Consider the following 62500-nt stretch of genomic DNA (forward strand, 5'->3'; position numbering starts at 1 on the left):
CTCGTTCTCTTTCCCACATATACTGTATTGCACTTCTCCATTTAACGACCAATTTATACGGCGTTGGCTGAATGGTTTACTGGTAGGGCTGGCAAAAGGTCATCCATGACTTTTATAGTTTTTTATCAATCAGGTTTCCTTTATTTTTATGGCATTTTTTTTATTTTGTTTTGTATAACAAACCTAGACCGTCACTTTGATGCATTTCCCCTTCCGATACGAAAAAATACTACGCCTTAAAAAACTGTTTTGAGATTAACATCATTCGCCAAGATAAACTCTTTATTTTGCTACCCTTTTTTTTGTTGGTGATGACATTTAAATGATTATTATTACTTGAGCGTTCAAACCCAAAAAAGAATCACAGATTTACCTTTTTTTTATTGTTACCTGTAGGCAATGGATAGGGATTGATAACTGCGTCATAAATTGAATCAGATAAAACTCTCAAAGTTTTTGCAGAATATCCTGAGACGCTTTTGCATCCAGTATTGTATATTGTCTTATATTATAATTTCATTGCAACTGTATGTAAACACTCATGAAATGAATGTCGGCGAAAATACTTCCGGAGATTACGTGTTAAAAGAGAGAAGTTTTCCTCCTTAATTCTTCATAAATATTATGTCTCAAGTACGATTACAATCGAGTCAGCATTTAAGTGTGTCTGGCATAGAGAAACGTTTTGGAAGTAAGGTAGATTGATGCAAAACTTGAGAGAGAGAGAGAGAGAGAGAGAGAGAGAGAGAGAGAGAGAGAGAGAGAGAGGCCAATCAAATACGACTACAACGAATGGAAAATATCTTTCGATACCCACACATCTGAGTTACTTGGTCTTGTTTACAAAGATCGTTCGCATCACTCCTCTACTCTATCCACTCACTCATACACACGCACACACACATACACACACACATACACACACGTGCGCCAACGGACGTAGGCGTGATAACTACAAAGATCGTCCTTCACCTTTTGTGCCAGGTCTGCTGGAACAGAAACTCATTTGAAGGAATTCAATAACTCGTATGATTGCTGGCCAGCAGATTTCTTGTCCGTCTCTTTCGCAAGATAGTCTGAGAATAGAATATAAAAAAATATGTGGCTTTCGTCTTTCAGAATAAAATAATAACAAACATGAAATTGACGTCTTAAGTGATCATAGCATTCGAATAAAAGAGAGGAATCCTGAAAACTCTTGATGAAACAGAATTTTTTGTTGAATATGATGAATGGTGTCGCCCTGGGTGAGTGAGGACAATAATGTCGTTAACTCACCTTATACCTTTTTGTTATCATAGGATGTGTATTATGTCTTTATTCCCTTCTTTCTTTTCACCGCAGCTGCGTTTCATAACAGTCTATCAACAACCAGGTATATAAATAATTGACGTTCTTGTGCCTTCCTGGTAGCTGCTGAAAGAATACTTCAGGAGTAATTTTATTATAGTGGGGTGAGGAATACCTTGTCGAAGCCGGCCCTCTTTCTTTGGTGGCGTACGTGCTCTCTCTCTCTCTCTCTCTCTCTCTCTCTCTCTCTCTCTCTCTCTCTCTATATATATATATATATATATATAGATATATATATATATATATATATATATATATATATATATATATATATCACAGTTGTGTCATCTAAGTGTGATTTATGATCTAACGTTCTCTCTCTCTCTCTCTCTCTTCTCTCTCTCGTCTCATCTCTCTCTCTCTCTCTCTCTCCTCCTTTAGCCGGGGCTCACAAGAGTGAACGGACATCTAGGTATCTAATTTACTGAAAAGTTCAACAAAGGCATAACCCCCCCCCCCCCCACCCCCAGCCCCATTCCCTCCTTTATCCTATTCGAGGATCGAACGTTGTCCATTCAGTCTGAGAAAGAGAGGATATGTGGTGGAATTAGGTTATTGAATCCTTGAACAATTTCATTATTGGTTTTTGATCATTCTCTTTACCAAGAAAACCAAACCGGAATATAATATGTAATAATATTTTCCTGTTTCATTTGTCGACCTTTCTGTCTGTTACACAAAAATCTCTCTCTCTCTCTTTCTCTCTCTCTCTCTCTCTCTCTCTCTCTCTCGCCATTTGCATTGTGGCCTTCCTCTCCCTTTTTCTCGAGGTGCTATATTGGAACACTGTTAAGTTCGAGGCGGGAAGAGGATTTGGGCTCCTCTCAGTCGACATAGTCATGCCTGACAGAACACCCATCAACACCCATTACCTCGGGGAAAATCGGTAGGCCTTTATTTCCTTGGTGGATGTTTCTCTCCCTGTGCTGGAAATCCTTGGGATGTCCTTGATGTCCTTGATGTCCTTGCCTCTCATGTTCTTTCTAAGTTTTATAAACTTAATTCCTTCAAGAGGTTGTTCTGCGTCTTCCTTTGGAATTTGTAATCATCTTGATTTTCCTTCTAAATCTCGAACGAACTGGATAACTATCTCGCCTCTTATCTTAGCGCATTTGGTAGAAAATAGCTATGTTATTTCTAGTATATTATTAACTTTTTTTTATAAAGATAGAGTGTGCATATCCCCTAGGACTACGATTCGCAACAGAATATTCTCAGACGACAAGGAGTGATCCAACCTCCAGCTTACTCGGGGCATGTGCTAAAATCTACGATCAAATAGAGAATTGTTTCACCAACGAAAATTAGAATAAATACGCTATATTTTATTAGAAATAATTTGTTCTGTACTGTTTAATATGCAGATTATTTGTTTTCTTTTCTTTTACGTTTTTATCCTAATAAATAAATCATAAGTATCCTATCCTAAAATTCCTGTATCTTTAACTCAACGCAAAACACCTTTTTCAGACCTTTTTAGGCGTTCCTACCGTCATCCCCCAAAACATTCCTAACCACCCACCCCCATCTCCTCACCCCAACCCCCACCAAGAAATAGGAACAACAACGACAACAACAACAACAAAGTAGTTTGTACGCTTACTCGCCGAGTAATCGAAAATCTGAAGTAACCAACTGCTGACACGCACCTTGCTTCCGGACTACATATCTGGCCATGGTCAGTGACGACTTGAACGACCGCCCGACCTCCATCAAGAAATTAATAAGCTTGAAGAGCTGCGTCCCTGGAAGCTGACGGGATCTGTGAGGGGAGCTCAACGGGTGTCTATATAGTAGTTCAAAGGATCTCGATAGTCTTTGATGCTCCGGTACTAAGATGAAGTGAAATTCCTCGCTCGCTCGTCTGCGTCAGAAAGTGTGCATATGGCAAGACATTTCCGTATCCCTCTTCTCCTTAGGAGTTATTAGCCTCTCTCTCTCTCTCTCTCTCTCTCTCTCTCTCTCTCTCTCTCTCTCTCTCTCCAGTAGGACAGAAGTTTGATACCCTTCGATTAAATATATTATTTGATGGGCACTTTGGAAAGTTTATATTGTGTTCCTTCCATCATCGCTGCCATAGACGCCATTAGCGTTAATTGCTAAACGTAGCCTAACTGAATTGAACAAATATCTATAGCATCTTTAAGACCTTAAATTAGAGTAAATATAGCTTGAGAAATCGTTTAGAATGGAAATTTCATTTTGCTAGAAAGTAACTAATATGTAAAGAAGAAAAAAAAATTGCAGCATTGAAGAGAGAGAGAGAGAGAGAGAGAGAGAGAGAGAGAGAGAGAGACCATACCCATAACAAATAGATGTTTCATATCCAATTCTTGTATATATCATTTCAATGGGATATACATGATTTTAGAGAGAGAGAGAGAGAGAGAGAGAGAGAGAGAGAGAGAGAGAGAGAGAGAGAGGAAGAGAGAGCATACCCCTAACAAATAGAAGTTTCATATCCAATTATTGCAGTTATCCTTTCAAGGGTATTTGCATGATCTGAGAGAGAGAGAGAGAGAGAGAGAGAGAGAGAGAGAGAGAGAGAGAGAGAATAATAATCTGATACTTGAAACAAGGATTCCATTCGCGCGCACGGACACCGCCTTTGAGCAGGATATATCCGCACAAACTGTTTTTGCAGGTCTGGCCTTTAGAGCCAACCCAGTAAAATACGGCCTGGCGGTAGGAAGAATTAGGGTATGAAATTCCACCAGAGAATTTCTTTTCACTTTAGACTTTTCATTAAAGGCCGCGATGGTCAAAGGCTACCCCGTATGCCTGATGGAATTCTCAACTAAATTGCATGAAACTGCGTTCGCCTGTTATTGAAACCGATACTGGCGGTTTTCAGTATCTTGCAGCTGTTATTGGACGCCACCGTGCAACAATTTTACCACCTATCGTGGGAGTGTGTGTGGCGTGGACAATTTATTCTTCAATAGAGTCATATGATATTACTCCTTTTCAACGGCGAGAAAATATCAAAATTTACTCCGGCATATATGTGCTCAAAATAGAGTAATGTGACTTTGAGATAGAGAGAGAGACGTACATTGAAACTGCTTCAAAGTGGGTGATCTTCTTCGTTGCTTCGGCCGTATCTTGCATTAGTAGCCTCAAAAAGTTTTTAAGGTGTGTGTGTGTGTGTGTGGGTGTGTGTAGGAAGAGAGAGAGAGAGAGAGGAATGTTGAAACTGCTTCAACGTTGCTTCGTTAGTATCTTGCATATGTAGTCTCAAAAAGGCTCCAAAGTGGTGTGTGTGTTTGTGTGTGTGTTTGTGTTGTATATTTTGTGTTTTGTGAGTGTGTAGGAGAGAGAGAGAGAGAGAGAGAGAGAGAGAGAGAGAGAGAGAGAGAGATCCCTGTTGAAACTTTTCAACATACAATACTTCTGCCGTGACGCTGGACGCATTAAAACCAAATTCGAAGGCACGTGCGCTCGCCTTCCTAGAAAACTAGATATTAAACAGAAAACTTTGATAGCCTTTGTCACTTCAAATGGATTCATTGACATCAAAGCTTACTTAAATATCCTCACTTCAAGGCTGCCTAGTTGCTGGAAAATTGCTGGAAAATGGAGAATAGCTTCCTAAACTCCGGGACATCTTGAAGGATAATCGAAGCTTTCATCTTGCAATGTGCTTGTTGATGTAATAAACAGGGCAGGAGAGAGAGGAGAGAGGAGAGAAGAGAAGAGAGAGAGAGAGAGAGAGAGAGAGAGAGAGAGAGAGAGAGAGAGAGAAGTTTTTTGCTTAAAAAAAGTGAGGGAGGTTGTAAAAAAATAATCTTAAATTCATTCCAGATGAGATGATGTGAAAGATGGAACATATTGTAAATAAAAATGAATGTATATCTATGTATATATATACTATAAATATATATATATATATTATATATATATATATATATATACACACATATATATGTGAATATATATATATATATATATATATATATATATATATATATATATATATATATATATATATATATATATACTATATATCATTAACAACATAATTTAATTCACCAGAACGTCAGGTTTCCATTAATATTAGATGTGCTTGATTTAGCAAAAACCAAAATGAAATTTAATAGGAAAAATAGAGAGAGCTTCTTTTTATACTACTATCCCTTTCCATAAACTCATTAATATGATACTATCTTTCTAAACTCAATAATGCAAGGCGTTTCATCTCCCAATGGCCTACTTAATTGCATCAGGTGTAGGAATAATTAGGTCTTTTGTTTGGAAGGGACTAAGCTATTTATGCTCTTTCAGAAACGCGAAATGGGCTCAGTTGAGTTCTGGATAGAGATTGCGCTGAGATAGAGAAGAGGGGATGGAGACAATGGTTTTACAAATGAGGTGTTTATTCATCTGTTTATTTCTTACGTCGTTGTTCACTGAAATGTAATTTTGTTGACGAAAGTTGAGTCTTGATAAATTTAGTTTTATTTTTATTTCAGTTTCAGATTTTTTTTTTGTCTATTCACCAGCAATTCTTAGTTCTTACTGGATTGTTAAAATTTAGCGTATCCACTTTGGCGGATTATATCAATTCATAGTTCTACTTCTTCGACAAAGAGACCGTGGCAAGATATTAATGGAGGCTTAGCGGGAAACGTTATTTATGCACATTAAATTTCCGGAACAGGAGCAAAAGAATCATGAATATGAAAGCTAAAGGAATTATGTTGATATTATAGAAAGCTTTCGGTCCTTTTTCAGGAAGTAACAAAAAATTTTGAAGAAAAAGCTTGAAGGTATATGACTTAGTCAGCTTAATAGATTGTCCCAAAAATAATTAGAGGTGAAAGCTCAAAAAACCCTTTGAGAAGCAATGAAGACCCTGTCTATTAAAAAAAATTATAACACAGGAATTAACAAAACTGTAAAATGTAGCCTGCAGAAAGTTGGTGTCCTTCTGACAAGCATATTATAGAACGAGAATACAGCCTCCTGAAATAAACCTGAACGATGAAGATGGAATGACATGACAGCAGTGTCGATGTCTGCTCCCATATTCTGAACGTAAAGGCTATTATAGAAATCCTCTGACCTGCCAATTGTCAATCCATCGAGTAGGTATATCGCTGGACATCATTTAGCATCCGTTCAGAAGTTCTAATCGGCACTGATAAAGAAAGAGAAGGATAATGTGCACTTTTTGAAGTTCAAACGCTCTTCATGTTTCTCTCTCTCTCTCTCTCTCTCTCTCTCTCTCTCTCTCTCTCTCTCTCTCTCTCTCTCTCTCTTTGTAAGGTAAATAGCATCTACGTTTCTGCTGTTTGTTTCAAGATGACTCCTGATAGGCCAGGGCAAGGTACCGGACATTCTTTACCTTAAATAGATCGACATTGCATGGTTAAACACAAAATGTTATTCATTCGCGGTTGGTAGAGATATTTTCGAATAATATAGCCTAGTGTCTGTGAATTATTCTCATCAAGTGAGCTTTGGGAGAAACTGTCTTGAAGTATTCCCTTCCTCTGTGAGTTAGTCTTGGAATTATGGACTTATGTAAGAAGTAAATAAAGTAAAGCTGTAGAAGTAAAGGAAACAGCCGGTTTGGTGTAAGACGACTTAAAGAAACTGATAACATTTCGAAAATGGGTTTTAAAACCTTGAACATTATTACGGTTGTAGATTATGACTAGGTTTCTTCTTTGATATCCTTCCAGGAACCGACCACAGATAATAATTCTAGGCTGATCAACCTTTCATTAGGCGTTCAAGTACCATACGATTTAGGTACCTGTAAGTTTCGGTTATGGTTAATCGACAAGAGATTTATGTTTATGTTACCCCTAGTCCAGGTGTGTTCATACGATAGGGGTAATCAGTTTGCTTAACCAGGCTGTTGATAATGTGGTAAAACACATTTTCTTGGTCTTTTTTTTTATCTCGAAATTTTGTGTTGCCAGTTATGCTGGTCACTTACTTTCGAAAAAGCTGAAATACTTTGCACTGTTCAGTTTTCCTTCCGACTTTCCCAGAATTTTTATTCGTATTTTTTTTTCTGGGCCTTTCTTGAGCTAAATTTACTATTCGCACCCCCTAATATTGAGGATAATGCGGGGAAGGGGGAACTCCTTGAGGTAAAACAAACAAGGAAGAAAACATTTTGTTCTTGTTGACTCAAGTGAGGTCCTCAGTTTTAGACTCCAAAAGTCTATGTTATATGAAAGTTAAAAGTTTGGTTGAATGTCTAGGTAATACAGCAATGACCTGTAGGCGGATAATGCCGTCAGTGCACCTTATGCGGTGCAGCGTAGGCATTGCTTACGGTTATTTGCAGCCTGCCTTCGACCCCTAGCTGCAATCCCTTTCGTTCCTTTTATTGTATCTCCTTTCATTTTCTCTTTCTTCCATCTTACTTTCCACCTTCTCTTAACAATTAATTTATAGTTCAACTGCGAGGTTTTCCTCCTGTTACATCTTTCAAACTTTTTACTGTTAATTTCCGTTTCAGCGCTAAGTGACCTCATGGGTCACAGTGTTTGGCCTTTGCCCTAAATTCTATATTCAATAATTGAATACGGCAACGTGTAGGCTTTAAGTAAAAAGTACTGGATTTCGTTAGGAAATAGCTTATCAGAATTGCAGGGAAATGATTACATACAACCATGAAAACTGTAGGACTTCCCTAATTGTCTTTGATTTGCCTCCTGAAAGTGCACCTACTCTTGGGACAAAAAGTAAATAAATGAATAAAAGCAGCACTATTTTGTAATCCTATGACGAAGTATTCTAATGAGAAATATGGAAGATTTAAATTAATTTGATCCTTATTCCACTGGCTGATAAACCGAAGAATCGATAACCTCTTTCTATCGTGAATGCGACTGACTTCTAAGCTCTGACGCTATTATTCTCCTATCCCGGAACCATAAAGAACAGGTGATTCGGGCTCTTATCTTTTTCCATTCTATTTCCACTCTACTTTCATTCTATTTCCATTCTCTTGCACTTCAATTTCTCTTCCCCACTTCTTCGTTAGTATTCCCTTCTCACTCCCTAGGGCAGTTGTACTTTATCCTATCCCGTCGATAAAAGAGATTTAACTTGATTTAGTCTCTCTCTCTCTCTCTCTCTCTCTCTCTCTCTCTCTCTCTCTGTGTGAGAGGATACTTCGTATCAAGTATAGTAGGATATCCAGTGAAGCAATGAGCATTAATTTCCTGTATCTGAAAACGAGGCCATTTCTTATAGCGCAAGATTTAATGGGAAATCTTTTTTCTTATTCCAACCCCGGTTCCATCTTAATCTCTTTCGCCCATTTCATTATCATCATTATTATTTTAAAAGACACGGTAACAAGCCAAAATAAATGTGATAATAATAATGCTTGAATGGATGAATGCCCACATATGACATGGGAATTTTATTTAAAGCGCAAAGAATAGGAAAATAGATTCCTGCTCTGCACAGGGTTTTTTTTTTTTTTTTTTTTTATTATTCTTTATTCAAAAGTAGTTTTAGTTTTCCACTTTGCAGATCTACAGCAGATTACCTTCCACGTGAGATTTATAGCTTGATGCTATTAAAACCAGCTGTTGTGCAAGAAAGAGTAAAGCAAAAATATGAAATGTTAAATAAAAGAAATATAAGGCTGTACATCATAGTTCTTTTATGAAAAATATTCACAAAAAAGTAAAGTTATAACGAAATCTCTCTGCTATTTTCTATAGCGTATATAATGCAGCATTTACCTATTACAATAAAACGTGTTCCCTGCACAGATAAGCATCTTAGAGAATTGGAATGATAACAAACGAAAATTCATTGTGTAAAGTATCGATCATTTCATGAATGAAGCTGCACGTCATAGTTACCATGGGAACCTGTGGCAAAACAAATGTTTACAAGGATCCTAGAATGATAGATTCCTTATCAAAAACTATATATAGTTCTGTACATAATAGCCTACTTCCAAATATTCCAATTATCATTTCACAATTAAAGAAAAATCACATGGAAATCTAATGAAGTAGCAAGATGCGGGTTCGAATAACACTGTAGAAAAAATTTATGTATCTTTCAAGTGTAAAAAGTAATATGCCGCTGGCTACTCTGGTACATAACACGCTGTTGAAATTCGGAGGGAAATGACTAGCTGGTAAACAATCTGCAACAATGCGCCAAAGAAGGTATATTTACATGTTTTCTAAGGTCTTTTAAAGGAATTATACCATATCCTAACATCAAATGATAAGAGCCAGGTGCGAAGACTCGTAAAAACTGATAAGAAAAATTGTTGACGAAAGGAAGCAGCATTCCAACGACATTACTGTGTAAACATGAGAGAGATGAACATCGCCAACAACCAATCATTGGTTTGCCTGGTGACATCATCATTACCTCTTAGACAATATGCTAGAACGCTGTTTTCTGTAATGGAAAAAAATGAGAGAAAATGTATTTTTTAAATGTTGTTATTATGATTCGCACCCAGTAGATTTTATATGGTAATTTCTAACGGAGTGAAAACAGATAAGTGGGCCCCCAGGGAGCGGCGATATTACGTCACACTACGGGACTCAATTGCATCAGGTAGTCACCATTAAAACCACATTGCCTTGATATTCGTTACGAAGAGTATAAAGGTACCTTAATCTTCAACTGTCATTACAAAACATATAATTCCACACTTTCGTATCGAGAGACATTCTTTAGTGATATATCAACTTTTTATCAACGCTTTCAGTCGCTGTATTTCCATTCCATAGCTAATAGTTACTACGATTTTCTTACAATTCCCAAAGCGTGTTACGAAAGAGCTTGTGCGGCTCCAAACGCTGAACAAATACCTTTTTAAAATCCATTTAAGACAAAGAAATCTATAAACTCTCTTCGGACAATATTTGATTAGATTTTATTAAAGTTTCAAAGCATATCACAGGCATCAATTTTACCGATTTATTTAATGAGGTGTATATAGTTTCTGATGCCATTTTTGTCATTGCTGCTCTGACAGTACTACACTTTTATGATTTAATAAATTGCTCTTCTAGCTTCAAATGCTGATGACCCCTGGTCTAGTGGCTGATAATAAGGGAATGTTTTACTCAATAATTTCCTAATATTATTTTCCTTAATTCTCAGTGACTGATATCCCACTTCAACCTTTTATTATACTGCAATTTCTCTTGCCTTAATTGGTAATAACTCTCCCTCAGATGGGCACCTGGTGTCTGTCCTACCACGTCCGTCTGCAAATTGCATCTCTCTCTCTCTCTCTCTCTCTCTCTCTCTCTCTCTCTCTCTCTCTCTCTCTCTCTCTCTCTCTGTCTGCTGTCTCTCTCTCTCTCTCATTTGTTATGATATGCCTCCTGTATTAAATGTAGTTACTTATAGGACGAAGTAAAGACTAACTTTAATTTAAAAAAAAAAACAATGTATACACCTATAGCTAAGAATATGATAGCAATTATTATCAATCTTTATACCTATCGGTATGCGCTAATAGTAAGATATGCCAAGACACCATCATGAACTTACCTAGCAAAAATAATGGAGAAGATGCATAAACAATTGAACAATATACAATCATACATTATTATCAACACCTCTGCTAATACATGAACAAATAACACTCCACGCAAACAGAGCAACGAAATTGTATTTGAAAGCCCTCACAATCAATAGAACTCAACCGTTTAAGATCATGGTTTACTGAAGCTGAAACTCAGTGAATTTCTCTCAGTCATTTTGATCTTCTGATTCGCGTATTGTCCAAAGTTAGGGGACACACTGGTATTCTGCTATCAGCTATGAAATAGGTTAATATTGTTTACGTGACTCTCAGTCATTTTTAAATACTTACGTCATAATACGCCGAGTTAAAATGAACAATTTCTTCCCGATATTTATATCGTGATTTTTGATATTCCAGTACAGCTTTTGCAGCCTCTTATTTTCACAAACCTGGTTTTCCTGACACCATAGGATTTCTAAATATTCTCGAATATTTACGCACTTACTCCAAACCTTTATCTTTTTATCGTCTACATCTTTTCTCTTCCCAACCTTTACGTAATTTTCTTGATTATTTCTGAGTAAACATATGTGATAAGTAGATATCGCTTGAAACTTACTTGGTGGCACTATCACATCCTTAAATAAATACTCATGTTTAAAGCATTATTTCTCTCAGGAATGCCACTAAATACGGCAGAAGTGCAATGAGTGTATCTTATTCTCTAGCGAAGTGCTCGCGTATATACAGCTATCTTGAAAAACGGTAAGAAATATTTGGTGAATTTATGAGAAGACGCGAGAGGGTGTTAAGATTAAAAACAAAATTCTCTTTGAGTTCAGAACATAAAAGTAAACACGTGAAGCAACACGACCAACTCGGTCAACAGGGAAGAGCAGACATGTTTAACGAGTGTTCTTGCATATAGAGTGAACTAAAACATTCTGGGTTTTTTCGTTTACTTTTTTCCACTTTTACGTTGCGCACCTAAAATAATTCTTTGGTAAAAGACTCGAGCGTCAATTCATAATTTTAAAAAGGAGCAATGATTTTCGCACCTTTAAAACAGAAAAGAATGAAAGGGGAAAAAACTAAATGGAATGCGAACGTAATGAGTTATATCATAAGAAATGTGCATTTTAGATGCCATTAATGATAACAGTTTAAGAAACTGGAATGGCTCTGTCCCACTTTGATATGATGTATGTGTAGGAGGTAAAATAATACTGAAAATATTGAAAAGTAACCTACGTTTGAGGTAGAAATTTTCGTTCGTTACGTAATAAAGGATTTGCAATTGTTGACAATAAGCAATAAATGGTTAATGTAACATGTATGGTAATAACCACTCAGAGTCGTCAATCATACCTGAAGTGATAACGTCATCATTAGCCAATATAAACAATTTTAGAATTTATACTAACAGGATTTTGCTGTTGCCATATATTGAAATACATTTCAAAGAAATTCAACGACTGGACTCCCAATGTAAATTCTTAAAGGAGTGCTTATATTCCATAAACTTTCGATTTGAGTCTTGAATGAAGCGTCATTGTTGCCATGGTAACCAATGTTTGCGGTCACTAGCAATGTATCCAAGGATCCTAGAATAAGAGGATTTATGCGAAAACATCTGTATAATCTACTACAAATTACTCAAAATAATTATAAATATGACAATTTGTCTAAAATTGCATTTTTCCTAACTATACAAACCTGAGGTCCTTTTACAATAGGAAGATACTAGCGGCAGCTGGATAGGTCGTAAGCTTTCGAACAAGGGGTTCGGTAGTTAACTGCTTGTCCGACAGGCGCGCGCGCGCGACTGGGAGGTAAACAAATCACTTTTGCTTTTGGCCCAAGCAAAAACTGCAGAGTGAGGGGTGGCATGAGGTGGGGCTATGTGTAAAAGGACCTCAGGTTTGTATAGTTAGGAAAAATGCAATTTTAGACAAATTGTCATTTGTTCCGACACGGCATACAAACCTTCGGTCCTTTTACAATAGGAAGACTCACTTCTTGGTGGGAGGAATCTGAGTCTTTTGTGAACAGACTGGTGTTCGCCCAACCTTGGAAGCCTCCCTGGTCGTAAGAGCGAGGGAGGGATCCAAGCCTCTGTCCGATTGATCGGGGTGTGCACCGCAGGATCAATGGTCAGACCTCTGGACCGAGTACTAAGAGAGAGGCATGCGTATCTCTTCGTACCAGCAATGTAAGAACTTGTTCCTGTACAGGAGCAAATATAAAGTCATGGGTTTGACTCTTGTAGGCATCCACTTCTTCTTGTAGAAGGAAGGTGGTGGATATTCTGCTCCTATCCCTAGTGAAAGGGATAGGATGGGGCTCTGTCATATAGCTCACCTGCATCTCGTCCTCATCCAGCGTAGTGACGACCATGGCCCTCTGCCCACAGGTAGAGGGGAAGGAAAAGATGGGAAGGGAGAGAGGGCCAGTCACTCACTCACTCACACATCCATCCACACAGTCACACCAGGACTCGATGCTGTTCAGCCTGCGAGGGTCTGGGTTAGCTACACAACTTGTTGAGGGCAGCCACCACGGGTCCCAAGAAAAATGTATCCAAGGACCTGTGGGCAATATCCCGAAGGTAGAAGGACGTAAAGGTAGTCTGGTTAGACCAGACCCCTGCCTTCAGGACCTGCGCCACGGAGAAGTTCTTACGGAACGCCAACGACGGGCCAATACTTCTGACTTCGTGAGCTCTCGGACGGGACGTACGGATGTCGTCACTACCATCAGCCTCATACGCCCTCCTGATGACCTCACGCAGCCAGAAAGAAAGAGTGTTCTTGTATACTTCTTTCTTGGTGACCCCGGTGCTAACGAAGAGGCGTCGACACTCAGGCCTGAGGTGTCGAGTTCTCTTCAGATAGCGCCGTAGCGCCCTCACAGGACAAAGCAGCATCTCATCCGCATCATTATCGGTGAAGTCCATTAGGGAGGGAATCGTGAATGACTCGAACCTGTCGTCAGGGACCGACGGTTTCTGAGTCTTCGCAACGAAGTTCGGGATGAAATCGAGCGTCACGGATCCCCATCCCCTGGAGTGTCGTACATCATAGGAAAGACCATGAAGTTCCCCTACTCTCTTCGCCGATGCCAGGGCCAGCAAGAAGAGGGTCTTGAGGGTCAGATCCCTGTCTGACGACTCCCGGAGTGGCTCGAACGGTGTTTCGAGTCAAACTCCTAAGGACGAGAGTCACATCCACGCAGGGGGCCTGAGTTCCCTGGGTGGGCAAGACCTTTCGAAGCTCCTCATAAGCAAGGAGATCTCGAACGAGTTCGAGATGTCCAACCCCTCAGTTTCAGGACGAGCGCCAAGGCGGCTCTGTATCCTTTGACTGTGGGGACTGAGAGGAGCTTCTCTCGGCGAAGAAAAACGAGGAAATCCGCTACCTGCTGAAGAGTGGCTCTGAGAGGAGATAGAACCCGTCTACGACCCAACCAACCACAGAAGACGGCCCACTTCCCCTGGTACACAGCTGCAGAGGACTGACGGACGTTTCCAGCCATCTCTGTTGCTGCGCTACGAGAAAAGCCTCTCGTTCGCAAGAGATGGTGGATAACAGCCAGCCGTGAAGACGTAGGGACTGGACTGCTCGGTGGTACCGCTCGACGTGTGGCTGGGCGAGAAGGTTGTGCCAAGGGGGAATCTCTCTCGGTTCTCCTGCGAGAAGAGCCAGCAGGTCCGGATACCAAATGGCCTGTGGCCATTTGGGAGCCACCAGGATCATCCTGAGATTCGGGGTGACCAGTGCTCGACTGATCACCTTGCGAATCAGGCTGAACGGGGGACAAGGCATAGGCGAAGAGGTTGTCCCACGGGTGTTGAAGAGCGTCCTCTGCAGCTGCCCATGGGTCCGGCACGGCCGAGAAGAACACCTGGAGCTTCCTGTTGTGCCGGGTGGCGAACAGATCCACGACTGGTCGCCCCCACAGGTCGAAGAGCCCTTCCGCCACGTTCTGGTGTAGAGACCATTCGGTCCCTATCACCTGATCCCGACGGCTGAGCGTGTCTGCTACTACATTCCTCTTCCCTGGAATGTAGCGTGCCGACAGCTCTATTGAGTGTGCCTGAGCCCACTCGTGCACCTGCCGAGTCAACTGGTACAACGGGAGAGACACTAGGCCCCCTGTTTGTTGACGTAAGCCACCACCGTGGTGTTGTCGCACATCAACACCACTGAGTGTCCCATCAAACGGTCCTGAAACTCTTGGAGAGCGAGAAACGCTGCCTTGAGTTCCAGTACATTGATGTGAAGGTGCTTGTCGTTCTCGTCCCACACTCCTGAAGTCAGCAACTCCTCCAGGTGTGCGCCCCATCCCTCGGTCGATGCGTCTGAGAACAGCTGCATGTCCGGGGGGGGAGTGCGCAGAGGCACTCCTTTTAAGAGGTTCCCGTCGTCCAGCCACCAGGCTAGGTCCTGCCTCACCTCCTGTGTCAGTGACACTGGAAAGCTTGGGGGATCCGTCGCCTGCGACCAACTCTCCTTTAGTCTCCACTGAAGAGACCGCAGGTGAAGACGCCCGTGAGGGACTAAACTTCTCGAGCGACGACAGGTGTCCGATCACGACTTGCCATCGCTGAGCTACCTGTTCCTGCCGAGACAGGAACTGGTTGGCTGCCTCCCTGAATCTGCTGATCCGCGAGTCTGCGGGAAGACTCGCCCTGCTACCGTGGTCGATCAGCATACCCAGGTACTTCATCTCTGCTTGGGCTCGAGATCGGACTTCTCGAAGTTCACCACGATCCCCAGATCGCGACAGAACTCGAGCAGTCGATCCCTGTCCTGTAGCAACTGCGAGCGGGAGCTCGCCAGGACTAACCAGTCGTCGAGATACCTCATCAGACGTATCCCGTGCGAATGGGCCCAAGCAGACACCAGAGTGAACACTCGCGTGAACACCTGTGGGGCGGTTGAGAGACCGAAGCACAGTGCCCTGAACTGGTACACCGTCCCGTCGAGGATGAAGCGGAGGTACTTTCTGGAGGACTGATGAATGGGTATTTGGAAATACGCATCCTTTCAAGTCCACTGAAAGTCATGAAATCGTTCTCCCTGATGGAGTCGAGCACTGAGCGTGCCGTCTCCATCGTGAACCGGGTCTGGCGACCAAACCGGTTCAGGGGAGAGAGATCTATCACCGGGCGCCAGCCTCCCGTAGACTTTTCCACCAGGAAGAGTCGACTGTAAAAGCCCGGTGACTGATCCGTGACGATCTCTACAGCTCTCTTGCTCAGCATGGTCTTTATCTCCTGTCTCAGTGCTACGTCCTTCGATGACCCTGGAACGTACGACTGCTGTTGGACCAGTTTGGAGGTGAGGGGTGGCCGAGATTCGAAGGGTAATAGATATCCCTCCCGAAGGACATCTACAATCCGGGTCTCGGCGCCGTAGCGCTGCCAAGTTGCCCAATGGCTGGCCAGGCACCCCCCCACTTCCGGCAGCAGGTGAGGGGGAACGCCGTCCCTAGCGTTTCCCCCCTTTCTTCGACTTCTTCCCAGAGCCTCCACGGGATGAGGAGGGCTGGGAGGAGGGCTGGTTACGGCTCCCCTTGCCAGAAGTTGAAGAAGACAGAGTCATTCCCCGGGGCTTCGACGCAGCAACCGTCTTAGCCGCCGAGGAAGCGCTAGCCGAGCCCTTAGACTTGGCCGCAGTTCGAGGCTGCCCAGAAGCCTTCGAGACTGCCTGGTGAACCAGACCGGTCACTGTCGTCAGTGCGCCGTCTGTCCACCGCAGCGTCCACCATCTCTCCTGGGAAGAGAGACGTGGAACTCCGTAGAGGTCCGTTTCGAAGTCCCAACGCCGCTTCACGCCCGGCCGCCCTGGAAACCCGAGTAAGGACAGCGTCCCTTCGTCGGAGAACCAGGTTGGCCCACAGGTTCACCGTCTGGTGGGCAAGGAAGGAGATGGCTCTTCCCCCAGACTGGCAAATTCTCCTGAAAGCCGAGTCATCTTCGGGAGAAATTCCCCCGGAGTTGGCTGCGACCTTAGATACTGTGAGGGACCACAGATCTAGCCAGGAGACGGCCTGGAAAGCTGCCATGGCGGTAGATTCCAGGCCGAGTGCCTCTTGCTGCGAGAACCACAGGTTCTCGGACAGGAGCTGCTGCAGAGACACACCCGGAGTCAGCCTGGCTAACTCCGGGTTCACCTGTTTGGGCGGCATCGGGTCTTCAGATGGCACGTAAAACCGCCGCTGTCGTAGCAGAGGAGGTGGAAGCAGCTTGCTCGACCTGCCAGACTTGAGAGAACCGTCTTGTCCGGAGACAAGCGATTCAACCTGGTCCAGCACTGAGTCCGCAAGCTCCGACCGCGGCAAACCCACCGTCGGTCTGGGTTCCCTCTTCGGGCCCCAGAACGACTCGAGCCGGGACGTGGGCTCGGAGGTGGTGGGAGCGGCGATCCTTCCCCGAGGTCGTTGTGCTGACGAATCAGCGCAATAACCTCGGCAAAGTTCCTCTGGATCTCAGAGTGACTGCATCCTGTGGAGTTGGACCGTCCAGTCCCTCGAACAGGAGCACCTCCCGAGACCCTCCTCCCTCAAGGAGAGGAGCAGCGACAGCCCCCTCTCGGTCTCCTCCAACCACCTGTGCGTACGACCTGGCTGGTCCGAGAACCGAGCCTGGTGCGTACGACGCGGTGGCGGGATCCTGAGGGGCGCACCCCTCACGATCACTCCTCAATACCTCGCCCCTCCCGGTGTAACCTGAGGAGGTTGAAGGTATGGGAGAGGAAGACCTGACGCTCTCTCCTCGCTCGCTGGTAGAACCAGCGGGCTTGGAGGACTGCAGGCGATCGCCAACCCGCGGTGGCGATCGAGCTGCAGACCTAGTCGAGCCGTCTCGCTGTGGAGAACGGCTGGACCGAGAACAGCGGCCCCGGTCTCGTGTGTCAGAGGAGCTGGTGCTGGTCGCCGTACCCGATCGCTCTCTGTGAGAGCGACGGTCAGGCGACCGGCGAGCTCCACTGTCACGGTGAGATCGGTGCGTATCCTCACGGTGCGTCAGTTCGCTGGTACCAGCCGTGGCTGGTGCCGGCGAACGGGGGGACCTCTTCCCAGCCTCAGCCCGTGGCCGGTCATGGACCGTCACGTCCGCCCGGGTAGCCAGCTGCTCGCCGCGAGAGCGAGAGCTGGCCTGGTGAGAGTCGCGTGAGCGGCTGTCACCAGTCTTCCGCTCCGTGCCGTGAACCTGACGCTGAGCGGACTCAGAGGTCTGGTTCCTGGCTGCACGGTCGCTGGTAGGCGACCGTACACTCGGTACCTCTCGCGAACGAGTGGCCGAGCCGGACCCTGCTGCTGTGGCCGAACCACTGACAGCAGGTGAGGAAGTGCCGGTGTTAGCCGGCACCCCTCTGGTCCCCGTAGTCTTCTTCCTTGTGGGAGAAGAGACGGGTCCTGCTCCCGAAGGAACAGGGCGACCAGCGGAAGAACCCCCCGTCTCACCAGTGCGAGACGGGCCCTTAGAAGTTCCCGAAGGAGACTTCTTAGGGGGGGGGGAGGCGACCTTCTTCTTCTTCGGCGGGGGAGCCTTAGAAGAAGAAGGGGAAGAGGCGGCAGACGACGACGACGACGAAGAAGACGATGAAGACGACGACGACACCTTCCTCCTCTTCTTCTTCTTCTTCGTCAACCTCCTCAGGACCGACGTCAGATCTGTCATCCAGGACGGAGCCGGGGCTGCTGTTGCCGAAGCAACAGGGCCCGGACGTACCTGTCCGAACAGACCAGCATCGGGAGCAGCGGCGCCAGGAACGGGAACAACATCAGCAGGTGCGAGCATCACAGGAACGGCAGACGAGACAGCAGGAGCAGGTACAGGTACAGCAGCGGTGGTCACGGCAGGTACGGCAGACTGTGTAGGAGGTACAGGTGGTCGAACCAGCGGCACAGACATCCTAGGTACCGGTGGGAGGTCCAGGGGCGAGCTCTTCGGGCACATGAAGTCCGGTCGCGGCAGCACGGCAAACCCAGGTGGCGGCATCACACTCCCCCGAGTTACGGCGACTGGCCCCTGCACCGATGTAGTGGGTGTTACAGAGACCGCGTGCTGGGTGTACACCAGGTGAGGAGGTGAAGCATAGCCAGGGGTTGTAAGGGTCGTGGTGGTGGTCGTGACCGTTGTATGGGTGACCGCCACGGAGCCAGCGAGATGATAGAGCAGCCCTGGACACTCGGCACGCCCTGCAGCCCCAACGATGCCCACACCTGTCCGAGGTCATCCTTCGCGGCAACCGCACCTGAGGAGGCAAAAGTCGGGTGATTAGAAGGATCCTCTACCCGCTCGCGCGAAGACGAACGGATAGAGGACCCAGAGTACAACTCTACGTCAGGGTATCTAGCGCCCTCCTCCACACTCGACACGTCAGGAGAGGAGAAGGACCTAGACACCCCCCCCGAAGGGGAAGGCGCGAGACGTGGAAGTTGAGCGGGCGGCAGGAAAGAAGACGAAGTATCCGTCACCAAAGGAGTCGCGGGAGAGCTTTCCGACGACTCCTTTGCAGGCCTTCGCTTCTTCCTGCCCTCATACAAAGTCCACTGCGCCTCCGACCAATCATTACATACATCACAGGGCTCGGCTCGGGTGCATTCGCGCCCCCGACACCGAGCACACAAAATATGAGGGTCAATCTCCGGGAACGATCGGAACTTCCCGCATTTACGCCCTTCGATACCCGGGCAAAGTCTCCGTGGGGTAGCGAGGCGAGGAGATTCCATCATAAATAGATAATTGATTGAAGCAATTTATTATGAAAAGAGAGAATAATTGTACTTACAATAACTCTTTCATACACAATTACAACCAAATACTCAGAAAGCAAACGACGAGAAGCGGGCAGAGAGCGTCGAACACACACGTCCATCCACTGCGAGGCCGAAAGCAAAAGTGATTTGTTTACCTCCCAGTCGCGCGCGCGCGCCTGTCGGACAAGCAGTTAACTACCGAACCCCTTGTTCGAAAGCTTACGACCTATCCAGCTGCCGCTAGTATCTTCCTATTGTAAAAGGACCGAAGGTTTGTATGCCGTGTCGGAACAACTTGTTTATTTCGTTGAATATAGGAATATATTTACTATATTAACTATTGGTTGTTCAGGGATCTAAAAGAAAACGGAAAGAAAATAATTTGCAGTAAGGAATATGCAATCGGTGTCTGGCTATACCTATCAGCACTACTGTCTAAATTCGAAGAAGAAAAGACGAGCTAGTAACTTCTTGCAAAAATAATTCTGAAAAAATGCCCTGTATTCCTTATTTTTCTTGTGATATTTCCACAAAACATATAGTATTTTGAAATCAAAATATACTAGCAAAATAACGAGATGCTTTAAGACTTAGAAAATTTGTAAGAAAAAGATGAACAACGAATATGACAACCCGTAATATGTGTAGGAAGGAAAACATTGCCAATCACCAATCAGCGGCGAAATAGGAGACATCGCCTTTACCCGATAGAGAGCAAACGTATTAAATACCATTTTCTGTGATGCAGAAAAATAGTAAGGAAAATTTGAGAACATCTCTCGCTTCAATTTCTGGAAAATGAGCAAATGAAATATTGGTCCTTGCTCCCCATTCGATGATGGTTTCAGATGCATATCCAGATTAGAATAATTTTACAAGCAAAGTTACGTAGAATAAATTATGAACTATTTCTTGGTCGTTAGTTACTTTTGAGTTAACATAACAGTTTATTATGTCCACTTTAGTATTTATATATTTCTGTACTTCTAATGATATAAAGGAAAATTAACTGTTCTAATTTTACTTAGCATTAATTTCTCATGGAATGTATTAATATTCGCAAATAAATTCAGCTTAATCTAGATAGTTTTGAGTATCATATTAGCATTAAGGCGTGCGGTAAAACTGCAGTTTCATAAACATTATATATGAGTGATACTTAATCCTTAAGGTTTACATGTTAGATTGGCATATGCTATGCTTAATTGGAAATAGTAAACTACAGCTATTCAGCTTAATTAGTACGAGACAAGAGTTACAGCAGCATAACACCAATACAATTCCCACGATACTGGCATCAGTTCATGCAACGGAATGTGGCATTGGATTCCGGGAATACTTGTAACCGAGATTCCAGGTTTATAGTTCATATATTCTGGATGGTCTGTGTTGTGTGTTTTAGATTCTGTATTCCAGTTTCTTTTTTTGCAACCTGGGCCCTGCCCTGGCTTTAAGTGGTTCATAGGTCTAGGACTCTTTATTATTTCAGTCTGAAGTTCCTTCATTTAATTGGTGGCCAGTGAAAGCTCATTTAAGGCGAAATGGCCCTAACATAAGGTGATTTATGTAACTGTAGTTTGGCTGTCTTATGCATTATATGTTGTAACTTGTAAAGTGATTAATTTAACATGTTATTATCAAGTCTGCTACAGTGGCCTTATTTTATTATCACAGTCAGAGATAAGCATTTTTAGGTATGTATAATAATCCGTCTGTATGAGAGTTTTTTTCAGATATTTTTCCACATTTCCTTATTTGGTATTTGATTCATTACCTTAATTGTTCACTATGTAGCACTCTTAGGTTTCTCATTATCTGATTTGGTTTCATTATGTGTGTGTTTTCCCAAAGTGTTTCCAAAAATTATTTTTGAACTATTAATATCCAGTTTGCTTTATTTTCATCGCATATTCGAGTCCATTCTCTTCAATGTAGTAGCCCCTATCTTTCCCCAGTATGGTTAATTGCTTTCATTCCGTAGCGTTTCTTTTGGTATGATAATTCTTTCCTTGTTGTCCAATTTTCACACAGCTACTTTCATTTAGCTATCGAATTTGGTGGATCTTTCTAAATTTTGTTTTTTTAACCACCAAATTCTGTTCTTTGCTGAAAGAGAGAGAGAGAAAACAAACATAGTAAATTGCAGAAATAGTCTTACGGTTTCTTAAACCATGTTTTTAAACAAGTTAATAAGTTTTAAAATGACTTCGTCATACTTGGGTTCCACAACCGTTGGTAACTTCATTGTTACGATGAGGAATGTTCTTGGCGTTACTGACTAAAATAGGTGTCGAGTTTGTGTGCGTGATAATTCACGAGTCTTCAGTTGAAAAGTGACTAATATTACAATTTACCTAGTTTGGTAAGTGATATTTTTTATAAGGTAATTCGCGTGACCTAACATAGTGTCATTTTCACCATGTATGGGGTAAAAAGACTGATGTAGTAGTAGCCTGTACTCTTACAAAGTGAAATTATTAGTGGTTTTATCTGTAGGGAGAACAGGATGTTAGCTGGGTATTTGTGTAATAGGTCAAGTTAATTAGTAATCTGACTTATTAGTTTTATATGCATGAAACAGGCTTAAGCATATCCTGTGAACTTGGAGTGTGTATTGTATGATAATAGGCCCACGGCTAGCTAGCCTGTCCCATTTATTTGGAGTCCACAATCAGTGACTTTACTGAAGATAAACCTATTTACGATGCAGTGTCGGTTTGGTTCATGAATATTTCTATAAGATTGTCTGTGGACAAGAATAAACTTGATCGTGTTGCCTCTGAACCTATTACAAATTTTGGTAAAATTACAGTTTCAACCATTATGGGAAAACTGGAATAAATATATATTTGTTGCATCAGAAATAATGTAGTTCCAACGGATTTAGCATTTATTTTGACTGCAAACCATCCGATTTAGAGATTTACTATGTAATTGGAGTTAAAACAACGAGTTTTTCCAGAAAAATCCCTAGACCTACCTAGACCTATCCATGGAGCACCTACAGATTCGCAGGCCCACTCGACCGCCGACCGAAATCGGCGGAAGAACACCAAAACCCATTTGGTGGCGATACCAAAACAACAACAAACAAAGTAGGGAGCGACTACATATCCGCGACGATCGATTTATGTGTGCTGTCAGTAAGGCCGTGGCGGAACGGTGCTTCGCGCCTTATCCGCATATTTAAAGATTCTTGGCAAGCACGGCATTTACGGCAAGAGGTAATATTGCGCTGCGCAAGCTTGCCACAGGGTTTACAGTAAGGCTACTTACCGTGGCAGATCACACCTGAAGGCGTTCCTGTTGAAGTCGATCCGACAAATGCTAGTGGCTCCACAACACTCGCAGTTTTTTTGCTTTAGAATGAAATTATGTCTTTGAGCATATTCAATCACAACTGCTTTACCACCACTAGACAAATAATGATAAAATTCACCGTAACCCACATTGCACTGTAAACAATCGGTAGGAAATCGAAGGTCTGTCAAAATTAATGCCAGAAGGGCCAGCCACTGCCTCTGCCATAGGTACAGGAAGACAAAATGCCGTTTTTTTGTCTTCATTATTCGAGTATTCAGTCAAGCAAGGATACCAGTGGACACTGGACAGGTAACTTTTTTTACTCCGCTGAAATGCTAGTGAAACTTAGTTTTCGACTAAAGTCGTTCGTAATTGGTTATGAAACCCATGACATAATAACGATGTCACACCTCTCAGCCAATAATGAGTAACTGGAACTGCTTTTGTTTGCGTAAGAAAGTAAGTTAGAGGGCTCATTAAAAGTAAACATTACCGTAGAGGAAACATCTCTCCTGACTTAGGAAAAATTTGAGGTAAAAACTAAATTTTTTTTTTTTCTCTGTAAGTATGCATTAGCGACAATAATGTATTGAGAAGAAGTGTTTTGTTATCACGTGCTTTACTCAGGAAAAATATTAATATAATAGATTTCCCATAATGGTTGAAACTGTAATAATACCCAAATTTTATACATAGACATTTGTGAGGTAGGCTATGGTTGTGCCGAAATAGTTTTTGGTCTTCGTAAGAAAAGTTATTTAAGATGATAAGCAACATATACCATTACTGATAAATGCAATCTCACACACCTAACCTGGCCTAGATCTATAGAACAAAATACAGGAATCCATCACAACCTCATCTACCCGGAGCAAAAATACATATTTCGAGATGAGCAAGTATTGAGAATGTGATTATTTAGTAAAAGTGACTAAAAGGAAAGACAAATGCGTGAGATTATTAGTTGGTTACTTCCTATTTAACCCTCCCACATATGAGATAGAGAAAACATAGCCTTACATTCAAGTATAGGTTAGGGAGACCAGTTAATACCCATTACCTTTGAGGTTAACAACAAAGAGGATGGCATGATATATGGCACCTTAGGTCAAGAGAGGTGAAGCAGAGGACCCCTCAGAAATTACCCCTCCCTTGGTCTGACAGGAACCTAACGTTAGTCTGTTAGGTTAGCAGGTATTCATGTACATACATAACTTACAGTTCCCTTGGTCATCTTTGGTGCATAACTGGTAAGGTTAATGATCTGATATTTGAAGCTAACCCTAGTGCCAGAATCCAGTGCCTATTGATCAGGTAAGGATGCACCCTGCATTTAACTCATTTTCATTTCTTTCCCTACCTCTCCAACACCCCAGAAAGTTTCTTATAGTGATTCTGCATATTTTGTACATGAGCTTGCTCCTTTGCAATATAGGATCTTGTACCAGAAGGAAGATAGTCAACTGGTAAGTCCCAGAGTCTTGGTAACACGATTGCACTTTGCACATTTTATTTTGCCACAAAATATCTAACTTCACTTAAATGGCAAAAGCATTTTGCACATTGTTTTTATAGCTTTTGTATCAGGCATGCTTTCTCCTGCTACTGGCTAACATTTACTGAATGTTAACAAACGTGAATGTTTATTCACTCCATTATTAAAGAGTGATTCAGCAAATAGTGGTATGAAGGTTTACAGCATAATGATTTCCCAGTTACTATAAATAATTTCTCTACTATGAGAAGTCATTGCAGAGTACTATCATAATGAATACTTGACAACGCATATGTGAACAATATGCTGTGCATTTCCCATAATTTTCAACAAGAACATGGGTTTTATAAGGCTAGTGATGATGATTGTTTGGTTTTGTTGAGCTCATAATTCAATTGTGGAGTGATTTGGCGTTCATAGTTCAACCGTGGAGTTTTGGCAGATTTTAAGTCAGTTGTGTAGTTCTGAGGAACCGTAACTTTTAGTAGTGGATTTAAACTTATTCTTTATTTTGATCATAGAAGAAGATACTTAAAATACTGAGTTTTCAAAGAGCTTATTGTTCATTGTGGACTTTTGGGGGCACAGGTTAGCATAGGGGCTTGGCTGGCTTATGGTTCAAAGGGTTTTTTTAGAAGCATGTGAAAGCTTGGTTAATTTACGTTGAGTTGTGCAACTTTGGCAAACTTACTGAACATTTGTGTCATTTTGGCTAGTTTACCATTGAAAGTCGCAGTTTTCAGAATTAACAGCATCGGCTGTGGGAGTTTTGGTAGAAAACTTGAAGCCCCGTTGAAGGACAATGAAGAGTACTGAGATCAAATGTGAGCTTTTGGAGCTTATTGCTCAGTTATTTGATTTTGGAGGAGCTTGCATCTCAGTTGTGGGATTGTTGAGAGTTTGCAGCTTAGCTGTGGGTTTTTGGGAGATTTTAACAGTAGTGGAGATTTGGAAGGTCCGTGGTTAGATGGTTATGTTTAGGGAGCCTGAAGTAAAATTTTGGCTTGTTTGTGGGACATTGGAGAGCTTGCAGCTCAGTTGTTCAGCTGACAGTGAGACGATTTGCTATAAAATAATTGTTAAGTTATTGGAAAATATAGATTTATATGTACTGAGAGAACTTATTGTAGAGTAGTCTCACATTGATTGCTCGACAATATGTGGACAGCAGTATACACATTTCCCAGAATTCTGCACAACCACAGAAGATTAGTCTTAATAGGCTATTGGTGAAGATTATTGTGGAGTTTTGTTGAGCTCATAATTCAATTGTGGAGTGTTTGGGAGCTCATAGTTCGATAATGCAATTTTTGTAGCTTACAACTCAATTGTGGAGTTTTTAGGAACCTTTATTTTGAATTCTGGAGTTGAATTTATTATTCTTTGTTGTAGTCTGATATTAAAAGCACTGAGTTTTGAGAGAGCTTATTGTTCATATGTGTCATTTTGGGGACATGGGATAACTGGGGAGCCACCAAACCTTTGGTGGCTTATGGTTCTAGTTTTTCTGGAAGCTTATGATATTCTGAGAATTTTTGGCCGCTTACCTCTTGGTTGCACAGTTTTGTAAAACCCATAGAACAAATGAGTGACTTTGGACAATTAACCATTGAAAGCTGTTAATTTAGGAAACTGTAATCTCCAAAGAAATACCCGACACAGAGTTATTATATCTAGATCTACCCGAGCAGCTTACAGCACAGTTTCTGAGTACCGGAGAATTTACAGCTCATTTGTGGGTTAATTTAGAGCACTGGTATAAATTGTGGGCTAGAGAAACTTATTACGCAGTTGTTTGGCTTTGGAGGAGCTTGCAGCTCAGTTATGGCCTTTGGGGATCTTATAGCTTAATTGTAAGCATTTGGGAGCTTTTGTCAGTTCTGGGTAGGACTTGTACAGTTGAGTTATGGAGTCTGGAGAGCCTTTAATGAAATTATGGGATACTGGAGAATTTGCAGCTCAGACACAGTTAAGAAGGCGGCTTCGTAACACTCCATAATATTGTTGAAAGCTCTTCAAAATTTCGCAATTGACCTACATTGTAAGATAGAAAAAACTCAATTGAACCACAAACTCTACAAAGCCCAGTAACATCACAATTCTGCCATAAGCTAACCAATTTCAACTGAGCTGCGAGCTGCCATTACCTCCACAAATCAGTAAAGGCCTGTCCACACGATCGGGCCTGATCGGCGGACCTCCCCTCTAACGGGCACACTTGACGGGCAAACCGTCAAATTGCCCGATGGGTCTTGTAGCAAAATCACCATGGTGGTGCCCGATGGCTAGAGCTTCGACCCTGGCAGACGTACGTTAACATTATACATTTCTTTTACGGAGCCATTCTTTGTACCATATTCTCTTCTTTTTCTTCTTTTTCCACACACACTAAGCAATTATCATGCTACACAATATCTTCTTTGCGGTAGGCACCATGTTTATCATACTGCTCTGAACACACCGCTGGCATCGTCGGACACGCCCACCTCTCCATCGTCTCACCTGTGTGGACAACATTCACGGGTAAGCCCGCCAGAATGTGGCCGTTAACCCCGGAGCACGCCGATCAGGCCTGCTCGTGTGGACAAGCCTTTAGTTTCCCAGTACTTTTCTCTACAGAGTTGTAAGTTCCCTTTTAGCATAAGTTCCACAGACACCTACAGCTGACAAAGAAGTTACTCAGTCTAAACCCCAGAAAATACCTTGAGCTTCCCAGAACTCTTACTAGTTCAATTGTGTAGGTCAATTGTGAAGTTTTGAAGAGCATGCAACGAGATTACGGTGTGTTGGGAAGCCTGCCTATTATTTGTGGTGCTCTGAGATGCATACAGTGGCTTAGGCATATTCAAGGAAGGCTGCAGCTCGACCTGCAGAGTTTTAGAAAATTTATGGCTCAATTATACACTTGTATTTTTGTACATGAACTTTCCTGTCAGATATATACTTAGCTATACGTCTCTGACGTCACGACAGAATTCAAAACTCGCGGCACACGCGACAGGTAGGTCAGGTGATCTACCTTACCCGCTGCTGGGTGGCGGATGTAAGAACCAATCTCCCTTTCCAGCCAGAATTTTTCTGTCGCCGGTGACGACTACACCTGTGGTTGTTACCTCCTGACAGCTTTATTCATTTCTCGTTGCCGTGGATTTATTTGGACTGACTTTCGGTGAAGTACCTGATCTTGTTGGCTTGGCATACGCATTTGTGGATTGTTTTTGGATATTGATTTGGATTTTTCTTTGATTTCGAGATGTCTGAGTTAGAGGTTAAGAAATCTTCTATGTTTAGAGTGTGCGCTATGGATGAATGCAAGGTGAGACTACCGAAAGCTACGGTAGATCCTCACACAGTTTGCTTTAAATGTAGAGGTAAAGAATGTTCTTTTGATAACCCGTGTAATGAGTGTGAGAAGTTGGATGAGGGTGAATGGAAGGCTCTTTCTTCCTACTTGAGGAAGTTAGAGAAAGACAGGGTGAGAAAGGCTTCTTCTAGGAGTTCTAGTAAGTCTCGTATTAGCGAGTTAGAAGAAAATCCTGTTGTAGCATTAGAACCTTCTCCAGTTTCAGCTCCTGCGCCCTGCATCGAACCTAAGGATACGACTACGGAAGTGGCAACCATGAGAGCCACGATCCTTAGCATGGAAAAGAAGATCCGTTCGTTGCAAGGTAAGAGTAGTGAAGGTGAATTGTGCAGTGACCCCAGTGCAGTGGAGGGTGCGTCTGATCGGCTCCTTAATGCTTCCAGGCCTAGACCTCTTCCAGACTCCCAGTCCCAGTTGGGAGGAGGAAAGTCAAAAGCCGCAGGAAGGTTAGGGAGAAACTCCCACCGATCAGGCGTCCCCTCGGTAGATCCTGATGCTCGTACCCAGGCTGCCCTTGTTCGCGCGAAGAAGGAGGTATTGCGCCAATGCTTCTCTTCGTCTTCCTCACCTTCACCTAGAAGAGGATGGAGCGCCTCGGATTCTTCACGACCGCTGAAGAGAGCCTGGAAGGCGCCTGGCTCCTTTCCTTCCAGCCCGGAAGTTTTTCCAGAAGAGCCGGAAGTAGAGATCAAGAAACCCAGGAGGGAGCAAGAGTTCTCGCCTCATAGTAGGATTCGAGCCTCTTCTCCGGTGGAGGATTTTACAAGATCTCCAGCTCGAATTCTTGCGGGACTGCAAGCGCAGATTTCGGCACTGGCGGGCTCCTTGGCAGGAGGAACGCGTCGGAAAGACGTCTCTCTCCCTGTCAAGAAGTCTAGGATTCCTTCACCTGTCTTACCGTCTCAGTCAGAGTCGGTTCTCTCTCCTTTATCAGCGGATGGAAGGAGGCGCTCTTCCCTCAGCAGGCGCTTGTCGTCTTCCAGGCATCAATCGCCCAAGAAGCTTTCTCCTGGTGACTACATCTCTCCAGTAGGAAGGGATCTAGCAACTAGTAGGCGTTCGTCTAAAGACAGGCGTACAGCCTCGTCCTCGCGCTCTTTTACGAAGATCCTTCATTCCCCGGATAAGAGAGCCTACTCTTTGATGGATTCGTCTAGAGACAGGATCTCGCCTTATGTTAGGCGCCTTGAGCCTAGTAGGCGCTACTCCCCAAGTAGACGCTCTCCCGCTCCCAAGCGTGGTGCGGAGGATAGGCGCTTTTCTCCTGATAGGCGCTTTTCTCCTGATAAGCGCGGCTCTACTTTTAGCCGCTCGATTCAGGACAGGCGCGTAGAGCCTGAAAGATATGTCTCTTCTGGGAGACTACCTTTTGAAGAGACACACAAGTCGGGTGCGAAGTTTGTGGAGCATGGTAGACGCCGGTCTCCTAGAAAGCGACCTTCTCCAGACCTTCGCTCTCCTGTAAGTAGGCGCCAAGAGCCTAGTAGGCGTTCGCCTCATGGTAGGCGCAGCTCGCCTGGCAGCCGCTCTCCTTTGAACAGGCGCATGGAGCCTGAGAAGCGCCTTGAGCATAGTAGGCTCTCCTCTCCTAGCAGGCGCTCCCCCTTGGAAGCCCGGAATTCTAGGAGTAGGATTAAGGAGAAAAGAGCACGCACTCATCAGAGTAGGAAGGACTCATTCGAGAGGAGCTCTCCAGAAACTTTGGCTTCCCCTGATAGGCGCCAGTCTACTACTAGACACTCTCTGGACAGGCGCATTTCTTTAGAGAAGGCTCACTGCACTCGTAAAGAAGCGGAGGGTTCTTCAGTGGATGAAGTTGAACCTTCAGAAGAGGATTTGGTGAAGGACTCGTCAGTTTCGTCCTACAAGATCCTTACAGATCTACTTCTTCAAGAGTTTGGAGACTCCCTTACTCCCGTCGCTCCTCCGTCTCCTCTCTCTTTATTCTCGACTTCGAAGAAGACGAAAGTTTGTTCCTGTGTGAGGATGAAGCCAACCATCTCAATGAAGAAGGCTTTGAGAGGTGTTGGTGATTGGCTGCTTTCTAAGGAAGAGAAAGGGAAAAACTGTGTTTTTCTTTCCCTCCTTCCAAGCTTACGGGCAGACTCGGATTTTGGTACGAGTCTGGAGAACCCTTAGGTCTGGGTCTTCCTTCATCGGCGGATGCGGACTTCTCTTCTCTGGTGGATGCAGCACGACGCTCGGCTCTTTTGTCGGCTAAAACGACCTGGGCTATGAACGAGCTTGACCACCTGCTGAAGGGAATGTTTAGAGTCTTGGAAGTCTTCAACTTCCTTGACTGGTCTTTGGGGGTCTTGGCTAAGAAGACTCAGAACCCGGATGCTATTTCGCCAGAAGATCTAAACAGTGTTCTAACGTGCATTGACAAGCAGTTGAGATGGATCGAGCGAAATAGCCTCCCTCTTTGGAGCAGGGATCCCTTAGAGATCAGTCTTCTGCTCTTTTCTTGACGAAGTCTGTTTCGCATGCCCAAAGAGCCTCTCTCCTGTATTCGCAGCTCTCGCCTCTGCTTTTTCCAAAGAAGATAATCCAGGACATCTCAGGATCTATCTCTGCGAAGGCGACTCAGGACATGCTCGCACAGTCGGCACGGAAGCCTAAGACCTCCTTCCAGACGAAGACTAAGAAGGAGACTCCAGCTAGACAGGAGCCCTTTCGAGGGGGCCCCCCTTCTAGAGCCTCTACCTCGAGAGGTAATAGAACTTTCAAGAGAGGTAGATCCTTCTCACGCTCTGTCAGAGCTAAGAAGTAGGGAAGTAGTCCTCCAAACACCAGTAGGTGCCAGACTTCTAAGATTCTCGGAAGCCTGGACAAAGAGAGGAGCGGACAACTGGTCCCTCTCTATAATAAGGAAAGGATATCTGATTCCTTTTACGGAAAGACCACCGTTGACAACGACTCCGAGGGAGTTGGTGGCCAGGTACAGGGATCCCATCATGAGCCTTGCTTTAACACAAGCAGTGGAACAAATGTTCGAGAAAGAGGCTATAGAGCTAGTGAGCGACCCTTGCTCAGCGGGCTTTTACAACCGCCTTTTTCTAGTTCCAAAAGCCTCAGGAGGATGGAGACCGGTTCTGGATGTAAGCGCCCTGAATTTCTTTGTAGAAAAGAGGAAGTTCGCCATGGAGACGACATCCTCAGTGTTGGCGGCCCTTCGGCCAGGGGACTGGATGGTGTCCCTAGATCTTCAGGACGCTTACTTCCATGTGCCTATCCATCCTTCGTCAAGAAATACCTCAGGTTCATGATGGGAGGAAGGATATTCCAGTTCAGGGCCTTGTGCTTCGGCCTTTCAACAGCCCCTCAGGTCTTTACAGGCCTAATGAAAAATGTAGCAAGATGGCTACATTTGGAGGGAGTCAGAGTGTCCCTTTACTTTGGACGACTGGCTGATCAGAGCCAAGTCTCAGGAAAGATGTTTGGAGGACCTACAAAAGACCCTTTTCATGGCAAGTTCTCTGGGACTTTGGTGAACTTTCAAAAGTCTCAGTTGATCCCCAGTCAAGATCGTATCTATCTGGGGATTCGGATGGCTTCTCTGGATTTTCGGGCTTTTCCGTCTCCAGAATCGGATAGCCCGAGGGTCAGAGAAAGTCAAAGCCTTCCTAGAGAAAGAAGTATGCACAGCGAGGGAGTGGATGAGTTTGTTGGGGACACTCTCCTCGTTGGAGCAATTCCTTTCTCTAGGAAGGTTGCACCTCAGACCTCTCCAGTTCTTTCTCCATCGAAACTGGAGGTGTCGTTCACAAAACCTAGAGTTCTCCTTCGAGATTTCAAAGGAAATCAAGAAGGACCTCTCTTGGTGGGCCAACCCTCTCAAGTTTGCAGAAGGGATGTCCCTTCACATTCCGAACCCCAACCAAGTGTTGTATTCCGACGCCTCGGAAACAGGTTGGGGAGCGACGCTCGGCTCAAGAGAAGTGTCAGGCACCTGGAACAAGGAACAGGTGACCTGGCACATCAACAAGAAGGAGCTGATGGCGGTTTGGCTAGCTTTGAAAGCTTTCGAGCCCCACGTCCTAGCTTCAACAGTTCAGATCAACTCGGACAACACCACGGCCCTGGCTTACATCAGGAAGCAAGGGGGGGACTCACTCTTTCTCCCTGTACGAGACAGCAAAAGAACTTCTGCTTTGGGCAGAAAAAAGGAAGATTTGTCTCCTTACCAGGTTCGTACAGGGAGAAAAGAACGTCAGAGCAGACCTCCTAAGCAGGAAAGATCAAGTCCTGCCGGCAGAGTGGACTCTGCACGAAGATGTTTGCCAGGACCTGTGGAAGCTTTGGGGCAAACCTCATATAGACCTCTTCGCCACAGCCAAGAATATGAGGATAGCCAACTACTGCTCTCCGATATCGGATGGACCCGAGGGCAGTGTCGATAGACGCGTTCCTGCTAGATTGGAAGGGTCTAGACACGTATGCTTTTCCTCCATTCAAGATACTGGGAGAGACTCTAAAGAAATTTGCAGAATCGGAGGCAGCAAGGATGACGCTGGTAGCCCGTTCTGGCCCGCACAAGTATGGTTCACAGAGGTACTGGAATGGTTAGTAGATCTTCCGAGAACATTACCACAGAGGATCGATCTGCTCAGACAACCCCACTTCGAGAGGTATCACAAAAACCTCCCCGCTCTAGATCTGACTGGCTTCAGACTGTCAAAAGTTTGGTCAGAACGAGAGGCTTTTCGGCAAGAGTTGCAACGGCTATCGCAGCAGCAAGAAGGCCTTCTACCCTTAGAGTCTACCAATCGAAGTGGGACGCGTCTTTCGGCGATGGTGTAGGAACCATCACTTTTCCTCTTCCAGTACCTCTGTGACACAAATAGCAGACTTCTTACTTTTCCTTAGGGAAGAAAGTGGATTGGCGGTATCAACCATTAAAGGCTATCGTAGCATGCTATCTGCAGTGTTTAGGCACAGAAACTTAAACATTTCAGAAGATAAGGACCTTCATGATCTAATAAGATCGTTTGAAACATCCAAGAAGGTTTCTCCAGGGGTTCCGAGTTGGAATCTGGATGTAGTGCTACGTTACCTGAGGTCCAATAAGTTCGAACCGCCTCAGTCTGCATCGTTTAGAGACCCTCACGAAGAAGACAATTTTCCTCATGGCATTGGCTTCCGCAAAAAGGGTTAGTGAACTCCATGCACTAGAAGGAAATGTGGGATTCAGAGGAGATGCAGCTATCTGTTCATTCCTTCCTTCGTTCTTAGCCAAGAACGAGAACCCCTCAAATCCTTGGCCTAGGAGCTTTGAAGTACAAGGATTGTCTGCATTAGTAGGCGAGGAAGCAGAGAGGTCTCTTTGCCCCAGTAAGAAGTTTGAAATTCTATCTACAGAGAAAGAAAAAACTTAAGGGCAATGATGTCAACCTTTGGTGCTCTGTAAGAGATCCAAGGAGGACACTTTCGAAGAATGCGCTTTCTTTCTTTATCAGAAGCCTGGTGAAAGAAGCGCATGCGATATGTGAGGAAAGTCAATACAAAGTTCTTAAGGTCAAAAGCTCATGAGGTAAGAGCTATTGCCACGTCATTGACTTTTAACAAAAACATTATCCCTGAGTAATATTATGAAGGCAACATTCTGGCGTTGCAACTCAGTCTTTGCAAACCACTATCTGAGAGACGTCAAAATTACGTATGAAAAGTGCTTCGGGTTAGGCCCGTACGTATCGGCGGATTCGGTGCTGGGGCAGGGAGCTGAGACATATCCTTAGTAGTATATATTTTTTCCCCTTGTTAGGTTGTAAGTTTTTGGTTGTTTGAAAGAACATGCGGGTAGGCATGTTTTTCATTTCGTAGTGCTAACAATGATTAGATTGGTTAGGTGATCGGTGTGTTTGAGCCCTCCTTGCAATGATAGTGGTTAGGTTCTGTCATATAAGTGGGCGAATCCCCGTTGACAGATCCTGCTCGGATTCTATCAAGTAAGCGGACAACCAAATCCCTTTGATAGACCCAAAGAGTCTGTCAGCTGTAGGTCACGCCCTCGCTGAAGCTCTTAAGGCAACGCAGACTCATAGACAGTAACTACGAAGTCTTCTGCCTAAACAGGTAAGAACCAAGGTTGTTTTTACATCCTACAACTAGTGTTGTTTTCCCCTTTTTTCCATATTTATATTGCTGTCTCTTTCCCTCCACCAAGGGTGTCAATCAGCTAAGTATATATCTGACAGGAAAGTTCATGTACAAAAATGTTATTGTTAGTATACAATAAGGTTTTGTACATACTTACCTGGCAGATATATACGATTGATGGCCCGCCCAGCCTCCCCTCAGGAGACCGGTGGAAGGAAAAATTCTGGCTGGAAAGGGAGATTGGTTCTTACATCCGCCAACCCAGCGGCGGGTTCATAAGGTAGATCACCTGACCTACCTGTCGCGTGTGCCGCGAGTTTTGAATTCTGTCGTGACGTCAGAGACGTATAGCTAAGTATATATCTGCCAGGTAAGTATGTACAAAACCTTATTGTATACTAACAATAACATTTTTTAGAGAACTTATGGCTCAATTGTAAGATTTAAGACTACAGTACATATAAGACAACAATAGGTTTTAGGATCTTGTTGTCTCTAATGTGAGTTATGCTGAGCTCGTGGTACTTTTTGGTCTTTAGGGGAACTCGTAGTTCTGTTGTGAGGCTGAGTAGCCCAATGTGAGCTGCAGGGGAATTTAAAACTCAGTGGAGTTTTGTAGTTTACAACTAAGGAGAAGTATTGGGATATGTACCCTTCAGAAATTTACAGCTCGGCATTGAAGTTTCATGTAGCTTCTGGCTTGACTGGCGAGATTTGGCAAGTAAACTCATTTGTGGAGGTATGGAACCTTACAGTTGTTGACATTGGTTAGCTTGTGGCAGAATTGTGAAGGTACAGGCTTGGGGAACATGTGGCTCAATTGAGTTTTTTTTTTTTTTTTCACATTATAGACCAGTTTTGAAGTTTTGAATAGCTTGTAACCAAAATAACGTAAGGCTTTAGGTACTGTATGGCTGAACTATGGGCTATTGTGGAGTTTATGACTCAGTTGTGGGACTTTAGGGGTTAATGGCTCAGGTATTTCAAAGGGTGGCTGCAGCTCAACTGCAGTGTTTTTGTGAATTCATGTTTGGAGGTTTTGCCACAAGTAGGAGTTCTGGGAAGCTCAAGGTATTTTCTGGGTTTTAGACTGAGTGACTTCTTTGTCAGTTGTAGGTGTCTGTGGAACTTATACTGAAGGGGAAACTTACAACTCTATAGAGAGAAGTACTGGGAAACTTACCCATCAGTAATTTACAGCTCAATATTGAAGTTCCATGTATCTATTCCATGACTGGTTAACTGATTTGTGGAAGTAATGGAAGCTTGCAGCTCAGTTGAAATTGGTTAGCGTGTGGCAGAAGTGTGATGTTACTGGGCTTTGTAGAGCTTTTGACTCAAATGAGTTTTTTCTATCTTACAATGCAGGACAATTGTGAAATTTTGAAGAGTTTTCAACAATATTATGGAGTGTTAAGAAGCCTGCTCCTTAATTGTGGGGCTTTAAGAAACATGCAGTAAAATGTAAGGCTTCAGGATCGTATGGCTCGACTATGGATTTATGGTTCAGTTGTGGGTTTTGAGGAGTCAGTGGCTGAGGGTTTGCTGAGGGGAGAGTGCAGCTCAACTGCTGGGTTTTCTAGAACTTATGGTACAACTGAGACATATTTTTGAGAACTTATGGCTCAATTATAAACTTTTAGGTGCCATACAATTTTGGGTTTTGGGAACTTCTGTTTCTAGTGTATGTTATGGGAGCTCATGGTATTTTATGGTGTTAAGGGAACTTGCAGTTATGTTGTGAGGCTGAGTTGCTTTTTTGTCAGCTGTATGACTTATCGAGTATATGCTTAAAGAGGAAATAACTCAGTGGTGTTTTGTAGAGCTTACAGCGTGATATACGTATCGAGAAATAAACTCTTCAGTATCTTATGTCCAGACTGGTCAGGTATGCAGGTAAACTTATTTGTGGATGTAGGGAATTTTACGGCTCAGTTGTTAAGATTGGTTGGCTAGTGGTAGAATTTTTGTTTTAAGGAACTAGGGTCTAGACTTAAGCTCTGCATATGACCGTTGCTGAGGTAGTTTATGCATCGATTGTTTGACCCCAGATGTATATATGTTTTATGTAAAGCTAGCAATATCAAATATATTTTTATATTTGGCTGAAAAAAGAGTTTGATCTACTGTATCAAACTGTCAGATGTATAGTACTTGGTATTACTCGATGGTCTGCTCTGCCTTGTAGCTGAAGAATAATTTATCCAATATATTATGCTGTCAGATGTACAGTTCTTGGAATTACTCATAAGATACATAAGTAGTTGCAAAATTTGTAAAAATATCCTATGTAATGACATAAGGTTTTTATTTTTGTTCGATTTCAGATACACCTAATTGAACTTCGGAAGAGATGATCTGAGCTCAACAGCTGTTATGTTTTGAAAATGAGTATCTAGCTGAGTCACCTGTTGCTTCTACAACCTGACAATGAAAACTCTCCATTAGCTATGTTTTGCTATTTAGTTTAAATCCAGTATTTAGGCTGACAAGCATCTGACGTATATTAAACCTCAACAACCAAAACATGACTCCATAAAATAGACAATGCATCAAGGTACAATCTTGAAAGACAAATTTAGTAGATTTTGTGCACCACTGGTCAAACTATACCACACGAATAAAACCAAGCATTATATTCATGACTATGTGCCATTATATTAGTCAATTTATTCACGTGCAATCTACTATTAATAGACTGTAAATGAAAAACTTTGACATTTGAGAAATTAAATTGACCAAATTCTCATTGCTAGTCATTGCTTTTTTTTATCACTATTATTGGGGTTCCTAAGGGCACTACAGTGTCCTGCGTATCAGTAACTGAGAACTGTAATCGTGTTTGTTGTTTCATGACTAATTTTTATATTGCTCAGGTTTTTTTAATACTGACTTACGTATCTCTAACAGGTCACTTTTTTTCCCAGGATGGTTTACTCCGTTACTCTTGCCAAGATGATCTATGCTATAGCAAAGATGCATGCAAGCTATTACCAGTACACCAACTCATCGTCAAGATAATTTGAGTCAGTAGTAACCCTGTTGTTGACAATGCATCCAAGGAAACATCACCAGTAATGACTTGAAATCTATATCTTCTGGTGATATTTTTGATGTTAGTATTACCAGCGTATCTACACAAGTTCCATTGATTTCCAGTTGTACCATGAACAACTTATCTTCCATGGGTGAAATTACTTTAGACATCACAAATTACAATAAAGAAAATAGTAATAATTAAAATTTTACAAAAGTCTTGCTTTTCGAGAACATTGGCATGATAAAAACTTCACAGTTTACAGTTGAGTATCCCGAACTCTAATAAAATGGTTTGGAAAATATATAGATTGGTTTCAAGGTCATTGTTAAACCTGGGATTCACAACAACAAAATGAAACCCCTATTGTAAAACAAAAACTTTTAGTGTTTTCAGTACGTCTCAGTTTAATCGGGCTCCCATTTGTTGAACAATTACAAAATCATCTATTTTCGACTGTCAAATTTATAGACTAGATTTGGTCTCCCTTGCCCCAAAGTAATATCAGTTAATTGGGTAACAGAATTTTTTGTCTGTTGGTTTTCACCTTAGCTGTAGCTATCGAGTTGTAGACTTAACAAGTTAGTTTAACCTGATTGCTTGATACATACTGCAAGCGATGAATTTTGTGGAAGTATTTATTTGAAATGGTTTAGTGGCTGGTTAATTCTTTACCAAGCGAGTTTTGGAATGTTTTAAAAATGATGTTTTGAATCCCGGGGCTAACAATGTATTGTCGTGAGAGATGCAAGAATTGTGAACTGAGAAATCGAAGAAAGGCTACAAATGTTCTTATGCTGTCTTTCTCTCTTGATCAACATTCGCTATTGTTGATGGTTTCACATTAATGATCTTAAGAAATGTTGAGCCATATCTAGAAATAGAGAAGTACACTGGTTTGATTAGAAGTAATGTTTGGGAATAGTACTGAATTAACAAAAAAAAATGCAAATGCAAATCATATCAGTCCAAAATTTAATAATAATCAATAATAATACCCTGTAGTGGGTAATGCTGTCACTGTACCTCGATCAGTGCATTGTAGGCATTACTTAAGGTTCTTTGCAGCATCCCTTCGGCTCCTAGCTGTAGTAACCATTATTACCTTTACTGTAACTCATTTCGTATTCTCTCTCTTACCATCTTACTTTCCACCCTCACTGAACAATTGTTTCATAGCACAACTGCGAAGATTTCATCCTTGTTACACATCTCCAATCTTTTTACTCTCAATGTTCCTTCCAGTGCTCTGTTTTTGGCCCAAGTTTTATTTCCCGATCCATGTTTAAATGCAATGGATAAAAATGTATTTTGTAGAAAGAGATACAAGGATTTTAAAATGCGGAAATCAAAAGAGAAGCGACCAATATTATTACAGAATTTTTCGTTCTTATTCAGCACCTGTTGCAGATGGTTTAGTATATTAGTCTTTGTAAATATTAACTCGTAAAGACACAGACACTGGTTTGATAGAAGTAAATTGACTAAAACAATAATTTAAAGTGTAATAATAGTCGTCCAGAAAGTAATGTAGACTATAATAGCAGCAACAGTCCAGACCAAAGTGCTAAGTTTTAGTTACAAGATTAACAAGAGTAATGTCATTACAGTTAGTTACAAGATTAACAAGGGTAATGTCATTACAGTACTATTATGGACAAAAAATGCCCTACGCCGCGTTTTAAAGGGAAACATTTAATGACGTAATTATTTATTAAAAGACTGAATCCAGAAAGGAAAACCTGGAAATTATTTTGATTTTTAAGAATTTTGGATTGCTGTATCCTGACGAAAATACAGAACGGTACTTTTAAGTGCTTAAGCTCAGCAATGCATTGATCCAGAAGTTTTTTATTTAACAGTTTGTGTATAATAAATTTCTTGGGTAGTTGGTGTATGTATGTATTTTGTTTTTACTTACATCTCGCGTACTCCAATACAGTAGCAATATTTCCTATTCATAGAATATTCAAAATATTACTCTTGGTAGTTACAAGAGCTTTCTTTCCCATTGACAGAATATTCAAAATATTGCACTTGATAGTTACAATAGCTTTCTTTCCCATTGACAGAATATTCAAAATATTGCACTTGATAGTACATTAGCTTTGTTGACCATTGACAGAATATTCAAAATATTACTTGGTAATTACAGTAGCTTCGTTTACCATTGACAGAATATTCAAAATATTATTTGTTAGTTACAGTAGCTTTGTTTTCTTCCCATTGACAGAATACTAGTTATTCTCAAAGATCGATCGTGCCGTTTAAAAACTCTTTGTAGTTTTTACATTTTTATTTATATTTTCCGTCTAATTTTTTCTTCCTTACAGGCTGTAATTGCTGATGGCACGGTTAGAGGTAGTCGGTGATTCTAGACAATATCTGCCTTCCTATGGTGAAATTAATTGACGGTTTCTGCCCTCCTTTGGAAACGTAAATTGGACACTGATGGAAGTCTCGGACACTTAATGGATCATCAGCTCAGCACGCCGATGGAAAAAGTCTGACAATGGATCAGCAGCTTAATTTTCGAATGAAGAAACTGGACTATCAAAAATATGTTCCAAGCTATGGCAGCTAAAGGTGCTAGGACTCGATGTGGGTGAAGAACTTTTATCTGCTTAAGGTCTTGTCACTGATGTTTTTGGTAGTTCAGTTTCTTCTTTGGGAAGTTGATGCTTGAATCATAAAATTTGTACCTTAAAAATCCATTTAATTTAAGTAATGTAAAATAAAAAGAAATCACTCCCTGACGCTCTTTTATTTAAATTTTTAAAATACCAAAAGGGTGGTGTAGGTTACTCTTAATTACAAAATTCATCTTTTAATTTTTTTTCGAGTCTAACATTACAACGACTCGTGTAGACGAGCGAGTGTTCTCAGCATATAAGGCAACCAGACAGGTGCCACAACCCATTTCAGAAAACACTCTCGACTCAGTCCTGGAGCAAGTGTTTCGAGTTGTATATCTGTTCAGAAAAGAAAGGAATCTATCACAGCCTTGTGATTTTGCCTCACAAATATCCGAGTTAGTCCTTCCAGTACTTAAGAACTAACCCATTTTCTATTTTTGGTATTCAAGAAGTAATTTCCTTGAGAATTATACTCTACTTGGTCACTCGCAAATACGAGTTGCCAGAAGTAATATTTACAACTGTATTTCTTTTGTCTCATGCTATCAACAAAGTCTGCTCAAATCAAGTTATCCAAAATGTATGGGCCATTTTTCTCACAGCGAAGAAAAGTACGAATTGTAGTTATCTTTAATACTACTATGAATATTGTGCACCAAGTTCTTTAAGACTACTTTAAAACAGACTTGGCTGACGCCCCTATCGAGTAGAAGTCGAGGTATGCAAATCATGTTTGACTTTTTGTTCAGTTTACGATCGAATGACAAACTTTTTCTATGTATAATGAACGTGCACGAGTTTGATTTTAAAAATTACGCTGACCTTTACTCTGCGTAAATAACTGTTTATAAATTTAAACATTCTAGCTTATTTGGATTAAAAGGCTTTTTTTTACAGTTTCTTTAAATATCAACTTTTATTGCATTTTTTTAGGGTTCTCCCATACTACTATTTTCGTAGTCCATATTACAAAAAACGGGGTTTACTATATATTTGAGAGCATACTTTGTTATATTCGCTAGGTTCAATGAATCCGTAATTTTATTGCTATTCAGGAACAACTTTGCAAGACTTTTTACAACAAAAATATGAAGGTATAAAAATATTCTACGAGTAATTGAATACAGCAATTCGGAATGCACTTACGTTCTGCACAGATGTTTATCAAAGGGGGAGAAAATGGTATCAAATATAATGGAGACGGAAATTTAACAACATAGAAACGAAAGATCGAAAATGTAAAATGGTAAATCCAGAAAAACTATGAAAAGGACCCTTGAATAATCTTTATTTTTAATGGGATTAAAAATTCATCCAGAAATCTACAGCAGATATGGTACAATAGGTTGCAAGAGGTCCATCCAGACCCCCCCAAAAGCAGACAGGACAGCGCCAACACCAAATCTTGCCCCGACTGCCCTTTATCACATGTAAGTGATTGAGTCTGGTAAAGAGGAAGAGATGCGCAGCGAATGTTCTCATTATCTCGGCTTCTCCCACCAGCGAGAAAATCAAATCGGACCGAAGTCGCCTTCTACTGCACACGGACCACCAGCCAACTCGGATAAGTGGCCAGAGATATTCTCCAATATGTATTCTATGAAATCAATAGCAGAAGAAAGTTTTTTTTTTTTTTTGCCTTGTTTCACTTACAGCATTCGGTGGCATTACATTCTCTCATTTGCTTTATAGAGTATAAAGTTAGCTTTATAAAGAGTATAAAGTTTAAGCATAAACTTTCAGCTAAAGGCCCGGGCCCCTAATAAAGTTTAATTTCCAAATCTTTACAAGAACTTTTACATCCTAATTGTTAAACTTTAACAAAATATTTTAGATGAATTCCATCTCGGTCACGATCTAGATTTATAAACTATCCTTATATGGTGCTTTCTAATTCTGTACTAAATCTAATAAATCGGGTCAGGAGGAGTAGGAGGCGAGAGGGAGGGCTGGGGGGGGAGGAGGAGGGGAGGAGGAGGAGGAGGAGGAGGAGGAGGAGGAGAGAGGGAGGATTGGAGGAGGAGGAGGAGGAGGAGGAGGAGGAGGAGGGAGAGAGAGAGAGAGAGAGAGAGAGAGAGAGAGAGAGTGAGAGAGAGAGAATTACAAACTCCGAATCATAGAAGCGCAGATAACGTTAAGGTCTTCAGGCAAGATTCATCCACCTCATTTATGCAACTATTTTGGAATAACTTTAGCAAAAACAATATTTCATGGCAAGTGTTGCTACAGTGAGTTTGGGAGGGTTGCGACAAGTTATTATGTCAAAGATTTTAAATATTCTTAACGTTTAAAGCTAAATCTGTAAATTTATATTTGAAAAGTACTTGGAAAGTGACCTCCCCGAATAGGATCGTAAATAAACGCCGGTAATTAGGTATTAGATAAAGATAAACTTCGGTAAGGCTCGTATCTATCGCATTAATAAATTTAGAACTTGCATATGTAAATCTCATACATTTAGGAGTTTATCAGATCATAGTCGAAAATGACTGTTCTATTATCACTTCAAATTCATTACTTTTCACCATAACGGTGTTCATAGACAATCTGCACGTTTTGAAGCCAACTTTAGATTTTGGAATATCCATCATGCATTCGGGTTACAAAAAAAAAAAAAAAATTATTTTTATGAGCCGTTCGATACAGTAATTTAAATGATTAAGAAACCACAAGATCAGCAGAAACCGGAAAGCAGAATGGAGAAAGTAATGGTGGGTTAAAAAAATATGGTTGCTATATAAACTCAAGGTATCTAATACAATCCACTTACTCTTTGATTCATTCTCATCTAATAAATGATGACCTATTATCTACATTGTAATAATCAAGCCTACACGCAGCCCAATGTTATTCATTAGATGGTAAGAAAACTGGGGATTACTTATATCTTTCTATCTAATCCAATTTTACAAGATTTTAGTAAAATAATATTAGCTTTCACTACCTGGGTATTCTTTTTATGCCCTTTAATACCCCTTCCACTACTGGCAGCATGAGGGCTATAGCACTGTTTTCGTGAGGTTATTTACACTGCATAACATACTTGGAGACACTGGTAACTAGAAAACAAACCCTCCACGCATTGATATTAACCAGGACAAAATAATAAAGTAAGGGTCAGTTTACATTTCAGTTTCTAAAGACCCGTCCACACGGCCGAGCTTTGCTCTAAGAACTTTTTTCAATGTGACGTCAGAAGCGGAGAAAATGCGGCAAAGTTCGGACTTTTCCCGCTGTTTCTCCGCTTCTGACGTCACATCGGACAAAGTTCGTCGACCAAAGCTCGACCGTGCGGACAGGGCCTAAGACTCACGTACAAAAACACTGGAAAACATGGTCCTTTTTGTAACCACATTGAAAAAGAGTGAATACCTTAGCCATCAAGGTAGAATGACTAATGGCAAAACAAGCCCCCACAGATTTAAAAAAAAAAATAAAATAAAGATTATTTATTCGAAACAAAAGTACTTTAAAACCAGTTTTCCTGATGTAATATATTGAAGAATAAATGATGCATCAGTTTTGGATGTTTTAGCGGATTATCAGCCAAAAATTGCTTAATAATCTGAACCAAAAAGAAAAATCCTCTGGGTACTACTCAACTCCAGCCCAGATTAAAAAACCTTAGGTCTGTCTAAAATTCATTCATGCAACTCTAAAACAAAAATTGAGAGAGAGAGAGAGAGAGAGAGAGAGAGAGAGAGAGAGAGAGAGAGAGAGACCACACTCATTTCTAAGGTCATGTTGTATGAGTAATTGATCCTTAGCCAGACACCAAAATTGAAATATGCCATTGTGAAACCATTTTTTTTACATCAAGCTTAATGAGGATTCTAAATAACAGTTCCTTCCCAAAGCTCGTAAGTTTCAACTAAGCGGAACCATACATACAGGAATATTAAAATTCCAGAATGTTAATAGGGCCTTCAAGATTTTGCATACACTTAACACAAAACCAGTCACAAGTAACCAAGAATATTTAAATGCACACATCTAAGTTTAAACAGACTAAGTTAACCAAATACCAAAATAAGAATTCGTGCTATCGAAACTTTAAGATATATCCACCAAAATTTTAAATTAAAGCGCCAAGCTGAAAGCTTTAAAAAAAAAAAAAATTCACTAAAGAAGCAAGTCTACCTCGAGACCATGTCGACCTATAAAAAAAGATGAAATTAAACAGACTTTCTAGAAACACCGCCATCTTGCATTGAGAAACAGGATATGGGTGAATTGAACTGAATATAATAATAATAATAATAATAATAATAATAATAATAATAATAATAATAATAATAATAATAAATAATAATATCCTTTATTTCGGTTCAAGACCATATACAATGAACATACAAAATACACAGTAACATACACAATCTAGATATATGAGTCAACATGATAGGAAAAATTAGTAATCGGCACTTATCCACAAAATAGCTGAGGTAGCATAAAAGATAGTAATCATAATACTGGTAATAGTAATAATGTTGGTGAGAAAAAAAAATGCATTGAGAGTTATAGCAGTTAGTGCACAAATTATATAGCTTAAATTTCACTAGAGACCTTAGGTGGTTACAGTAGTCTGGTCCAGAGGGCTAAATACATAAATTGAATGCATATATACATACACACATACATACATATACACATATACATATATACATACATATACATATACATACATATATACATATACATATATATATATATATATATATATAATACATACATAATATACATACATAGCATATCTATATACATATATACATATACAACATATATATATATATATCATTATACATACATACATATATATATTATATACATTATACAACACATACATACAATATTATATAGATACTACATATACATACACATACATACATATATATATATACATATACATATACATACACATACATACATATATATATATACATATACATATACATAACCACTACATACATACAATATATTATATATATATATTATATATATATATATATATATATATATATATATATAAAGAAACTTTAACTTTAATAGTAATCACGGAAATTTAATGAAGAAAAAAATAAAATATCAGCAATAAATATAATAATGACAAAATCTGCAGATGACATCTTGCTAATACAGAGATTAAGTCCTTTAGGGGACAAAGGCCTCATTTTCCCATCTTTCCCACAATTTAGATCTTCTTGCTTCATTCCTTAGGATGCTTTGTATGAGCGAGTTGCCGCTGTTTCTCACTCGGGTTAGGCCCAACACTAAGGACTGGGACCTATGATGTTATTCAGCGCTGAAACTGAAATCTACAGTAAAAGGTTTGAAAGGTGTAACAAGAGGTAAAAAAAACCTAGCAGTAGCAGTGTGAATCAATTTAGATGTGGGTGAACAGTAAGATGGAAGAAAGAATATGAAAGGAGGTAGAGTGAAAGGAAGCATATAGATGAAAGCGCACTCGTTAAAGGTAAGATGTACCATAGTTGCACCTAATGCTTCCAGCGAAATTCGACACCTAAACCGCACTGTTATTTGAGGCAATTTTAAATCACTACGTACTGCTATAGGACTTCACCCTAGTAAGATTTTTAAGAAAAAATTGATACAAGAAGCACCAAATGTCAAATAATGAGGTCGCTACAAATGTAATCTTATGGGTGTCCAAGCATTTGGATAAAAATGTCCAAATTTTTCAGGTAATTCCTTTACAAAAATTGATGCTATGCCATTTTGACTGCACGCGTATTAAATCAAGAAATGGTCCGTTAGAATTAATGAAGATCTCTACCTAAAGTTATATATCTTCCTTTGACTCTCCCAATCTGAATACCTTAAGATTGATTCTAGTACAATAAATCGTCAAATTGTTAGCTAAAGCAATATCAAACTGCTGAAACTTTTTAACAGAACATTCAATTTTCTTATGTAAAGAAACTATTCCGTAACTTACAATATACAGAGATTGCAATCGAAGGATTCCTCAAACAAAATATCTGGAGTTGGCTTCCGGGGCGTTTTATCCCTACTTCATGTCATCTACAAAGAATGAAAAGAAATCTGAAGGCAAAAAATGGTATTTACACCGCAAGCTGGTACCCCCTTTTCATTTGGCCCACTGACCATAATTTGCAACGAAAAATACCATAAAGCAAGATTTTGAGGCAGACTTGAAGGATGACCAATCTTATGAAAAAAGGGGAAGGGGGTTTATTTCGTTTAAATACATCTGGTAGCAGCACATACTCAGTCAATTGTCAATTATCAATTACCATTGAAAATGAAGTGAAATAACCCCCTTGCAAAATCCAGAAAAAAATTGAAATTCATATCACCTAAGTTAAACCTTCAAAATTTTCGAAATTACCAGATTCTTCGTTTCAAGTTAAAAGCGCTCTACTTCTATCATTCTTGGCACTATAACATAACTAGTTGCACAGTAGCTGGACAAAATACAGATGAAAGTATGCCATTTGAAGGTTTGCATAACACCGAGCTCCTTGAGGCAATGAAAAAATACATGAAATCAAAATATTGCGGCTGCTGACAACCCCCTCATTTTGGGATAGCAGGTACTTTACCTCAAAATGATTCTTTCGTTGAATATCGTAAGTAGAAAATGAAATAGTTCTACAACATTGGCAGGACTAACTACACTATTTGAGAGATAAACCACAGGGCTGAGATGGGTTCCTTCCTTCACTGAGTAATCAGATATCTAACTTGAAACTCTTCTTTCATGACTGAGTAAGAGCACTTTTCGGAAATGGATGGTGACACCTGCTGGTTACCTTACGTATATGCTGAAAACACTCGCTCGCCTCCCCTCAGTTCTTCTTTATTGTAATCTTTCCAGCTTTTGTAATATTTCCAGGATTTGCACAAGCAAATATATGAGAACTTCTGTTATAATCATCGTAACTGAAGCATTTAAAAAGAAGTCTTCCTTTTGAAATATTTGAATAAAAATATTTGAATATATGTAATACAAATTTAAGTCTAATTTAGCTTCTCATTTAGCCCTTAACTTCCAATGGCATGAAATAAAGCTTATTAAAAACAGACAAACTCGCTAATGAAACTGTTAAATGGATTTAAGTTAATCTGATGGCAATAAGACGAAGTTGGGAAAGCAGTTTTTAGAATTCAAACAATGTTTTTTGTACAAATCTACACTGTCTCAACGTGACTGAAGGATTCAGGAGAGATCATTCTTGATTTTCATTAGTCTTACTGGAAAGGTTTCAAGCCTTTTTCAGGAATTCTTCGCATTCTAAAGTACAAAAAATTCTTTGGAATCATGGTTATATTGTGCTCCAGTTTAAAACTATGAACAAAAGTCTTAGTTAATTTGAAATCCCGAAAAAAATAAAACCGAATTCAGTAACCATTGGTCAGTCTTAGGAAATTCTCTCAAGAGGCATAATAAGAGCATCATGTAAAACTATCATTAACAGAAGTTCTCATTAACAATATTTAAAAACAAAATATTACAAAGGTACACAATACCACAGCAACAATAAAATCATTAATAATAATAGTAAAACATGACTTTCATTGAAAAATATCCTATTAAGTATAAGACGAATTACATCTGGAGCATATGAAAGTATTACCATCTGACTAAATCCATTGGAACAATTAGCAGACAAATTATTAGTAAGAAATGAGAAGGAAAACTGATCAGATGACTCTACATTTCAAGGTATTGCATTGTAAATACTTTATCAGAGAAATGACTGCATAATTTAAAGCCTAATAATTCCAGAATTTTTCTTTACTAATCGATTAACCAGACAATATTTCCGAGATTTAATTCTACACGGAAATTAATTTGAACTAGGTTCAAGCGTATTTCCCATTTATCATGCAAAATAATATCAAAAGTAAAATTTTTATACGCAAGAACCAAAAGACAACATTAAGCTTTATCAGTGATATCTTATAACTGACATGTAGAGCGAGTATTGCACAGACTTAAATGTAACAATGAAGCCTCGCATGCTGGGAAAACGCGCTTCAAAGAAACTAAGAATTCATGCAAACTATCTGAAAATTCAAGTTACAAAACGCAGTGCTCAGACCTAGTGCACGACTGGAACACCACTACTTTAGTAGAATATCATTAATTTTCTTTACATTAGCAGTTAGGTCTACAGCTCTCCTGATCAAGTTAATAGCTAAATAAGTGCTAAAAAATAAGCAAAATTTGCTCCAACATCGAAAACAATGTCCGTGTGGACGATACGAATATTTTGGCTACAGGCAGAGTTATTTTTTTATGAATGTTAAAAATTGCAGTGTGAGCCAAAGACTATATACTGAAGGAAGATAGGAAGGCTCAAAATAGGAATGTTAATATACTAGTTGCCAACCCCAAAGTGAACACAATAGTTTGACCGCTCAGTGTTCAGATGGCGTTGTAGGTATATCGCAGGTCGTCTGTTTGTTTATATTTAAAATTTGACAGTTGACACAAACGAAATCGTGGCGCCAACAGTGAATAAGTCACACAAATGTGTTGTTTGCAATAAACGAGAGAAACCGATCCTCAATAAGTGTTTCACAGGTACCCTAATGATAAAGAACGGTCATTACTTACAGCATAATACATTAAATATGTGCTACTAATCAGTAATCCCCACTGATATTGGCTATAATATTAAGGCAAGGCATCCGCAGTACATTTTTTTTTGTTTCAAACCTTTTTTTTTTTTTTTTTTTTTTTTTTTTTTTTTAAGTTTACTGAGTAACTTTATGACTTCATCACACTCAAACCAGCAACCAAGCAGTGCTGTGCCAATTCAGGAGTGTTAAGAGAATGAAAAAAAGTGCTGGTTTAGAGAGTAAAAGTGTTCAAGGTATGTCAATGAAAGTATAGCCTACAAGGTTAGAAAGGTTAGAAAAACTTCCAAATTCTTAGCCTAACCGAAACTGATTAGTATCACAGCAAACATGCCGATAGATGTCCAAAGGTTAGACAGATTTAGTATCGGGGATGATCCAAAATCAGTGGGTAAAAGATCGAAAAAGTGGAGAAGCAGCTTCCAAATTTATTTAGAAGCACTAGGGAAAATGGGTAAAAAGCAGCAGAAACCATTGTTACTTCATACTGCAGGTTTAGAAGTTCAGGAATTTTACAGAAGACAATTGAAGGGCTCACAAATCCATTTGCTCCTCAAGCAAATATGTACTTTGAATGTTATTAGCTCATCGAAGCCTCGCAGGAATCAGGTGAGACAGTAGATTCATTTGTGACTAGGTTAAGGAAATTAGCTTCAACTTGTGAATTTGGAGATCTAGACCAGAGGTTAATAGAGCAAATTATAGTAAAGACTAACTCACAAGAGCTTAGGAAGACATTGCTACAAGAAAAGTAGCTAACCTTGCAGAAAGTTCTAGAAATAGCAAGAGCGCATATTTCCCAAGTCTAAATGAGTAGCTGAGTCACAGCCAAGAAAATACGTTTGGCTGTAGCTCCGAAAATAGCCATAGGATTTTTTCAAAAATAAAGAATCCTCATAATGTGATTCCACAAAAAGTTACCTTACATTGCCCAACGTAACCTTACCTAACCTAACCTAACTATAGAATAGTAGAATGATTTTTTGTATGCTGGTGAAATAGGATGGCATAACATATAGTATTATATCACCTAGATGCTTGATATGGAGGAACCTCATCCAAATTCATGAGTTGAGGCAAAAAACCTCACAACAACTAAATTGAAGGTAGTATTGTGTGTGCAGCAGGCATTTCTCCCACCAAAAAATAACTTCATCTCCGCTTCTGACAAACACTGCCACAATGCCTGCCCAGATCAACATGTGGAAGGTACGTGTTATCTATTTTATTTATGTGTTTAGTCATTTATAATATTATCAGCTGATTTTTTATCAGTGAGACATATTTTTCTACATAAAAAGCCTGCATCTATTGCACATTACAGGTTCTACTAGCTGCACCAGATCAGATGTTGACCTTATATAAGATAAGTGAGTTATTGAAAAATGCTGATTTAATTGTAGCCATATAAAGCTTAGATGCCTTTTTACATGTGGGTATGCTGCAAAGGAAAATGAAAGGTAAACTCGCAAGCACTTTTGCCGTATACGTACTTTATTCTGATAGCAGAATAAAGTACACAGAAAGCACTTGCCAGTATTCTCACCTTTCATTTTCCTTCATGGCATTCTTTGTTTCATCCTATTTATATTTTTTTCCATGTGCAACTTTGGATATATCTATTCATATATGTATGTATATATGTCTTTAATAATTTATATAACTGCAGTACATAATTTAGTAAAATATTTTTGTGCGCTATATTTTTGTGTATATTTTTATATAAATATATTTTGTATAATGCACTTATTGTTGAAATACATATTTTCAGATACATCAATAGATTTTACACCACCAAGCAAATTACACATCAAACTAGTTGCTGACTTATCCACACGAGAATTTGCACAACCTTGAATATGGTGTGTGTTTGATGTGCAGTTTGTATATGTTAAAATTTTCTGAAATGATAAGTGCATCACAATTATTCTTAAATATAGTTAATCTTGTATGTATCATTCCTGCTCTGGAGAATAGATCATCTGACATAAGAGCTTCATCCTTGAAACATGGTAAATGGTCTATGCTTTTGGTAGATATTTCCAGTTTTGCTTTTACTAACTAGGAATTCATATAGTAGGTAAAGATTGACCTTTAAGATTTTGTTATATTATGCGACAACATATATTCACTTTGTCTTCAGTGAAAAAGTGTTAGACTAATTGTTTGTATTATGGCTATAAGGTTCATCTATCAACTGACCAGTGAAAATTTCCAAAGAAGATTGTGAAATATTGAATTAAGTGAAAATGTTCAATCAGATATTGGTAAGAAAATCTTGTTTAGTAGGGTTTTTGTATGTATTTATGTATGCCCTAAATACTTATGATTTTACCATCCAAATGATAAAGTATGATATGGCATTGTTTCATTTCATATTATTTGCATTTCCAGAAATTACTGATGGTTATCTAAAGGATACTGGCCGTGAAGTGTACAGTAATGCCACAGTAACAAGCATTATGGATAATATTAGTTGTATTGCTACAAGTGTTAGTCCTACTACAAATATTATGACTGCTTGACCTACATTTGCTATTAATACTGCTACTACTACTACCCTTCCCTTCCTACTACTGCTGCTGCTGCTTCTACTACAATTACTACTAATGATGGTGTTGATTGTAGCATTCTCAATGGAAATGATAATTTACAAAATCCTGAAATACAGTATGAGACCATAAAATTAGGGTTACACGAAGAAGGGGAACCAACATTCACAACCATAAAATCAAATGGTAAGATGTTACCAGAATCAGTTTTTTTAACAGATCAAAACAAAATATTTTTCCCAATAAATGGTCAGTTCTGAAATACAATTAAATAAATAAAAATAAATTTCCCAAAATATATATATATATATATATATATATATATATATATATATATTATATATATATATATATAACAATTAAATAGTTATTCTTATGTTTGCACTATGTATTTAATTCTTGAAGAAAACATTTTTTGTAGTATTATGTTTTCTCATATTTACAATTATATTAGAGCCTATTTGCATGTAATTCATCATGCAATTTTGGTTTGCTTGTATGTTGTTGTTTTTTTTTTTTTTTTTTTGGGTTTACAATTTTTGTATGTGCACTATTATTTACCGAGTTATTTTTTCTTATGTATTAATTTATTAAAGTTCATTTGCATGTGATTTATCTTGCATTTTTGGTTGGTTTGTAGCGGCCTTATTTCTATTTCCAACCCCCTTTTGATTATTTTTTGCGTCGTGATACAATTTAGTGAGTTATGTTCCTTTTGTTTGTATATTTATACATTTATTCGTTTATGTTACTAAAGAGTATACATGAGTGCATCATGCATTTCCGTTTCAATAAAAAAAAAATTACAATTGTGTTTTATATACACCTAATATCTCCATTCTACAATGGCCTACAAACTGTAATTAAATGTATGCCTACACTTATGCACTTGTGGCTAAGTTTAACAAATCAAATGTATGGTATATTTTACTTTATTCGAACATGATATTGTATAGAACATTTAAAAATGGTTGTAATATACAATACTTAAAAATACACTGAGAAACATAAGGAAATGTATTTCTTAATCTATATATGTACCTATTTGTAAATTTGCAATTTAGTTACCTAAAATTTAAGAATATCATAATATAAGAATAAAATATACTGAGTAGTAATTGCAAATTATGAACAATTTGTCGCAAAATTTACAATCGAATTCCATCCTATATTCCCGTAGGCATTACCGCTCTGAATGTTTAACCGTTCGCTCAATAGATGGAGCTATTCGTTTCGCATGGGACTATCTGGCATCTTTTTTTCGCACACTCATTTGAGTGATATTAGGCTCAGCCTTCCTATCTTCCTTCAGTATATAGTCTTTGGTGAGAGCTATACGAAAAATATTGGCAATATTTAGTTTTGCTCTTGGCAATTAGTCAATTTCTAAAAACGATACCCAAAACAGCTTCTTCTTAGATAATAGCTGTAGTCAAGAACCTTTCAAGATTTGGAGAGAGTAAGCATTTCAAGGAAATGTTACCGAATTGAAGTAAATTACAAGGGTTAAATTTAATTCTTACTGGCTTAAGTCATTTTTAAAACTTGTCAATCGCTTTTTTTCTCTATTAAAAATGGTTTGTTTTTGAAATACAATTAAAGGACAAAACAGTTTTTCTCCGATATTCAAATTAGCCAGGTTTTCCAAGTAAAATTCAGGGTCGAAATTACCTATTCATTATGAAAATACTCAGGCTCTTCCCGCAATATGATTTTTTTTTAAATAATAGCAAGTCACTCAATGAAATTAAAAAAAAGTAATAATTATCTAACCAATATCTTGAACTGCACAAAGCCGCTGCTTTTATTTCCTTTATACTTCTGTTCCAGATGAAATCCTTAATAAGCACAAAACTGGATGTAAAAATTGATTAAGGCAGCCAGAAGTTCAAAGCAAGAAGTAGAAATAAAGGAACGGCGTCTCCTTTAGATAATTTAAGAGAAGAGTTCAAAAACCTTCATAATGGAAAAAAAAAAAATTTTTATGCGTACTCCAATTCGACAAACTTCAGTTAAAAGCAATGAACTATCAAATACTCATTCCTATTTTTCATATTTTAAGTACTAACTGAACAGGAATCCGAGAGCAAGATAACTTGACAGATCAGTATAACTTTTTAACTAATTGCCAGAGTAATGGATGTCCCAGATTTTAAGATATACCAACTTTGCTTATGAAATAAGATATTGCTTATGAAATAATGATAAACATCTCAAAACATTGACATTCTAGATAATTTGTAAGAAACTATGGATAGATTTGAATTATGAAAAATTCCAAGTTAAATCTTTTACTAACCAGTCTAGACAGATTTAGAGAGCAAATTAATTAAAGATGTTTCATTTACATTGGCATGATTTATCTCTGGCTACAGTCATGATTTTTACATTACAAAAGCGTAAATACCCTTTCAGTCCTTAGTCACTCTCTAGTTTTAAATCATTAAGCTCAATTCGAGAATCCAATTAAGATTTCTGAATAGTTTGATTTCAGTTGAAATATTTGTCGAAATTAATGCTAAGACACAGGAATTTATATTGAATTACCAATTCTAACCTTTGTAACTGTCAAGGCTTTAAAACTGAAAATGATTTCACAGTGATCTCTCAATTTTCTGAATACATATCCAAAGTAAAAGTGATATTGCTCAATTTCATTAAAAAAATCTAAATATCAGTTTCTAAAAGGAATTAGGTTTCGTCGTATGACTGACTATATATTTTACACATTTTCTTTTATGAAGATTAAATCTAACTAGTAAAACGTTATCCGAGGATTCAAAAGTCTCGATTTGATCATTTTAAATGACATACCCGAATTTATATGCTGAAGGCTACGTTAACAAAAATGGCAGAAATAGGAAAAATGGCTCATTACAAAAAATTTTTAACTTGGCAGACAATATAAAACTTGGAAAAAAAAAAAGTTTTTGCTAGTCCATAATGGCCCGTGGAAGATTGGGGGAGTGGGGTTGACGACTTTTGCAATTTATGGTTTGGAAACTAAAAAAATCAAATTATTGGCAATATTTGGGATTAACATTTAAATTAGCACTGAACTTGTCAAGTCTGAATCCATTATTAAGTAAACAGCAAGACATTCACACATTTTCCTAGACCTTAGGGTAGCCACCTTACAATGCTGTACCATAGAATTGTGACAAGTGGCATCACAAATTCCCTAATAACACAATGTGGGGTTTTCTAGGCAAAACAGAATATTTATATAATCATTATGGTTTCCAGAGTCAACTCGACTTTTCAAAGAATGAATCCTGCCGGTCTGATACTTCTTTTCGCACTGACGATTCCCACAGCACCACATGTAGATAGGTTGGCCTGTGACCGTTTGTTCCTGCTTTGAGGAATAAGACTATGTGACACTACACAAGGAGCTCTATGATTTCTGTTAAAAGTTCGCTTCTCCAGATGTCGAACAGGCAGCAGTTGTCGAGGGATAAGTGCTGAAGCTACGGCTTTTCACTCTATCTGTCTCACTGATTTTGTATCCAACGAAGAACTCTCCATGATGATCCTAAATAAAAAAAAAAACTGATACATTTGGACACATTAACTAAATTAATTTTTGACGACTCCTGTAAAAGTCTTAGTGTTTATTAAGAATTTAGGATTCTTGTAACTATCAATATATATGCTAGAACTCAATAGTACTGAAAATGGTAGTCAATATATTAATTAAAAGTAATAAAAATAAAGAGGGGGTGGGGGCCAGTTTAAAACCTATTTCATTTTTTAAGAACAGTATTCACTTACAGTGGGTGAAATAAATTGTTTTCAGTGTTGAATAATTAATTTGCTCCAATATTCGCAGTCTTATCACTACCCAAATATAAATCTAATTTTATCTCAAGTTATATCTTTTTTTAACAGCAGGAATCCTTTAGTTAGAACTGAATTCTTACTGTGGTTATCCAGGATTTTATGGGCAATCAGGAATTCGCAAACTGGAGTAAAAGTTCAAATAAAGTTATTCATGACTTTTGTCAGCTGGTGTTCACTAGTTTGGACCTGAAATATGAACGCTTATTAATTTGCCGCAATTTCATCAAGACTTGTATTTTGAACACTCATTAAGGAGAGAGAACCACCTATCCTTGCATATAAAATATAAAAAGGCACATATATGCAGACTTATTCCCAAAAATATAAAAATGCACATAAATCAAGCCTTATTCCCAAAAATATAAAAATTACCCATAAATGCAGTCTTACTCGCAAAAATAAAAAGGCACATAAATGAAGCCTTATTCCCAAAAAATATAAAAGTGACTCATAAATGCAGTCTCAATCGCAAAAATACGAAAATGGCTCATAAATGCAGTCTTATTACCGGAAGCAATATTAATGCAGTACAAAAGTGAATGATTAAAGTATTCGTTACATTTTTCAAAATCTAGAATTGAGCCCAGTGGTCATGGTTCTTAAGTTAACTGTCACATCTAGATTAATCACTTCAAATCTCTTTCCTATAAAAAGGTTTATTAATATGTCTGTCGTCAGGAATCCATCAGTTCCAGAACGTCTTTTCCCTGACGTTGGTAAAACAGTTTTGCCCTCAGAAGCAAGCTCGCTTTGTTCAGTGTTATACAGGAAATTTGATCCGGAACTCACCAATTCAACCTGGAATTAAAAAAAAAAAAAATACTGCAATAAAACTGCAACATTGAGGCATATACTTAGAAATGTCCAATCAGATATTTACTATTTCAATGTAGTGTGGGACAAGTTACACCCCAATCAAAACACTATTCCAGTGGAAATGCTCAATGGGCTGCAAGTGGTGAGAAATGGGAACACTAATTTGCTCCACTGTTTATCTTCAATTATCTTGCCTTTCCTTTTCCACATTTTGAAAGGACAGTATCCCTTTTACTAGTCTTTCCTATCCTATACTACAAACTTTTCCTGAATGAGCTGATTTTCATGTAAAGTACAAACCTAATTATATAAAGCAAAAATTGCGCAATATAACAAATGCACCTTTCATTTTACCGATCTCCCTTTGTATGCATTGTAACGCTCAAATGTGTCTTTCGTATGATTCTAATTTTTAAGTTTCATCAAAATCGTGATCGAACCTCTAGGATAAGTAACAACCTTTTAAAAAATGGAAACCACATAAAAAGACTGTTTGAAAATTTGACAGGTTTGATGCCCGTAATTTGAAAATTCGTTCGTTCAGAGCCTTTTTCTTTCAGAGCCAGTTAATAATGCTACACAATGTGTATTTAGTGCGTTTAAAGATAAAAGTATCGAGTGTAGAATACCAACTTTAAATAAACTGATCTTACAGTAATTAGATTTAATTCACTTTTAAATTCTTCTCGAAGCCACATTAGCTTCCTAGAATTTTGGTTATTACCAAATCACAAGTGAACTCAATTAGGAATAATTAAAAGAAAATAAAGATTAGGGGTAGGTCTCAGTCTATATGAAAATTACTTAGAATTCTTGATCTACATGAATTTATTTTCTCACAAACAACACACCACACGCAGCTCCAAGAAATAAAAGTAAAACCGTTAACCCAAATTACAGTAGCCATGTTTATAACGAGTGTGTTTCCATCAACGGTAATTTATACAGCTAATTTCCCTAAGTTTATTTTTTCTTTAAATAACCTGCATGGTGGTTTCTACTACCGAATTTGTACTACACGCAAACAGTACACAGCAAAAGCAAACAGATTAATAGAACTGCCTTGCCTTTGTCGTACAATAATAATACCTAAAACTAGAATCTTTATTTCATCCCTGAACACGTTATAGAATATTTGACCTTTCTACCTACCTCAACTAACTCTTATTTGATTAAGTTTACCGTACTATGACCAGACATTTCAGATACATTTCAACGTTGATTTATTCGCGCCATAGTCAGCAATGGAAATAGATTTCGGGAACGAGGGATATTTATACTAAGACTGTCTTCAGAGCACAAATTATGCACTGGACCTCAACTAGTTCCTCATTGGACGAGTGGGTTACGTACTCGCCTATCGATTTGGTAGTTTCGAGTTCTGGGGATTAGAGATTAATTTCTCGATATAACCTGGCTCGGATCCCACAATAAGCTGTAGGTACCGTTGCTAGGTAACCAATTGGTTACTAGCGACGTGAAAATATCTAATCCTTCGGGACAGCGCTAGGAGAGCTGTTAATCAGCTCAGTGGTCTGGTTAAATTAAGATATACTTAACTAGACCTCAAATAAAACCCGGTGCTGCCATTTAAGTTCCAGTGTTACTTTAAGCAGCAGTCCAAGTCATTTAAAACTCATGGAAAATCAGAAGTAACAGGAAATCCATCAATTACTTTATTAGAGTATCGTGTTGCTATGCAATTGAATGGGTTCTGAATAAGTATTATTTTACGGGGACAAAGTAAAAATATGACTGCATGTTACATACAACAAATCACAATAATGTTACAACAAATAATGAAAAGTAAAATCTACTTTTGCCACGGATCCACAAATCTGACGAATAGTGGCATTTGTAAATAAAAAATTACTTGAATTATTGCGATCGCAAACCAAATTCATATTTCTTCCTTAGGGTAAATTTGTCTAAAATTTTGATAATTTAGTTCCAGGTACAAGTGGAGGGTAACATTTTCCACTTTTTTAAAGGGCTCTTCAAAATATTGCATACAGTAGTCGCGTAATCAGAGCTCAGAGAGAGAGAGAGAGAGAGAGAGAGAGAGAGAGAGAGAGAGAGAGAGAGAGAGAGAGAGAGAGAGAGAGAAACTTAATTCGAGTTGAGAGTGGAGGTGTCAAATGATATATCTAGTTAGAATTTTTCTGGATATATTTGTGGATATTTGTGAATAATCTGGTATTTCTGGAAACGTAGGAAATCCTTAAAAATCTACAAATGTCTTTTTCAAGTGTCTGGAAACGTTTATTGTAAGCCCCGTGCGTGACATTTTAATTTTGACGAAATTAGAGACCCTATTGAGACCAGAACTTGCACTGGGTATACAAGAATAATCATACATTTGGAAAATTCGTGATATACTCCAAAAGAAAGACAAAGGCAAATTTATAATTTATGATACCACACTACACAGCACTACAGCCATTAACAGACTAACTACCAGTCTCCAAGTGATTAAAAGTATTAGTGCGCCAATAGACCAAATTCGGACAATCAAGTCTGTTCTTAGCACATGCACAGGAATGAACTGAATTGCTTACTGATAATACGAGTTTTATTTTCTTTAAGAGCACAGGCTTTACAAATCATATTACAACTCCAATAAAAAGATAGTAACGTCCACGATCTCAACCGACCTACCAACCATGTGATATTTTAACAAAAACTTCCTCATAAGACACTAGTAACCTATTTCAACAACTGGAATTACTTAAAGATTCAGAAATTAGTTTCTCACTTTTTTTACCGGTATTTTCGTGATTTAGCCGATGTGCCTTACCTGCTGTCAACTCCTAAAGCATTACAATTCAGTAAACAGTCAGGCTGACCAAAATATCCAAAGAATAATATAACAGTTACAAAGTTTTACATTATAAAGGAGTTTATGCGGTGTTCAAGATGGATATTTCATTTCCTATACCATTTACTTTGATATTATTTTCCTTAAATCAACTAGCATCTTGTCATTTTCCTACGCAGCTTTAGTTATGTTAACGCTAAAATTCCCAAACACTTTAGCTAGTGCTAAAGTGTCACTATCTGAAAAAGGTAGATATAATTTCCTGTATTATTAGATAATTCATTGTATTCAGTATCAGTATGGTACGTAAGTCCATTTTATAAACTTCAATGATCGAAGGTTAAGTGGTTGCCTTTGAAAAAAATAAAAATAAAATTCCATAAACTATAACTCACTAAATCTTTTAAGGTCAAACTCTTTAAAAATAATTTGCTGTTTCAACTGTACTTTTAATGGTGGTAGCACGCTTTTTGTACTAGTAATAGAACATATTGTGGGCCAAGTACAGAAATTAGAGAGTCCAAAACTACCATACTAAACACTTGTTACTTACTAGCCTAAACAAAGTTGCAAGTTTTGAAGATTGACAAAACTTAGTATTCACTGCATATTTAACTAAACATTCCATACGTTGATGTGGTCAGCTTTTGTAGATGCACTTTAGACGGCACAGCTGAGAGAAGCTAGTTTGTATTAAAATTGCTTTATGATATGACTAAACCAACAAAGGAACGTTGGTAGATCTATATTACTATTCCGCGGCGGCCTAGACTATGGCAGTTGCGGTATTTCTATGCGGTTTTACCTCCTGAACAAGAATTTTAAGTAATATTTATTCGGACGACAGTAATTAATCCCCAGGGGCCAGTACTAAACACGACGAAATACATTGGACGCCCCAATCCCTAGTGGATGTCGTATTCGCGGTTACGTTCCTTGCAGTCCGTGTGGAACTATTCTTTGGAATTACCGGAACGTTTAACAGGAATAAAGTTTCCAAAGACTGCGATACTGAAGTACTGCAAATGGAAATACCCACAAGCTTTGCTGATGATTTAGCTATTGAACCCACTCCTATTAAGCATGAATTAGTTGTCTAATTACTTAAAAACAGGCATACGCTTTCCTGTTGCCATGTGTAACTTGGATATTAAAGAAACAAGAAATATAGTCCAAATATGTCCTAGCATTTAAACGTGTACAGGCTAACCAACTCCAGGAAATTTTTACTCAAATTCCCATTTTCAATGACCACCTATTGGAAAAAAATCACGTGTGTTGAGGTAATGGTTAAAGCAATGGCCCCAAGTGACAAATTAAAAATCAGTCTTTAGAAATGTTAATAAAACTGAGACTTGAATAATTTAATTCGTGCTAGCAGTCATTGAGTAATCACGTGAAAAAAACCAAATCTAAAGATCTTCAAATACTGATAAGACCAGCCAGATGGCGGAAGCACTCCCAGGCACCTCCACCTCATCCGGGCCTCATTACTAACTCGACTGCCCCGTACATGTGTTAACCGTTTCGTTAATTATAAGGACATTTCAGCCCATTACTCGGGGCAGTATGAAAGGTTGGTAATATACTGTCAAGATCACGGCTGTGGCGTACTTTAAAATCCACTTCCACGACCCCAAGACGAGGCTCCATGCCTTCGTGAAAGCGGCTGCTGAACTCTATCCTCCACCCCTTTAAGGTAAGGTTCCTAATCTTCATGTTCTTTGTTATATTGTGTTTTAGTGTTCCAAAGGTTTAGTGCTTTAGATGTCTGTGATATTTATTGGGAATTATTTACCACCATATCCCAGCGTGGCTTTACCAACTCGTACCTCTGCCTTCCTCTTCCGGTAACCAGCCAAAACAGACCCTCTGTTAGATTTAACAGAAGTTCTTTTATTTCTGTTCTCTTGCACCAAAGACGCGGGGGTTTTAAACCATGCAGTTAAATAGTCAACATCTCGGATGATTTCCAAGCATAATTTGCTAAAACTAAGTAAAGTTTATAATGAATACTTTCCTGGATGAATGACCAGGATGAACACTGAACGAAAACCATTTAATTTAAATAAAAACATACCGGTGGTTTTAATTCGTTGAAATAAAAAATTCGTAAGTCTATTACACACTACACTCTTGCTTCTTGACAATACCGGTGCTTTGGCAGAACTGGCCGTCCAAAATATTTTAAGTCATGTCTTGCTTTGAAAGAGAGCAAGGACAAAAAAGTACAGTGTGGATCGTCTTAGAACTATATGAGAGACTTAAATGGTATCCTTGAAAAACAAAAGCATGATCTGCCAAGATTCCGTTTTCTTTGAATGAGCACAACTACCCCCGATGGCAGACTAAAAAAAAACTCTGATTATATTGAAAAACAAGAAGTTCCTACAAAAAATAATTCACTTGAAAGAGAGCTTTCCCTATGTATCCGACTCGCACATAAATAAGCGACCAACTTTTCAAGACATTTCGCCATCGTCTAGACAAGCATCGGGAATTTCAAAATGTATAACCCTGCTTTTTCAAATTTTATTATTATTTTAATATTCATACGACAGGTTGCGATGCCAAGATTTTATTTAATATTTCAAAAGAGCAAAGGTAATCTGATTTGCTTCTAATATGTTTTACTAAGTTGGCAAAATATAAGCGGAAAGAAAATCAGTGATATTTTGCTATTTTCACTGAATGATGAAAGAATCCAATAGTATAAAATAAACTCATTACCTAGTCAATTACCATACAGGATTTTAGGTGAGCATTTCAGTTAAACATTTTGGAAAACACATTCTTATGCGTCTTAGATATATATATATATATATATATATATATATATATATATATATATATATATATATATATATATATATATATATGTGTGTGTGTGTGTGTGTGTGTGTGCGCGCGCGTGTGCGTCTTAGAAATATATATATATTATATATATATATATATATATATATATATATATATATATATATATATATATATATATGTGTGTGTGTGTGTGTGTGTTAGTTAAAACAGATTCCCGATGAGAAAAACGCAAGTTATAAATTACACCTCCCTTAATATTTATCAACCCTACGAATCTCTGTACGAAAGGCTCATTCCCTCAATATCTATACCCTTAAGCAACGAATCGTACCAAGCTCCTATTGTCGTTTAATCTCGCGAAAGGGTCCATCAAATCAAGCGGAAAATCGTCCCGTACAAACAGAACACAAACGTTATGCGCTCGCCTGTCTGTTCCACACGGTCCACCTGCATCGCTCGGTACGTAGTGTTTTGGTAAACATGAACGCCTGAGTTCTTTGGGCTTATTGGGGAAATGTCTGTTGACATCAACTAATGTCTCTCTGAATCGCCAGTAGAGAAATAAAGATGATTATCAGCCAAAGGATAAAACGGGTTCACCAGCTGGAAATGCAGTCAGGTGGGCACACGGACAGCGAGGAGGATACAACGACGGTAATATTTGAGTAAAATTGATGAGCGTCAGTATTCAACAGGAATTAACAAGTGAAATTTATCGAGGCACTAGGGACCGAGACTATCATGACAACTAAGATTCAAAAGATGAAATTACTGAGATAATAGGAACTATGATTATAGTGATAATCAAGTTTAGGCACGTTGAACTGATATGGTGCAGTGCTTTGCTGCAGATTGATTTATATTTGTACATGCTACCTGTGAATGAACCATCAATGGGGATTTACATTTTTGTAACTTCCACCTACCATTAGTGAATACCATCATGGGGAGCGAAAATTCCTATTGCACTTCATTAGCATTGTATGTCTGTTTTTTTTTTTTTTTTTTTTTTTTTTTTTTTTTTTTTTTTTTTTTTTTTTTTTTTTTTTTTTTTTTTTTTTTTTAAGAATTTGAGCGTTCAATTTTTTTCTTGTAGCAATAAAAGAACTTTAAAGATATTAATTGCTCATAATTATCCACCCGATTCCTCATATTCTGTACATCCTATTCACGTAATAATCTCTCTCTCTCTCTCTCTCTCTCTCTCTCTCTCTCTCTCGTAATAGAACCTCCAAATTCTCACAAAACAATTGCTGTGCTTATCTTTCCATTATTTTTTACTTGATCAAAATGGAGATGTAATTTCCCATGTAAGTAGTCATTGATCTGAACAAATAAAAGGGACTAATAAATTCGAGGAGAGAACATAGCCTAGGGAGAGATATTTGCAAATTACGAGTTATATGATGAACGAATAATTGCAGGGAAATTAATAACAATTATAAAGTGATTTTAAATGCAAAGCAGTTATCTGACCCATAAAGAAATTCTG

At 39.4% G+C, this 62500-nt stretch overlaps 2 long non-coding RNA genes across 2 annotated transcripts; one reads left to right on the top strand and one right to left on the bottom strand.

The window, feature by feature from the left end:
- Nucleotides 1-21829: 21829 nt before the first annotated feature.
- Nucleotides 21830-39644, top strand: LOC135207155 (uncharacterized). Its single transcript, XR_010312899.1, has 4 exons — nucleotides 21830-21965; nucleotides 36192-36421; nucleotides 36792-36979; nucleotides 39235-39644. It is a non-coding gene; the product is annotated as an uncharacterized LOC135207155 (long non-coding RNA).
- A 13345-nt stretch (nucleotides 39645-52989) lies between these two features.
- LOC135207502 (uncharacterized) lies at nucleotides 52990-60380 on the bottom strand. Its single transcript, XR_010312979.1, has 3 exons — nucleotides 60272-60380; nucleotides 54638-54743; nucleotides 52990-54249 (listed from the first exon to the last, which is right to left on the bottom strand). It is a non-coding gene; the product is annotated as an uncharacterized LOC135207502 (long non-coding RNA).
- Nucleotides 60381-62500: the final 2120 nt, after the last annotated feature.

The sequence above is a fragment of the Macrobrachium nipponense genome, chromosome 32, assembly GCF_015104395.2.
Source record: "Macrobrachium nipponense isolate FS-2020 chromosome 32, ASM1510439v2, whole genome shotgun sequence".
NCBI lineage: Eukaryota > Metazoa > Arthropoda > Malacostraca > Decapoda > Palaemonidae > Macrobrachium > Macrobrachium nipponense.